Here is a 65,848-nt window from a genome sequence, read left to right as displayed (position 1 = left end):
TTGATTCAGTAAACCGACCAGTCGGGTCGGCAAGGTATGTAATGTGTGAAAAATATGGTTTACATACAGAAATTTTATGTGATGAATGGGAGAGAATGACAGTACATGACGGGGAGAAATTCCCAAGAGTAGGTAGCTTCAGCCCAGAAGTGTTAATGAATTTAAGGAGGAGGACATGTCTCATTAAATCAACAAAGAGACGAATCCAACATTATGATTATTTGCAGCTATGGCAACAGGAGGGTGAAATACAGAGAGGATTGGCTCTGGCGGCGGGATCTGGCCCTATCAGGAAACTGATAGCCACGGCCCCGCCGCCACCATACATATCAGGAGAGAAATTGGTTGCGGAGAATGACGCATCAGGGGGTAACAAACAGGCACTTAGCAACTGTATAAATGTTAAGGATAATGTTAATAAGTTAACCAATGCAAGCATTAACCCGTGCAAGTTGTACCCTGTTTTGAACTTTCCCCAGGAGTGTGATCAAGAGGACGAATCGGCAACAATATCGGCGCTCTCTCTAGCAGCCACTATATCAGAAACGACAGTAGGCACGGCCCAACCCATAAGATTAGTAACAAAGCCCCCTAGCGGAGGGACAGGTGAGGTCGTATCAACGGGTAAGTACGGCACCTTACACTATGCTGAAACCATTTCACCACAGGCTGTAGAATCTACACAGAATGATGTTAGTAGACTTAATCCTGTTAGGGTAATAGCTGTTCCAAATGGGAAAACTGACACATCAGGAGTCACTCCTATCAGGAACATTGCCATGTATATCCCATTTTCCAGAATGGAATTAAGGACCATAGTGTCTGAATTCCCTGACCCCAGAAAAGACTTAGTTGCTAGCCAAAAATACATCAGAGACCTAGGAAACACTTTAGAGCCCAATAACAAAGACTGGCAGATATTGCTGAGGGCATGTTTACCCTCCAATGTCGACTCAGCTCAATTTTTAGCTGACTGTGGATTGGATCTGGATGTACCTCTTACAGATGTGTACAACAAAGATAACGTAAAAAGAATAAATTTACAGTTAAAGGAGTATTTCCCAGCTGTAGCCAAATGGAATAGAATTTTTTCCATTAAACAAAAAGAGACAGAAACAGCTGCTGATTATTTTCACCGGGCATTATTAGAAATGGCAAAGTACACTGGCATAGAGGACATTAGGACCAATGCAAACCATCAAGAAGTAGCAGTATCTGTGCTAATGGATGGTTTAAAAGAAGCATTAAAGACAAGGGTACAGACCACGCAACCATGTTGGCGAGGTCTGTCAGTGGCTACTTTGAGAGAGGCTGCTATTGATCACGACCGGAATATCACCAGACACAGGGAGTCGCAAGGTGATAAGTTAATGTCAGTAAGTATACAGGCCCTGACCACAAAACAGCCTGTGTTTATATCACCAAACCCTGTGGGTAAGTCAAATGTGGTAACATGTTATTTTTGTCATAAACAGGGACACATAGCACGAGACTGTAGAGCGAAAAATTCGCAAAGATCTTACCAACCCCCTAGACAACGACACGACACACGACATTGGGAGCAAGGTCCGCAGAGACGGAGTTATGAGCCACATGCAGGAGAAACAAAAAGATACCCCCCGAACAGAGACTGGCAAACTCCTGGCAGTTCCCATTTAACCCCTTCACAAGTAGTTGCTGCCAGCGGGATTCAGGGAGGTCACCATACCCAATAGGGGTGTAGCCATACCTGTAATCTGCAGCCAGTAAAATTGATTGCAAGCCTTGGGAGTGAACCTGAAATTGCAATCAATGTAGCTGGTAAATCATTAAACTTTCTTGTAGACACAGGGGCGGCCAAATCAGTGATAAATTCGACAGTGGGCATGAGAACCACTGGTAAGACAATTCCAGCCATAGGGGTAACGGGAGTAGTCCAGCACTACCCTGTTAGCAAACCAGCCGAGATTACAGTAGGGCCTTTACATACCAAGCATTCCTTTTTGCTGGCTGCATCGGCACCGACTAATCTCCTGGGAAGAGACTTATTGTGTAAAATGGGGTGCGTCATTTATTGTACTCCTGAAGGTGTATTCTTGGACATACCTGAGAATCACGCTCAGGAAGTGCGAGACATGTTAGACTCCCCATCAAAATTAATGTCACATACCATTATGACAAATAGGACTCCATCCAAAGTAGAAGAAATGACATCCCAGATACCAGAGTCACTTTGGACTAAAGATGGACAGGACACTGGATTAATGGCAAACGTAGCTCCAGTAGTTGTACAAGTAAAAGATGGTAGGATAGCTCCAAAAATCCCACAGTACCCTCTGAAGCCAGAGGTGGAGTTAGGAGTGTATCCCGTAATAGAGCGCTTGCTACAACAGGGTATTCTGGTAAGAACGTCCAGCACTGCCAATAGTCCCATCTTCCCTGTGAAAAAGAGTGGGGGGAGGGGTTACCGGCTAGTGCAGGATCTAAGGGGGATCAACAAAATAGTTGAGAGTCAGTTCCCCGTAGTGCCAAATCCAGCTGTCATCCTTATGCAAATCCCTCCCACTGCGAAATTTTTCACTGTTATTGACCTCTGCTCCGCTTTCTTTTCGGTACCTCTGCACCCTGACAGCCAATATTTGTTTGCATTCACATACAGAGGAGTCCAATACACATGGACTCGATTACCACAAGGTTTCATAGACAGTCCAAGTATATTTTCCCAGGCTTTGCATGATTGTTTACAGTCTTTCCAACCAGAGAGTGGATCAGTATTAATACAGTACGTGGATGATCTACTACTGTGTTCTGATTCATTGGAAGCATCCCTGAAGGATACGAAACAGCTCCTGTTTCATCTTTCAGACACAGGACACAAGGTTTCCAAAGACAAGTTGCAATTATGCCAAACTAAGGTAAAATATTTGGGACACTGTCTAACACAAGGACTGAGACACCTGACCACTGATAGAATTCAAGCAATTAGAGACATGACTCTGCCAAAAACCCAGCAACAGATCAGAACATTTTTAGGAATGTGTGGGTATTGCCGTAACTGGATCCCAGGGTTTTCCATTCTAGCGTTACCTCTGCAGGAGATGGTCTCCTCAAACAAACCTGATCGGATTTCGCATACAGACGAGTCCGAGATGGCATTTGAGAGACTTAAACAGTGCCTAACGCAGGCACCAGCATTAGGTATGCCAGACTATGGGAAACCCTTTGAGCTGTACGGAACAGAAAGTGCTGGTTGCGCGGCAGGCGTCTTAACCCAAAAGCACGGTGATGCCAGCAGGCCAGTAGCATACTACAGCGCTCAGCTAGACACGGTAGCGCGATCCCTCCCCACATGCTTGCGAAGCGTCGCTGCGATAGCATTGCTAGTAACGAAAAGCGAAGATGTAGTGCTAGGTCACAACCTCACAATTCATACACCACATGCAGTGTCAGCCTTGCTAAATTCTGCCCAAACCAGGCACGTCTCATCAGCGCGGTTTACAAGATGGGAATTGGCACTAATGGCCCCCGTAAACATCACCATAAGGAGATGCAGTGCATTAAATCCTGCAACATATCTCCCAGGTGTGCCTGGACAGGCACAAAGGGTGGAGGATGAGAGTGGTGGGGAAGGAGAATTTAACACACAGGAGGACACACATGATTGTATGGAATATTTGACCCAAAATTTTACCGCAAGGCCTGACATCAGTGACAACCCGCTGGAAAATGTAGATCTAACTTTCTACACGGACGGTAGTTGTCACAGACAGACTCGGGAGACTTGTGTACTGGATACGCAGTCGTAGATGACCAAGGCACCATAGAAGCGGAACCGCTAGGCCCACCTCACTCAGCCCAGGTTGCTGAACTGGTCGCCCTAACCAGAGCATGTGAATTGGCTAAGGGCAAATCAGCCAATATCTACACCGACTCTAGATACGCATTCGGGGTAGTCCATGATTTCGGAGCCCTATGGCGCCTCAGAAATTTCATGACGGCAGCTGGTACACCGGTAGCGCATGCAGCTCACATCAAAAGGCTTCTAACAGCGATACAGGAACCCGACAGAGTGGCTGTTATCAAGTGTAAAGCACACACATATAGCCAGGACCCAGTATCACTTGGTAACAGCCGAGCAGACGAAGCAGCTAAGTTAGCAGCTGGTACCCCCAGACAGACAGACACCACACAACTGATGGTATTTAATACCATCAACACACAGAAGTTGTGTGAAATGCAAAATTTGTGTTCCACACAGGAAAAGGCAGTCTGGAAGGCGAAGGGATATGGCCAGGAGTCCTCAGGACTCTGGACGGATGGACAAGGTAAACCGGTGGCCCCCAGATCATATCTTCCATGTTTAGCTGAGGCAGCTCACGGGCTGACTCATCTGGGCAAGGAAGGAATGTGCAAGTTGGTAAGAGCATATTGGTGCGCCCCAGGATTTTCATCTCATGCAAGTAAGAGAGCAATGTCATGCCTTACCTGTTTGAGAAAGAATATCGGAAAGGCAATACCAACAGAACCATCTCATATCCCACCTGCAGGCGGTCCTTTCCAGGCAATACAGATTGACTTCATTCAATTACCCCCTTGTCGAAATTTGAAATATGTACTTGTTTGTATAGATGTGTTCTCAAATTGGGTTGAAGCATTCCCGGCGGCCACAAATACCGCTATGTTTACTGCTAAGAAAATTGTGCAGGAATTTGTATGTAGATATGGTATCCCTAGAATTATCGAAAGTGATAGGGGTACCCATTTTACAGGTGATGTCTTTCAAGGAATGTGTAAGTTGATGGGAATTGATAGCAAGCTGCACACTCCATACCGTCCACAGGCGAGTGCGAAGGTGGAAAGAGTGAATAGCACTATTAAAAATAATTTGAGCAAAGTTATGGCAGAAACAGGATTGACATGGCCAGAAGCTTTACCCATTGTACTGTACAGCATCAGAACCACTCCCAGGTCCCCTCTTAATCTGTCCCCTTTTGAAATCTTGTTTGGTCGACAACCGCATGTTATGATTAACCCTCAGGATGATTTGAAGTGTAACAATGAAGTGACTGTAAAGTACCTGGTTAATATGAGTAAACAGCTAAGGAATCAAAATAATAATTTGAAGTTGGTGATTCCTGATTTACCAGATAGTAATTGTCATGACATTGAACCTGGGGAGTATGTAATGATACAAAATTTTCTACGCTCAGGTTGCCTTATTGACAGATGGGAAGGACCATATCAAGTCTTATTGACTAGCACTACAGCATTGAAAGTTGCCGAGAGAGAGACTTGGGTTCATTCGTCCCATTGTAAGAAGGTTGCTGATCCAGAGAGGTCCCGTGATAAGGAACAGACGGTAGAGGACGTTGTATCACTGGAGTGTCTGTTCCAGGAGGACTGAGGCGGCACCTGAGCATTGAAAATCACAAGATCAAAAGCAGTTGTCGATTCCCTGTTCCCTTTTATTGTTTTTCTCCAACTTCCCATCCCCTCTCCCTCAAATTATTTTCCCCCCCTTCTCATTCTTCTTCGTTTCCTCCTATAAGATGGACTTGCCCCAAGAGACTGTGATCCGGATTTTCCTGTTGACCATGATGTTGACCAGAGCAGTCTGTTCCGGCGAGAGTACCATGGAGGTCGAGAGAGGTTCTGGAATGGGTTCTGATGACAGAGATGGAGGCGTAGTTTTCCGAGAACAACATAATCAACAAGCAAAGGCGAGTATCAGAAAACGATCCGATAGCATTGACAATAGAAGGAATTGTGAAGGATTGTTAGCTGAAGAAAACTGTATCTGTAGGCTCTGTGACAACGTAGTCGAGGATGGGTGCATTAAGAAATGCCAATCCAGTTTTAATATCCACATGGACCGGCATCCCTTGAGTGACTATCACTCCTTAGTGGGTAGCGTGTTAAATCAAACAGATTGTTGGGTATGCTCTCAAGTACCTCAAGGTCATAGCAAATCAGGACTAGTACCATTTCCTTTAACGATAGGGGAGGTACTTGAGCTAAGTGGTGGGAGACCGGTGGACAGGAGGTTTAATATCTCCAGTCCTCCTAGTTTGAAGCTCCACCAATATCATGTGGATAGATCCCTCATATGTTTTAACATTTCCAATCCCCGAAAGCCGGGAAATTGGGAAGTGTCATGGAGTAACCAAACCATGACCTTTTCATATAGAGCAGATAGAATGCCGACAGATACAGAGCTTATACGCCACATAGCCAGTAGAGGAAAATCTTTCCGGTATAGGTATACCCTAGGAAGTAGGATTACGAGAGTTGGAGAGGTATCACCAGGATACTGTGCACATATCGTACAAGCTGATACGTGTACTAGACAGATGGGAGAATTAGGGTTAGGAGATTTCACATGGAAAATGTGTAATATGGTTATGTCCTACTCCGTCCCATATGTTCTCCCCGATGATGCATATTTCATATGCGGGAGGAAGGCGTATAAGTGGCTTGCCCCAAACTCTGAAGGATTGTGTTATATTGGAAAAGTATTGCCTGAGGTAATGACTGTATCACATGCCAAAATGAAAGACATACACCGTGTTGCCCAAACTCCTTATACTCACACCCATTACGAGCACGTAGTTAAACGGCACCTGATAGAAAGAACAGAGCACCCGGCCTCTGACATGATCCATGAATCCACCGGGATTCAGTTTCTACTTGCGTTAGACCTCACTCGCACCGCCAGAGGAGTGTTGAATTATAAATACATATCTGCGCTCGCAAATTTGTTAGACAATATCACAGAAATGTATGATGACACGTTTAGGTATACTGGAAGAGAACTTCAAGCTTATAAAACAGAACTAGTTCAGCATAGAATGATTCTCAATTATCTCACAGCAGTAACAGGTGGATATTGTGTCACACTGGCAACGCAGTACGGCGTGAAATGCTGCACATATATAACGAATAGTACCGAGGACCCGGTCGAGGTCATAGACCAAAAGATGGACGATATTCTCCAATTGAAGTGGGAATTTCGCAGGAGACACAATCTCACCCTTGCTGCTGTGAGTAATGAGCTGACTAGTTGGGTGTCATGGTTGAACCCGCGAAATTGGTTCTCCGGTTTAGGAGAATGGGCTCAAGGAGTTATAATGGATGTAGGGAAGTTTCTCCTATGTATCTTAGGTGTTATCATAACGATTGGCTTGATATTTAGATGCGGTCAGGCTTTAACGAAGTGCAAACGAAGTACCAGGGTGATGAGTTTAAGGAGTGAGGAAATTGTAATGCGATTTCTACGGTCCGTTTCTTTCACCTGTTTTTCCGTTTTCCTCTGAGGTAAAAAGACCCACTTGGACGAGGAATTTGATGAGCCGATATACAGACAACAGATGGATTAAAGAAGAAGTTTTGACAACCTTATACACAGATTTTTGATGAACTATGCCATAGATCCCCAGTTTCCCTAGAAATTTTAAAATTACTCTAGCCCAACACTTTTGTAAATCTATGGACATTGACAAAGCTTTTTGCTCGCACCTTATGGGCAAAAGCACAAAGAAGACTGCATTCAACAGACACCAAACAAGACCTCAATCGACGAATGTTCATTAACCTGACATAGAATACCACTGCATTTACCGTAACTATGTATTTTCTTCATCTCTACAACCTTCAGGTAATTACACACATAGTATAGGGAATACAGGCACAGATATCAGCAATCACATATTCCCCCATTCATGTATCATCAACTAAAATGTGCTCCCCATTTTTGTTACAACCAAAATCCGAAAAAAGCTCGGTAAAGTTTGACAGCCCATCCACAGACCCGTACCACGGGATAAGAAGGAATTCAAATGTATACTTCGCAATACCTCAAAGCTTGATTTAAAACACGTACGGCACGATGATACATGACCCCCCAAACATGGATTCATACACACATGCTTCTGCTATCTCACTAGGTCATACCCTTTTCCTACCTTCTCCTCTCCTCCCCTACCCAACCATGTAAATGTATTAACCCCTGACATATATTTTTCTCTTTTTGAAATGTTTTAGGAAGTGGCAGTTATTGTTGACTGCCAAAGGGTGGACTGTCAAAGTCAGAAAAATATCACGATGCACACTGCCATATTTGCACCTCATATGTGTCCCTGCTGCGCATGCGTGCGCTCTACCGTGCGTGCGCATACTCGCTGTTGCGGGCACCCGCAGGCGCACGGTATGCACATTTACGGTAGAGATTGTGTGCGTCTAGCGGGCGACTCTTTCGTTACATATTTTCACCATATAATGCATTTTGTAGATTATGGTCCCTTTGATAGATTCTGAAAGTTTAGTTAATGTAGTATGTTCCTGGACAGAGAGATCCCTCATTGTTTGATACGAAGGGTCAGACAGGAGTAATACAGTGGTGTTTAGTATCCATCGGAAGAGTATTTAATTAGCAATATTCCGGTGTTGGTTTGAAGCGGATCAATCGCTCGTGCGAATAGTTATGGACATAAGAAGTTTATGAACATTTACTGTATTTGCACTTACTTATCCATGCGGCGGGAAACCCAGTTTCCCTCCCACCTGAGCTGTTGGAAATAGTCACAGCCCACCTGTATGAATCAACCTATGACCTTTTGTTATAATGCGAAGACGAATTCCTGTGTCCAATGAACAATGAGATTGTAGGGACCATTGAATTGTATTGTGTGTGGGGCATAAATAGACAGGCCGATCACATCCAGCACTCACTCTTCATCGGTTATCATTGCTGAAAATCGGGAGCTGGATGTCCAGAGGCGCATGCGATCGTTTCCTTTGTGCGTAAGTTTTCTCCGTAATCATATTGTCTTTTCTTGTTATTATGGGCCATATCTTTCTCTCTCTCTCTTCTCTTTCTCTCATTTTCTCTTAAACGTACTTGTATTGTATTTACTGTGTAGTTACCTGGTTAGTTAGTCTATGTTATATTGTAGTGTATGACTTGTATTGTATTAATTCTTTTGCAAGTATAACATTCATAATATATATATTAGGCGTTGGACCCTAAGCACGGTATTTGTGTATTTCTTATAGTGTTAAGTATTCTCAGAGCGTCGGTGACGCTCGAACAGCTTTTGAGTTAATAAGGTTATACAGTGTTGCATTTACACCCTATCTCTACACTAAGGTTTTACAGCAAATTACATTGTTTGTGGTTTAGACATAAAGGTTTAACATTGTGAGCGTCGGCGCCGCTCGTGATCTCCTCGTGGTCTCGAGCGTCCGCTACGCTGATAGCGTAGCATTACGGTAGTCGCTCACCTATAAGTGTGCCCGATACCAACAGCGTATTCTCGTGAGCGTCTGTATCGCTCGAGCAGCCCGCTCCCGATACAGCGTCCGTTACGCTATAGCGAACCATTACGTTAGTCAGCAGCCAATAGCGTGCCTGCCTGTGATCTCTTGGCCGTGAGCGAACGTGACGCTTGAGCGTCTCGACCACGGCTAAGCGATTGTTACGCAACGAGCGTACCCTTACGGTACTCCATACGCAAATAGCGTACAGTGTTCTTAGACCTCACAAAGGGTTTTAAATAAGATAAATATTTAGCTTTATCAAAGCGCACTGTCAGCAGTGTTCATTCCGGGAGTGGACAACTGGGATGCAGACTTCCTCAGCAGACACGACCTACATCCAGGAGAGTGGGGACTCCATCAGGAAGTCTTCGCACAGATTGCAAGTCGGTGGGGACTGTTCCAGATAGACATGATGGCGTCCCGCCTCAACAAAAAGCTACAGAGGTATTGCAACAGGTCAAGAGACCCTCGGGCAGTAGCTGTAGACGCCCTAGTGACACCGTGGGTGTTCCGGTCGGTCTATGTATTTCCTCCTCTACCTCTCATACCCAAGGTGTTGATAATAGTAAGAAAAAGAGGAGTAAGAACAATTCTCATTGTTCCAGATTGGCCGCGAAGGACCTGGTATCCAGATCTGCAGGAAATGCTCACAGAAGATCCGTGGCCACTTCCTCTAAGACAGGACCTGTTGCAACAGGGGCCCTGTCTGTTCCAAGACTTACCGCGGCTGCGTTTGACGGCATGGCGGTTGAACGCCGGATCCTAGCGGAAAAGGGTATTCCAGATGAGGTCATTCCTACGCTAATAAAAGCTAGGAAGGACGTGACATCTAAACATTATCACTGTATACGGCGAAAATATGTTTCTTTGTGTGAGGCCAGGAATGCTCATACGTAAGAATTCCACCTGGGCCACTTCCTTCACTTCCTACAAACTGGAGTGAATTTGGGCCTAAAATTAGGCTCTATTAAGGTTCAGATTTTGGCCTTATCCATTTTCTTTCAAAAGGAATTGGCCTCTCTTCCTGAAGTAAGTACAAACTTTTGTGAAGGGAGTACTGCATATTCAGCCTCCTTTTGTACTTCCGGTGGTCCCTTGGGACCTTAACGTGGTGTTAAGGTTATGGTTTGAACCACTTAAAATGGTGGAGTTTAAATATCTCACTTGGAAGGTGGTCATGTTATTAGCCTTGGCTTCCGCTAGGCGAGTGTCGGAATTAGCAGCTTTATCACATAAAATCCCCTATCTGGTTTTCCATATGGATAGAGCGGAATTGCAGACCCGTCCTCAATTCCTGCTAAAAGTGGACTCATCCTTTCATATGAACCAACCTATTGTGGTGCCTGTGGCTACGCGTGACTTGGAGGATTCCGAGTCCCTTGATGTGGTCAGGGCTTTGAAAATTTACGTGGCCAGAACGGCTAGAGTCAGAAAAACAGAAGCACTGTTTGTCCTGTATGCAGCCAACAAGATTGGCACCCCTGCTTCAAATCAGACTATTGCTCTCTGGATCTGTAACACGATTCAGCAGGCGCATTCTATGGCGGGATTGCCGTTGCCTAATTCAGTCAAGGCCCATTCCACTAGTAAGGTGGGCTCTTCTTGGGCAGCTGCCCGGGGGTCTCGGCACTACAGCTGTGCCGAGCTGCTACTTGGTCGGGTTCAAACACCTTTGCAAAGTTCTATAAGTTTGATACCCTGGCTGAGGAGGACCTCCTGTTTGCTCAATCGGTGCTGCAGAGTCATCCGCAGGAGCCCGTTTGGGAGCTTTGGTATAATCCCCATGGTCCTTACGGAGTCCCCAGCATCTTTTAGGACGTAAGAGAAAATAAGATTTTAAACCTACCGGTAAATCTTTTTCTCGTAGTCCGTAGAGGATGCTGGGTGCCCATCCCAAGTGCGGACTACTTCTGCAAGACTTGTATATAGTTATTGCTTACATAAGGGTTATATGTTAGTTTTCATCGGTCTTGGACTGATGCTATGTTGTTTTCATACTGTTAACTGGGTAGTATATCACAAGTTATACGGTGTGATTGGTGTGGCTGGTATGAATCTTGACCTTGGATTAACAAAAATCCTTTCCTCGTACTGTCCGTCTCCTCTGGGCACAGTTTCTCTAACTGAGGTATGGAGGAGGGGCATAGAGGGAGGAGCCAGTGCACACCCAGATCTAAAGTCTTTCTCAAAGTGCCCATGTCTGCTGCGGAGCCCGTCTATCCCCCATGGTCCTTACGGAGTCCCCATCATCCTCTACGGACTACGAGAAAAAAATTTTACCGGTAGGTTTAAAATGTTATTTTTTTCTCTGCAACCCACTGCTAAATTGTGCTTCCTAGCTGTTTTTTATAAAATCACTTAATTAAATCTAACTCTGATTACGTCAGAGAAGGCCAGGTACCCTACACCATAAGAGGGGGTTTGACATTTTGACTTGTCTACTTAAAGATCACCAAAATCTGATCACAAGGTCAATTACATCCCTGGGTGGGATTGAACCACCAACCTTTTGGTTAATAGCCCATGTAAGTGAAAGAGATCCTGAAGCACTCACTCATCATGGGAAAGTACCAATGTGTTTCTTACAAAAATTCTCCAGATTATTGACTTTTTAAAGTTTTTCTAGGAAACGTTCTAGATAAATGCTTATTAGCCTTTGTCAGTATCTACTTTTGCAAGGTGTCTATGTGGCGCAATCGGTTAGCATGTTTGGCTATTAACCAAAAGGTTGGTGGTTCAATCCCACCCAGGGATGTAAATAACCTTGTAATCAGATTTTGGTGATCTTTAAGTAGACAAGTCAAAATTTCAAACCCCCTCTTATGGTGTAGGGTACCTGGCCTTCTCTGATGTAATCAGAGTTAGATTTGATTAAGTGATTTTATAAAAAAACAGCTAGGAAGCACAATTTAGCAGTGGGTTGCAGAGAAAAAAAATTATGCTGGCAGAAAAGTCCAATTTAGTGACGAAACAGCTCTTCATTTTCTGATTTTATGTTTATGCTAACAAATTTGCTCTCTGAAAAGTGTCCACAAAGCCAAGTCTCTGATTAACACCTTTGTAGGGATGGTTTTTCACCTATTACTGAATTAAACTTGCTTCATTGGAAAGGCAGCAAGATGCATCCTCATTTCAATGTCTACTGAAATAATACAGGTTGACACCAGGAAACATAAACGTCACTGCATCCTTGCTGCTTCCTCATGGGGAAGTCTGTTTAATGTGAAAACAAGGTGATATCTAATCAGCACACAGGTAAGGAATTAAGAAAATCTTTCTTTATGGGTGAAGATGTTTCTCACAAAATTGTTGCACCAAAGCATCATTGAAATTCAAGCTGGAAAGATGATTTTAATATATCACTTGTACATTTTGTACTGCTCTTCTGGTGACAATGTAGTTTGTTTTTGTCAATTACCATTTTAATAATAGGGTAAAGAAAATTAAGTGGATTTTTGAAAGAAAACAATACTGTCAATATACTATTAAAACAAATTAAAATGGTAAAAGTTATTGTACTTTAAGTAAAAATAAAAGAGCCAAAATATCAATCCCAGTTTTGGATTACTTTAATTAACAAAAAACAATGCATATAGCAGAGGATAGTTTCAATCTGCCTACCTCTGGGTTATGGGCCCAGCATGCTTCCGTTGCAGTACTCTGCTGCTCATGTAAGTGCAAGAGATCCTGAAGCACTCACTCATCATGGGAAAGTACCAATGTGTTTCTTACAAAAACTCTCCAGATTATTGACTTTTTAAAGTTTTTCTAGGAAACGTTCTAGATGAATGCTTATTAGCCTTTGTCAGTATATACTTTTACGAGGTGTCTCTGTGGTGCAATCGGTTAGCATGTTTGGCTATTAACCAAAAGGTTGGTGGTTCAATCCCACCCATGGATGTAATTGACCTTGTGATTAGATTTTGGTAATCTTTAAGTAGACAAGTCAAAATGTCAAACTCCCTCTTATGGTGTAGGGTACCTGGCCTTCTCTGATGTAATCAGAGTTAGATTTGATTAAGTGATTTTATAAAAAACAGCTAGGAAGCACAATTTAGCAGTGGGTTGCAGAGAAAAAAAACTATGCTGGCAGAAAAGTCCAATTGAGTGATTAAACAGCTCTTCATTTTCTGATTTTATGTTTATGCTAACAAATTTGCTCTCTGAAAAGTGTCCACAAAGTAAAGTCTCTGATTAACACCTTTGTAGGAATGGTTTTTCACCTATTACTGAATTAAACTTGCTTCATTGGAAAGGCAGCAAGATGCATCCTCATTTCAATGTCTACTGAAATAATACAGGTTGACACCAGGAAACATAAACGTCACTGCATCCTTGCTGCTTCCTCATGGGGAAGTCTGTTTAATGTGAAAACAAGGTGATATCTAATCAGCACACAGGTAAGGAATTAAGAAAATCTTTCTTTATGGGTGAAGATGTTTCTCACAAAATTGTTGCACCAAAGCATCATTGAAATTCAAGCTGGAATGATGATTTTAATATATCACTTGTACATTTTATACTGCTCTTCTGGTGACAATGTAGTTTGTTTTTGTCAATTACCATTTTAATAATAGGGTAAAGAAAATTAAGTGGATTTTTGAAAGAAAACAATACTGTCAATTTACTATTAAAACAAATTAAAATGGTAAAAGTTATTGTACTTTAAGTAAAAATAAAAGAGCCAAAATATCAATCCCAGTTTTGGATTACTTTAATTAACAAAAAACAATGCATATAGCAGAAGATAGTTTCAATCTGCCTACATCTAGGTTATGGGCCCAGCATGCTTCCGTTGCAGTACTCTGCTGCTCATGTAAGTGCAAGAGATCCTGAAGCACTCACTCATCATGGGAAAGTAGCAATGTGTTTCTTACAAAAACTCTCCAGATTATTGACTTTTTAAAGTTTTTCTAGGAAACGTTCTAGATGAATGCTTATTAGCCTTTGTCAGAATGGACTTTTACGAGGTGTCTCTGTGGTGCAATCGGTTAGCATGTTTGGCTATTAACCAAAAGGTTGGTGGTTCAATCCCACCCAGGGATGTAATTGACCTTGTGATCAGATTTTGGTGATCTTTAAGTAGACAAGTCAAAATTTCAAACCCCCTCTTATGGTGTAGGGTACCTGGCCTTCTCTGATGTAATCAGAGTTAGATTTGATTAAGTGATTTTATAAAAAACAGCTAGGAAGCACAATTTAGCAGTGGGTTGCAGAGAAAAAAAAATTATGCTGGCAGAAAAGTCCAATTGAGTGATTAAACAGCTCTTCATTTTCTGACTTTATTTTTATGCTAACAAATTTGCTCTCTGAAAAGTGTCCACAAAGCCAAGTCTCTGATTAACACCTTTGTAGGAATGTTTTTTCACCTATTACTGAATTAAACTTGCTACATTGGAAAGGCAGCAAGATGCATCCTCATTTCAATGTCTACTGAAATAATACAGGTTGACACCAGGAAACATAAACGTTACTGCATCCTTGCTGCTTTCTCATGTGGAAGTCTGTTTAATGTGAAAACAAGGTAATATCTAATCAGCACACAGATAAGGAATTAAGAAAATCTTTCTTTATGGGTGAAGATGTTTCTCACAAAATTGTTGTCCCAATGCATCATTGAAATTCAAGATGGAAGATGATTTTAATATATCACTTGTACATTTTGCATTGCTCTTCTGGTGACAATGTAGTTTGTTTTTGTCAATTACCATTTCAGTAATAGGGTAAAGAAAATTAAGTGGATTTTTTAAAGAAAACAATGCTGTCAATATACTATTAAAACAAATTAAAATGATAAAAGTTATTGTACTTTAAGTAAAAATAAAAGAGCCAAAATATCAATCCCAGTTTTTGATTACTTTAATTATAAAAAAAAATGCACATAGCAGAGGATAGTTTCGATTAATCGACCTCTGGGTTATGCGCCCAGCATCCTTCCATTGCACTACTCTGCTGCTCATGGAAGTCCGAGAGATCCTGAAGACTAAATTGATTAAAGGCCTAAAAGTACTGGACTATAAGGAAAGACTTACTAGGCTGAATATGTATACACTAGAAAAGAGGTGCCTAAGAGGAGATATTATTAATATCTTCAAATATGTAAAGATACATAACAAAGAGTTATCAGAGGAATTATTTATTAAAAGAACACGTGGTCACTCGCTGCGACTGGAGGAAAGTTCAGAACGCAATGGAGGAAAGGTTTCTTCACTGTTAGGGCAATCAGGATGTGGAATTCCCTGCCAGGGAAGGTGGTAATGGCGGACTCTGTAATTGGATTTAAAAAAGGAATGGATACATTTCTGAATGAAAAAGCTATCCAAGGTTATAATACTTAAAATATCAACATGGTTAATCCGGGGGTAACATGAGTTATAGTAGCTAACTAGTCATAAAACATTATTCAGCAAGTATGTAGAATCATCACAACTTAAAACAGGTTGAACACGATGGGCAATTTGCCTCTATTCAACCTCAAAAACTATGTTACTATATGTTACTATATTACTGTAGTATACAGAACACCACAATGCAATGAGCAGTGATAGTGAGCACTGATGAGGATACTAGAACTGACACTGAGCAGCAAGATGCAGCACTGGACTATTAGTAATGTACTGTAGTATGCTGAGCACCACAATGCAGCACAAGACAATGAGCAGTGATACTGAGCACTGATGAGGATACTACTGAGAACTGACACTGAGCAGGAGAGACACACTACTAGTATTACTGAGCAGCAATAAGTAACCACTGATACTGAGCACTGATATTGAGATTTCCACTGAGAGAACATAGCCACGTCCTCTCCGCTCTCTCTTCAATGCACGAGTAAAAATGGCGGCAACGCGCAGCTCTATATATAATATCCGAATCTCGCGAGAATCCGACAGCGGGATGATGACATTTTCCCTTGTTCAGGTTTTCCGAGTCAGGCGGGAACAACCGAGCCTGCCTCAGACCAGTGTAAACCACGTGGAGTTCGTGGGGAATTCGGTTCTCGGAGAACCGAACCCGCTCCTCTCTACCTTATACCCATCAATTTTTTTTATTTTCAATCTAAGCCCCTGCAGTTTTCTGTAAGCATCTGCTTCGCTATGATGATCAACAAGTCACAAGGGCAAACACTCAGGGCTTGAGGCGTAGATCTTAGGACCAGCTGCTACAAGCATGGCAGAGGTGTCACTATCACTGGTGACACCCAGAGAGGTGGCGAGGGAGATTGTAATGCAGTGCGCGCAGATAAGCAGCGCAATGGTAAAAAGGAGGCATGGTTTCATAGGTAGGGGCGTGGCCTGGTGGCCTGAATCTACATTTTGTTGCTCCGGGTGTCCCGGGGGTTGGGTGCTGCACCCGGGGACTAGTGTGTAAGCGGTGCTGGCTCCTGCACAGTGACAGGGCATGGCCACCCAGTATGACACCTCCCTTCTTGACCATGCTGTAATTGCAGTTGCACTGCAGTTCAGCGTGATCATAAACAATGGTGTAGCCTCCTGCTGGTGCAGACTGTATGTGCGCGCAGGAAGCCGCCACCATTTTTGTGATCACAGCGGCTGAATGTGATGTCATACAGCCGCTGTGACCACGCCCCCTGTGTCTCCTCCATTGCAGACCCCATTTTGAAGCCTTGCCCCCGCACTGCTCCATCCCTGACTTGGAAATGGAGTGTTGCTGACCCCACTCTCCCCCCCTGCCCCGATTGACAGGCAGAGGCGATCGCATGCAGGCACATGCGTATGCTCTTAGCAATTTTTGCAGTTGGATCGCTTATTGTGATTGCAATCCAACCTGAATCAGGCCCTATTACCTATCACAATGCGCTGCGGGCAGTACAAAATTGGGTTAATATAGGAGAAAAACCCCCAGACCTGTGCTCCTTAACTGTACCTGGTGGCTAGTGGAGCGGCTGCCCAGTAATCAGTGTCCACCCCAGTGCGCACACGGCCCACCCCCTACGGCCACGCTCCCCTTAATCAGCGGCCTCGTGATCCGGAAGGGCGGTGTGTGTGTGTGACTGACCTTAGGAAGAAACCGGAGCCTCCGCTGCAGTGACCCAGCAACCAGGGCACGGGAGTATACAGCGCCGCTGGGAGTGATGAAGCTGCAGTAAAGATGTCTATTAGACCTAGCCTGCTGCAGCCCTTGTAGATTCTCATAAAACAAGTTCTTCTTTTCTTGTCAAAATTAATAGCTAAGAATAGGCTGCCTGAGGCAGGCCCCTGTTAAGTGGCCTGCTACTGAAGGCACCAACTACAAACTGAGCTCCCTGTTCATGGAAGCGGGGTTATAGAGGAGGATGCGCTGAGCATCTTGGGAACAGTCAAAAGCTTTGAGCCGGTTGGTGCCTCAGATCAAGATCCTACTCTACACCCCAATGTGAATCCTTGTGGAGTCCAGTGTACCCCACAGAAGAAATTAATGTGTCACACCCATTGGCAGCAACCTTAGAATAGCTGCTGACGGGCACAATTGAGAAAGGAAGGGGGGGGGGGCATTTGAATCCAGCACATAGATGCAATTCAAATATGTAATTTGTACCTTCCTATTTTAAAATATAATGGATGAACCTCACCCTGTGAGAACAATCTTCATGATCAAGAGATCTAATATGTAAAATAAGTATGAGTTGGGATAGGGCTGGGGAGGGTGGCAGCTCGGGCAGCCCCTCCCCCGTCAAGTTAAGGAGATTCAACTGAGGAAGCACAAGGGAACTCTCGTCTGGGGACAACAACTTCAGGGAGACCACATCTTTTCAGATGAACATGGGAGGGCGGAAGGCTGCCTAATACTGAAGCACCATCAAATATCAAACCATATCCAACAACTAGTACAAGCATTCCTGGGGGAAGGTCTGCAGCAGACGGATTTGCATACGGTGATGTCATCCAAGCAGTGGGCCAAAGTTGGCTGGAACCCTCATCTGCATATAAAAAGAGAAAAGGGGCATGCAGGGCATGGCGGCCTTTTGCAGTGCTTGGATGACCCCTAGTTTGCATTAAACACCCCCACCCTCCTTTGGTGTGGGGCTCATGTTGGCCATGACCCATCCCCTGAAGCATTCATGCTGATTTCTTGCAGCAGCTGGGCACTGTAACAGCTCCAGAGCTGCTCTGTAAGGCAAGTAAAAGGGTGTGGGCCCTGCAGCACCACCTGTAGTTCGCATTGTGCGTTGGAAGGCACAAAGTAAGCAGACGGGAGGAGAAGTCAGGATAGTACACAAGGGCATCCTTTTCTCTTAGTCCGTAAAGGATGCTGGGGTCACATTAAGAACCATGGGGTATAGACGGGATCCGCAAGAGACATGGGCACTTTAAGACTTTCAAAGGGTGTGAACTGGCTCCTCCCTCTATGCCCCTCCTCCAGACTCCAGTTATAGGAACTGTGCCCAGGGAGACGGACATTTCGAGGAAAGGATTTATTGTTAAACTAAGGTGAGCATCTTACCAGCTCACACCTTAAGCATGCCGCAGAACGTGGCATTCAACAGAACACAAGCCAACGGCATGAACAATTGCAGCAAAAAGCTGACCAGAACCGTAACACAACATGTGTATAACCACAAGTAATAACTGCAGACACAGTATGGACTGGGACGGGTGCCCAGCATCCTCTACGTACTAAGAGAAAAGGATTTACCGGTAGGTATTAAAATCCTATTTTCTCATACGACCTAGAGGATGCTGGGGTCACATTAAGAACCATGGGGTTATACCAAAGCTCTTGAACGGGTGGGAGAGTGCGTACGACTCTGCAGCACCGAATGACCCAACTTGAGGTTATCATCAGCCAAGGTATCAAACTTGTAAAACTTAGCAAAAGTGTTTACTAAATAGCTGCTCGGCAAAGTTGCAATGCTGAGACTCCCCGACCAGCTGCCCAGGATGAACCCACCTTTCTAGTAGAATGGGTCTTCACCTAATTCAGTAACGGCAATCCTGCCATGGAATGAGCATGCTGAATCTTACCACAGATTCAGCGCATAATGGTCTGCATGGAAGCAGGACACCCAATCCTGTTGGGAGCATACAGGACAAACAGAGCCTCTGTTTTCCTAATCTGAACCGTTCTGGTGACATAAATTTTCAAAGTTCTGACCACAGCCAGAGACTTTGACTCAACGAAGGTGTCAGTGGCCAAAGGCACCATGTGGAAAGATGAACCACCTTTGGCAGAAATTGTTGACGTGTCCTCAATTCTGCTCTATCTTCATGAAAGATCAAATAAAGGCTCTTGTGATACTGCATGGTTTGTACTGTTTTCCATGTGCTCCCAGATCTTTCAAGCAAGTAGCATGGTCAAGAAAGTTCTGTTTGAAAAGAAACAAACATTTACTGTCATTGTTATGCAAATAAACTTACATTAAAGCTAACAAGAAAGCACACTCGTTCTGTCTTTAAACTGATAAAAGAAACCCCAATAATATGGGGCATGCAAAAATTGAGATAAAACTCAGTTTTGCTCCTCTCCACGGAAATCTTTAATAAAAGGCGAAATATTTGTTAGTTCTGAAGAGAAACCAGAGCATGACCAAGATTCCACCTGTCGCCTGAGTGCCATGCCAGCAGTTCTCATTCAGCTCAAAGTGAGCACCCAATTTGAATGAAAGAAAGCAGATTTCTCACCAGGCTTCCCCTTGCTATAAACATGGTTTGTACTCTTTTCCATGTGCTCCCAGATCTTTCAAACAATTAGTGTGGTCAAGAAAGTTCTGTTTGAAAAGAAACAAACACTGACTGTCATTTCTATGCAAATGAGCTTACATTAAAGCACACTCGTTCTATCTTTAAACCGATAAAATAAAACCCCAATAAGATGGGGCATGCAAAAATTGAGATAAAACTCAGTTTTGCTCCTCTTCACGGAAATCTTTAGTAAAAGGCGAAAGATTTGTTCGTTCTGAAGAGAAACCACAGCATGACCAAGATTCTACCTGTCGCCTGAGTGCCATGCCAGCAGTCCTCATTCAGCTCAAAGTGAGCACCCAATTTGAAAGAAAGAAAGAAAGCAGATTTCTCACCAGGCTTCCCCTTGCTATAAACATGGTTTGTACTCTTTTCCATGTGCTCCCACATCTTTCAAGCAATTAGTATAGTCAAGAAAGTTCTGTTTGAAAAGAAACAAACATTTACTGTCATTTCTATGCAAATGTGCTTACATTAAAGCACACTCGTTCTATCTTTAAACTGATAAAAGAAACCCCAATAAGACGGGGCATGCAAAAATTGAGATAAAACTCAGTTTTGCTCCTCTCCACGGAAATCTTTAGTAAAAGGCGAAAGATTTGTTCGTTCTGAAGAGAAACCAGAGCATAACCAAGATTCCACCTGTCGCCTGAGTGCCATGCCAGCAGTCCTCATTCAGCTCAAAGTGAGCACCCAATTTGAAAGAAAGAAAGCAGATTTCTCACCAGGCTTCCCCTTGCTATAAGCATGGTTTGTACTCTTTTCCATGTGCTCCCAGATCTTTCAAGCAATTAGTATGGTCAAGAAAGTTCTGCTTGAAAAGAAACAGACATTTATTGTCATTGTTATGCAAATAAACTTACATTAAAGCTAACAAGAAAGCACACTCGTTCTGTCTTTAATCCGATAAAAGAAACCCCAATAATATGGGGCATGCAAAAATTGAGATAAAACTCAGTTTTGCTCCTCTCCACGGAAATCTTTAGTAAAAGGCGAAAGATTTGTTCGTTCTGAAGAGAAACCAGAGCATGACCAAGATTCCACCTGTCGCCTGAGTGCCGTGCCAGCAGTCCTCATTCAGATCAAAGTGAGCGCCCAATTTGAAAGAAAGCAGATTTCTCACCTGTCTTCTCCTTGCTATAAGCATGGTTTGTACTGTATTCCATGTGCTCCCAGATCTTTCAAGCAAGTAGCATGGTCAAGAAAGTTCTGTTTGAAAAGAAACAAACATTTACTGTCATTTCTATGCAAATGAGCTTACATTAAAGCACACTCATTCTATCTTTAAACCGATAAAAGAAACCCCAAAAAGATGGGGCATGCAAAAATTGAGATAAAACTCGGTTTTGCTCCTCTCCACGGAAATCTTTAGTAAAAGGCGAAAGATTTGTTCGTTCTGAAGAGAAACCAGAGCATGACCAAGATTTTTATCTGAAAATATGTGTTCTCCCTGCAGTTGTTGTCCCCAGATGAGAGTTCCCTTGTGCTGCCTCAGTTGAATCTCCTTTACTTGACAGGGGGATGCTCGAGCAGCGACCCTCCCCAGCTCTAGCCCAACTCCTACTTACCTGCCAGGTGAGATACTATGATCATGAAGGTGCTTCTCCCAGGGCAAGGCTCACCCATTGCACTCTGGGTGTGCTGCTTCTGCGTTTTCCCCAAATGTGGGAAACTTGACTGCATAATTTGTGTTTCCCCTGGTCGGCTCTCGTATAATTCAGATCTCTTTGTCTCAGGTCTCTCTCCAGCCTAGTTTGCTGTCTGTTTCCACTTCTCTTTTCTTGAGCCGCTCCCTTCTATGCCCTTGCGCACTATCCTGACTTCTACCGTCTGCTTACTTCGTGCCTTCCAACGCACAATGCAAACTACAGGTAGTGCTGCAGGGCCCACACCCTTTTACTTGCCTTACAGAGCGTCTCTGGAGCAGTTACAGTGCCCAGCTGCTGCAAGAAATCAGCTTGAATGCTTCAGGGGCTGGGGCATAGCCAACATGAGCCCCACACCGAAGGAGGGTGGAGGTGTGTAATGCGAACTAGGGGTCATCCAAGCGCCGCAAAAGGCCGCCATGCCCTGCACGCCCCTTGTCTCTTTTCATATGCAGACGAGGGTTGAAGCCAACTTTGACCCACTGTTTGGATGACATCACCATATGCAAATCCATCTGCTGCAGGCCTTCCCCCAGGAATGCTTGCACTAGTTGTTGCATTTGGTTTGTTGTTTGGGGGTGCTTCAGTATTAGGTAGCCTTCTGCCCTCCCATGTTCATCTGAAAATATGTGTTCTCCCTGCAGTTGTTGTCCCCAGATGAGAGTTCCCTTGTGCTGCCTCAGTTGAATCTCCTTTACTTGACAGAGATGTGCCTGAGCAGCGGCCCTCCCCAGCCCTATCCCAAATCATACTTATTTTGCATAGGCGATACCATGGTCATGAAGATTGTTCTCCCAGGGTGAGGTTCATTCATTGCATTCTGGGTATGCTGACCCCTGTGATTTCCCCAAATGTGGGAAACTCGACTGCATTATTTGTGGTAGTGGGGGACTGTGTTTGTGCTTTCCTCTGGTCAGCTCTGGTAAAAATCAGATTTCTTTATATCAGATCTTCCTCTAGCCTTGTTCTTCTTTCGAGAGTTCCCTTGTGCTGCCTTAGTTGGATCTCTTTCACTTGAGAGGGGGGTGCCCGAGCAGCGACCCTCCCCAGCTCTAGCCCAACTCCTACTTACCTGCCAGGTGAGATACTATGATCATGAAGGTGCTTCTCCCAGGGCAAGGCTCACCCATTGCACTCTGGTTGTGCTGCCCCTGCGATTTCCCCAAATGTGGGAAACTTGACTGCATAATTTGTGTTTCCCTTGGTCATCTCTCGTATAATTCAGATCTCTTTGTCTCAGGTCTCTCTCCAGCCTAGTTTGCTGTCTGTTTCCACTTCTCTTTTCTTGAGCCGCTCCCTTCTATGCCCTTGCGCACTATCCTGACTTCTCCCGTCTGCTTACTTCGTGCCTTCCAACGCACAATGCAAACTACAGGTAGTGCTGCAGGGCCCACACCCTTTTACTTGCCTTACAGAGCAGCTCTGGAGCAGTTACAGTGCCCAGCTGCTGCAAGAAATCAGCTTGAATGCTTCAGGGGCTGGGGCATAGCCAACATGAGCCCCACACCGAAGGAGGGTGGAGGTGTGTAATGCGAACTAGGGGTCATCCAAGCGCCGCAAAAGGCCGCCATGCCCTGCACGCCCCTTTTCTCTTTTCATATGCAGACGAGGGTTGAAGCCAACTTTGACCCACTGCTTGGATGGCATCACCATATGCAAATCCATCTGCTGCAGGCCTTCCCCCAGGAATGCTTGCACTGGTTGTTGCATTTGGTTTGTTGTTTGGGGGTGCTTCAGTATTAGGCAGCCTTCTGCCCTCCCATGTTCATCTGAAAATATGTGTTCTCCCTGCAGTTGTTGTCCCCAGATGAGAGTTCCCTTGTGCTGCCTCAGTTGAATCTCCTTTACTTGAAAGAGATGTGCCTGAGCAGCGGCCCTCCCCAGCCCTATCCCAAATCATACTTATTTTGCATAGGAGAGACCATGGTCTTGAAGATTGTTCTCCCAGGGTGAGGTTCATTCATTGCATTCTGGGTATGCTGACCCCTGTGATTTCCCCAAATGTGGGAAACTCAACTGCATTATTTGTGGTAGTGGGGGACTGTGTTTGTGCTTTCCTCTGGTCAGCTCTGGTAAAAGTCAGATTTCTTTGTTTCAGATCTTCCTCTAGCCTTGTTCTTCTTTCGAGAGTTCCCTTGTGCTGCCTCAGTTGGATCTCCTTCACTTGACAGGGGGGTGCCCGTGCAGCGACTCTCCCCAGCTCTAGCCCAACTTCTACTTACCTGCCAGGTGAGATACTATAATCATGAAGGTGCTTCTCCCAGGGCAAGGCTCACCCATTGCACTCTGGATGTGCTGCCCCTGCGATTTCCCCAAATGTGGGAAACTTGACTGCATAATTTGTGTTTCCCCTGGTCGGCTCTCGTATAATTCAGATCTCTTTGTCTCAGGTCTCTCTCCAGCCTAGTTTGCTGTCTGTTTCCACTTCTCTTTTCTTAAGCCGCTCCATTCTATGGCCTTGCGCACTATCCTTACTTCTCCCGTCTGCTTACTTTGTGCCTTCCAATGCACAATGCAAACTACAGGTAGTGCTGCAGGGCCCACACCCTTTTACTTGCCGTACAGAGCAGCTCTGGAGCAGTTACAGTGCCCATCTACTGCAAGAAATCAGCTTGAATGCTTCAGGGGCTGGGGCATAGCCAACATGAGCCCCACACCGAAGGAGGGTGGAGGTGTTTAATGCGAACTAGGGGTCATCCAAGCGCCGCAAAAGGCCGCCATGCCCTGCACGCCCCTTTTCTCTTTTCATATGCAGACGAGGGTTGAAGCCAACTTTGACCCACTGCTTTGGATGACATCACCATATGCAAATCCATCTGCTGCAGGCCTTCCCCCAGGAATGCTTGCACTAGTTGTTGCATTTGGTTTGTTGTTTGGGGGTGCTTCAGTATTAGGCAGCCTTCTGCCCTCCCATGTTCATCTGAAAATATGTGTTCTCCCTGCAGTTGTTGTCCCCAGATGAGAGTTCCCTTATGCTGCCTCAGTTGAATCTCCTTTACTTGAAAGAGATGTGCCTGAGCAGCGGCCCTCCCCAGCCCTATCCCAAATCATACTTATTTTGCATAGGAGATACCATGGTCATGAAGATTATTCTCCCAGTGTGAGGTTCATTCATTGCATTCTGGGTATGCTGACCCCTGTGATTTCCCCAAATGTGGGAAACTCGACAGCATTATTTGTGGTAGTGGGGGACTGTGTTTGTGTTTTCCTCTGGTCAGCTCTGGTAAAAGTCAGATTTCTTTGTCTCAGATCTTCCTCTAGCCTTGTTCTTCTTTCGAGAATTCCCTTGTGCTGCCTCAGTTGGATCTCCTTCACTTGACAGGGGGGTACCCGAGCAGCGACCCTCCCCAGCTCTAGCCCAACTCCTACTTACCTGCCAGGTGAGATACTATGATCACGTAGGTGCTTCTCCCAGGGCAATGCTCACCCATTGCACTCTGGGTGTGCTGCTCCTGCGATTTCCCCAAATGTGGGAAACTTGACTGCATAATTTGTGTTTCCCCTGGTCGGCTCTCGTATAATTCAGATCTCTTTGTCTCAGGTCTCTCTCCAGCCTAGTTTGCTGTCTGTTTCCACTTCTCTTTTCTTAAGTGCCTTCCAATGCACAATGCAAACTACAGGTAGTGCTGCAGGGCCCACACCCTTTTACTTGCCGTACAGAGCAGCTCTGGAGCTGTTACAGTGCCCAGCTGCTGCAAGAAATCAGCTTGAATGCTTCAGGGGCTGGGGCATAGCAAACATGAGCCCCACACCGAAGGAGGGTGGGGGTGTTTAATGTGAACTAAGGGTCATCCAAGCGCCGCAAAAGGCCGCCATGCCCTGCATACCCCTTTTCTCTTTTCATATGCAGATGAGGGTTCCAGCCAACTTTGGCCCACTGCTTGGATGACATCACCGTATGCAAATCCGTCTTCTGCAGAACTTCCCCCAGGAATGCTTGTACTAGTTGTTGCATTTGGTTTGTTGTTTGGGGGTGCTTCAGTATTAGGCAGCCTTCTGCCCTCCCATGTTCATCTGAAAATATGTGTTCTCCCTGCAGTTGTTGTCCCCAGATGGGAGTTCCCTTGTGCTGCCTCAGTTGAATCTCCTTTACTTGACAGAGATGTGCCTGAGCAGCGGCCCTCCCCAGCCCTATCCCAAATCATACTTATTTTGCATAGGAGATACCATTTTCATGAAGATTGTTCTCCGAGGGTGAGGTTCATTCATTGCATTTTGGGTATGCTGACCCCTGTGATTTCCCCAAATGTGGGAAACTCGACTGCATTATTTGTGGTAGTGGGGGACTGTGTTTGTGCTTTCCTCTGGTCAGCTCTGGTAAAAATCAGATTTCTTTATATCAGATCTTCCTCTAGCCTTGTTCTTCTTTCGAGAGTTCCCTTGTGCTGCCTCAGTTGGATCTCTTTCACTTGAGAGGGGGGTGCCCGAGCAGTGACCCTCCCCAGCTCTAGCCCAACTCCTACTTACCTGCCAGGTGAGATACTATGATCATGAAGGTGCTTCTCCCAGGGCAAGGCTCACCCATTGCACTCTGGTTGTGCTGCCCCTGCGATTTCCCCAAATGTGGGAAACTTGACTGCATAATTTGTGTTTCCCTTGGTCATCTCTCGTATAATTCAGATCTCTTTGTCTCAGGTCTCTCTCCAGCCTAGTTTGCTGTCTGTTTCCACTTCTCTTTTCTTGAGCCGCTCCCTTCTATGCTCTTGCGCACTATCCTGACTTCTCCCGTCTGCTTACTTCGTGCCTTCCAACGCACAATGCAAACTACAGGTAGTGCTGCAGGGCCCACACCCTTTTACTTGCCTTACAGAGCAGCTCTGGAGCAGTTACAGTGCCCAGCTGCTGCAAGAAATCAGCTTGAATGCTTCAGGGGCTGGGGCATAGCCAACATGAGCCCCACACCGAAGGAGGGTGGAGGTGTGTAATGCGAACTAGGGGTCATCCAAGCGCCGCAAAAGGCCGCCATGCCCTGCACGCCCCTTTTCTCTTTTCATATGCAGACGAGGGTTGAAGCCAACTTTGACCCACTGCTTGGATGGCATCACCATATGCAAATCCATCTGCTGCAGGCCTTCCCCCAGGAATGCTTGCACTAGTTGTTGCATTTGGTTTGTTGTTTGGGGGTGCTTCAGTATTAGGCAGCCTTCTGCCCTCCCATGTTCATCTGAAAATATGTGTTCTCCCTGCAGTTGTTGTCCCCAGATGAGAGTTCCCTTGTGCTGCCTCAGTTGAATCTCCTTTACTTGACAGAGATGTGCCTGAGCAGCGGCCCTCCCCAGCCCTATCCCAAATCATACTTATTTTGCATAGGAGAGACCATGGTCTTGAAGATTGTTCTCCCAGGGTGAGGTTCATTCATTGCATTCTGGGTATGCTGACCCCTGTGATTTCCCCAAATGTGGGAAACTCAACTGCATTATTTGTGGTAGTGGGGGACTGTGTTTGTGCTTTCCTCTGGTCAGCTCTGGTAAAAGTCAGATTTCTTTGTTTCAGATCTTCCTCTAGCCTTGTTCTTCTTTCGAGAATTCCCTTGTGCTGCCTCAGTTGGATCTCCTTCACTTGACAGGGGGGGTACCCGAGCAGCGACCCTCCCCAGCTCTAGCCCAACTCCTACTTACCTGCCAGGTGAGATACTATGATCACGTAGGTGCTTCTCCCAGGGCAAGGCTCACCCATTGCACTCTGGGTGTGCTGCTCCTGCGATTTCCCCAAATGTGGGAAACTTGACTGCATAATTTGTGTTTCCCCTGGTCGGCTCTCGTATAATTCAGATCTCTTTGTCTCAGGTCTCTCTCCAGCCTAGTTTGCTGTCTGTTTCCACTTCTCTTTTCTTAAGTGCCTTCCAATGCACAATGCAAACTACAGGTAGTGCTGCAGGGCCCACACCCTTTTACTTGCCTTACAGAGCAGCTCTGGAGCTGTTACAGTGCCAAGCTGCTGCAAGAAATCAGCTTGAATGCTTCAGGGGCTGGGGCATGGCCAACATGAGCCCCACACCGAAGGAGGGTGGGGGTGTTTAATGCGAACTAAGGGTCATCCAAGCGCCGCAAAAGGCCGCCATGCCCTGCATACCCCTTTTCTCTTTTCATATGCAGATGAGGGTTCCAGCCAACTTTGGCCCACTGCTTGGATGACATCACCGTATGCAAATCCGTCTTCTGCAGACCTTCCCCCAGGAATGCTTGTACTAGTTGTTGCATTTGGTTTGTTGTTTGGGCGTGCTTCAGTATTAGGCAGCCTTCTGCCCTCCCATGTTCATCTGAAAATATGTGTTCTCCCTGCAGTTGTTGTCCCCAGATGAGAGTTCCCTTGTGCTGCCTCAGTTGAATCTCCTTTACTTGACAGAGATGTGCCTGAGCAGCGGCCCTCCCCAGCCCTATCCCAAATCATACTTATTTTGCATAGGAGATACCATGGTCATAAAGACTGTTCTCCCAGGATGAGGTTCATTCATTGCATTCTGGGTATGCTGACCCCTGTGATTTCCCCAAATGTGGGAAACTCAACTGCATTATTTGTGGTAGTGGGGGACTGTTTTTGTGTTTTCCTCTGGTCAGCTCTGGTAAAAGTCAGATTTCTTTGTCTCAGATCTTCCTCTAGCCTTGTTCTTCTTTCGAGAATTCCCTTGTGCTGCCTCAGTTGGATCTCCTTCACTTGACAGGGGGGTACCCGAGTAGCGACCCTCCCCAGCTCTAGCCCAACTCCTACATACCTGCCAGGTGAGATACTATGATCATGAAGGTGCTTCTCCCAGGGCAAGGCTCACCCATTGCACTCTGGGTGTGCTGCTCCTGCGATTTCCCCAAATGTGGGAAACTTGACTGCATAATTTGTGTTTCCCCTGGTCGGCGCTTGTATAATTCAGATCTCTTTGTCTCAGGTCTCTCTCCAGCCTAGTTTGCTGTCTGTTTCCACTTCTCTTTTCTTGAGCCCCTGCCGTCTATGCCTTTGTGCACTCTCCTGACTTCTCCTGTCTGCTTACTTTGTGCCTTCCAACGCACAATGCGAACTACAGGTAGTGCTGCAGGGCCCACACCCTTTTACTTGCCTTACAGAGCAGCTCTGGAGCTGTTACAGTGCCCAGCTGCTGCAAGAAATCAGCTTGAATACTTCAGGGGCTGGGGCATAGCCAACATGAGCCCCACACCGAAGGAGAATGGAGGTGTTTAATGCGAACTAGGGGTCATCCAAGCACCGGAAAAGGCCGCCATGCCCTGCATAACCCTTTTTTCTTTGCATATGCAGATGAGGGTTCCAGCCAACTTTGGCCCACTGCTTGGATGACATCACCGTATGCAAATCCGTCTTCTGCAGACCTTCTCCCAGGAATGCTTTTACTAGTTGTTGCATTTGGTTTGTTGTTTGGGGGTGCTTCAGTATTAGGCAGCCTTCTGCCCTCCCATGTTCATCTGAAAATATGTGTTCTCCCTGCAGTTGTTGTCCCCAGATGAGAGTTCCCTTGTGCTGCCTCAGTTGAATCTCCTTTACTTGACAGAGATGTGCCTGAGCAGCGGCCCTCCCCAGCCCTATCCCAAATCATACTTATTTTGCATAGGAGATACCATGGTCATGAAGATTGTTCTCCCAGGGTTAGGTTCATTCATTGCATTCTGGGTATGCTGACCCCTGTGATTTCCCCAAATGTGGGAAACTCAACTGCATTATTTGTGGTAGTGGGGGACTGTGTTTGTGCTTTCCTCTGGTCAGCTCTGGTAAAAGTCAGATTTCTTTGTCTCAGATCTTCCTCTAGCCTTGTTCTTCTTTCGAGAGTTCCCTTGTGTTGCCTCAGTTGGATCTCCTTCACTTGACAGGGGGGTGCCCGAGCAGCGACCCTCCCCAGCTCTAGCCCAACTCCTACTTACCTGCCAGGTGAGATACTATGATCATGTAGGTGCTTCTCCCAGGGCAAGGCTCACCCATTGCACTCTGGGTGTGCTGCCCCTGCGATTTCCCCAAATGTGGGAAACTTGACTGCATAATTTGTGTTTCCCCTGGTCGGCTCTCATATAATTCAGATCTCTTTGTCTCAGGTCTCTCTCCAGCCTAGTTTGCTGTCTGTTTCCACTTCTTTTTTCTTGAGCCCCTCCCTTCTATACCCTTGTGGACTCTCTTGACTTCTCCTCCTGTCTGCTTACTTTGTGCCTTCCAACGCACAATGCAAACTACAGGTAGTGCTGCAGGGCCCACACCCTTTTACTTGCCTTTCAGAGCAGCTCTGGAGCTGTTACAGTGCCCAGCTGCTGCAAGAAATCAGCTTGAATGCTTCAGGGGCTGGGGCATAGCCAACATGAGCCCCACACCGACGGAGGGTGGAGGTGTTTAATGCGAACTAAGGGTCATCCAAGCGCCGCAAAAGGCCGCCATGCCCTGCATACCCCTTTTCTCTTTTCATATGCAGATGAGGGTTCCAGCCAACTTTGGCCCACTGCTTGGATGACATCACCGTATGCAAATCCGTCTTCTGCAGACCTTCCCCCAGGAATGCTTGTACTATTTGTTGCATTTGGTTTGTTGTTTGGGGTGCTTCAGTATTAGGCAGCCTTCTGCTCTCCCATGTTCATCTGAAAATATGTGTTCTCCCTGCAGTTGTTGTCCCCAGATGAGAGTTCCCTTGTGCTGCCTCAGTTGAATCTCCTTTACTTGACAGAGATGTGCCTGAGCAGCGGCCCTCCCCAGCCCTATCCCAAATCATACTTATTTTGCATAGGAGATACCATGGTCATGAAGATTGTTCTCCCAGGGTGAGGTTCATTCATTGCATTCTGGGTATGCTGACCCCTGTGATTTCCCCAAATGTGGGAAACTCGACTGCATTATTTGTGGTAGTGGGGGACTGTGTTTGTGCTTTCCTCTGGTCAGCTCTGGTAAAAGTCAGATTTCTTTGTCTCAGATCTTCCTCTAGCCTTGTTCTCTTTTTGAGAGTTTCCTTGTGCTGCCTCAGTTGGATCTCCTTCACTTGACAGGGGGGTGCCCGAGCAGCGACCCTCCCCAGCTCAAGCCCAACTCCTACTTACCTGCCAGGTGAGATACTATGATCAGGAAGGTGCTTCTCCCAGGGCAAGGCTCACCCATTGCACTCTGGGTGTGCTGCTCCTACGATTTCCCCAAATGTGGGACACTTGATTGCATAATTTGTGTTTCCTCTGGTCGGCTACTCGTATAATTCAGATCTCTTTGTCTCAGGTCTCTCTTTAGCCTAGTTTGCTGTCTGTTTCCACTTCTCTTTTCTTGAGCCCCTGCCTTCTATGCCCTTGTGCACTCTCCTGACTTCTCCTGTCTGCTTACTTTGTGCCTTCCAACGCACAATGCGAACTACAGGTAGTGCTGCAGGGCCCACACCCTTTTACTTGCCTTACAGAGCAGCTCTGGAGCTGTTACAGTGCCCAGCTGCTGCAAGAAATCAGCTTGAATACTTCAGGGGCTGGGGCATAGCCAACATGAGCCCCACACCGAAGGAGAATGGAGGTGTTTAATGCGAACTAGGGGTCATCCAAGCACCGCAAAAGGCCGCCATGCCCTGCATAACCCTTTTTTCTTTGCATATGCAGATGAGGGTTCCAGCCAACTTTGGCCCACTGCTTGGATGACATCACCGTATGCAAATCCGTCTTCTGCAGACCTTCTCCCAGGAATGCTTTTACTAGTTGTTGCATTTGGTTTGTTGTTTGGGGGTGCTTCAGTATTAGGCAGCCTTCTGCCCTCCCATGTTCATCTGAAAATATGTGTTCTCCCTGCAGTTGTTGTCCCCAGATGAGAGTTCCCTTGTGCTGCCTCAGTTGAATCTCCTTTACTTGACAGAGATGTGCCTGAGCAGCGGCCCTCCCCAGCCCTATCCCAAATCATACTTATTTTGCATAGGAGATACCATGGTCATGAAGATTGTTCTCCCAGGGTTAGGTTCATTCATTGCATTCTGGGTATGCTGACCCCTGTGATTTCCCCAAATGTGGGAAACTCAACTGCATTATTTGTGGTAGTGGGGGACTGTGTTTGTGCTTTCCTCTGGTCAGCTCTGGTAAAAGTCAGATTTCTTTGTCTCAGATCTTCCTCTAGCCTTGTTCTTCTTTCGAGAGTTCCCTTGTGTTGCCTCAGTTGGATCTCCTTCACTTGACAGGGGGGTGCCCGAGCAGCGACCCTCCCCAGCTCTAGCCCAACTCCTACTTACCTGCCAGGTGAGATACTATGATCATGTAGGTGCTTCTCCCAGGGCAAGGCTCACCCATTGCACTCTGGGTGTGCTGCCCCTGCGATTTCCCCAAATGTGGGAAACTTGACTGCATAATTTGTGTTTCCCCTGGTCGGCTCTCATATAATTCAGATCTCTTTGTCTCAGGTCTCTCTCCAGCCTAGTTTGCTGTCTGTTTCCACTTCTTTTTTCTTGAGCCCCTCCCTTCTATACCCTTGTGGACTCTCTTGACTTCTCCTCCTGTCTGCTTACTTTGTGCCTTCCAACGCACAATGCAAACTACAGGTAGTGCTGCAGGGCCCACACCCTTTTACTTGCCTTTCAGAGCAGCTCTGGAGCTGTTACAGTGCCCAGCTGCTGCAAGAAATCAGCTTGAATGCTTCAGGGGCTGGGGCATAGCCAACATGAGCCCCACACCGACGGAGGGTGGAGGTGTTTAATGCGAACTAAGGGTCATCCAAGCGCCGCAAAAGGCCGCCATGCCCTGCATACCCCTTTTCTCTTTTCATATGCAGATGAGGGTTCCAGCCAACTTTGGCCCACTGCTTGGATGACATCACCGTATGCAAATCCGTCTTCTGCAGACCTTCCCCCAGGAATGCTTGTACTATTTGTTGCATTTGGTTTGTTGTTTGGGGTGCTTCAGTATTAGGCAGCCTTCTGCTCTCCCATGTTCATCTGAAAATATGTGTTCTCCCTGCAGTTGTTGTCCCCAGATGAGAGTTCCCTTGTGCTGCCTCAGTTGAATCTCCTTTACTTGACAGAGATGTGCCTGAGCAGCGGCCCTCCCCAGCCCTATCCCAAATCATACTTATTTTGCATAGGAGATACCATGGTCATGAAGATTGTTCTCCCAGGGTGAGGTTCATTCATTGCATTCTGGGTATGCTGACCCCTGTGATTTCCCCAAATGTGGGAAACTCGACTGCATTATTTGTGGTAGTGGGGGACTGTGTTTGTGCTTTCCTCTGGTCAGCTCTGGTAAAAGTCAGATTTCTTTGTCTCAGATCTTCCTCTAGCCTTGTTCTCTTTTTGAGAGTTTCCTTGTGCTGCCTCAGTTGGATCTCCTTCACTTGACAGGGGGGTGCCCGAGCAGCGACCCTCCCCAGCTCAAGCCCAACTCCTACTTACCTGCCAGGTGAGATACTATGATCAGGAAGGTGCTTCTCCCAGGGCAAGGCTCACCCATTGCACTCTGGGTGTGCTGCTCCTACGATTTCCCCAAATGTGGGACACTTGATTGCATAATTTGTGTTTCCTCTGGTCGGCTACTCGTATAATTCAGATCTCTTTGTCTCAGGTCTCTCTTTAGCCTAGTTTGCTGTCTGTTTCCACTTCTCTTTTCTTGAGCCCCTGCCTTCTATGCCCTTGTGCACTCTCCTGACTTCTCCTGTCTGCTTACTTTGTGCCTTCCAACGCACAATGCAAACTACAGGTAGTGCTGCAGGGCCAACACCCTTTTACTTGCCTTACAGAGCAGCTCTGGAGCTGTTACAGTGCCCAGCTGCTGCAAGAAATCAGCTTGAATGCTTCAGGGGCTGGGGCATAGCCAACATGAGCCCCACACCGACGGAGGGTGGAGGTGTTTAATGCGAACTAAGGGTCATCCAAGCACCGCAAAAGGCCGCCATGCCCTGCATAACCCTTTTCTCTTTTCATATGCAGATGAGGGTTCCAGCCAACCTTGGCCCACTGCTTGGATGACATCACCGTATGCAAATCCGTCTTCTGCAGACCTTTTCCCAGGAATGCTTGTACTAGTTGTTGCATTTGGTTTGTTGTTTGGGGGTGCTTCAGTATTAGGCAGCCTTCTGCTCTCCCATTTTCATCTGAAAATATGTGTTCTCCCTGCTGTTGTTGTCCCCAGATGAGAGTTCCCTTGTGCTGCCTCAGTTGAATCTCCTTTACTTGACAGAGATGTGCCTGAGCAGCGGCCCTCCCCAGCCCTATCCCAAATCATACTTATTTTGCATAGGAGATACCATTATCATGAAGATTGTTCTCCCAGGGTGAGGTTCATTCATTGCATTCTGGGTATGCTGACCCCTGTGATTTCCCCAAATGTGGGAAACTCGACTGCATTATTTGTGGTAGTGGGGGACTGTGTTTGTGCTTTCCTCTGGTCAGCTCTGGTAAAAGTCAGATTTCTTTGTCTCAGATCTTCCTCTAGCCTTGTTCTTTTTTCGAGAGTTTCCTTGTGCTGCCTCAGATGGATCTCCTTCACTTGGCAGGGGGGTGCCCGAACAGCGACCCTCCCCAGCTCTAGCCCAACTCCTACTTACCTGCCAGGTGAGATACTATGATCAGGAAGGTGCTTCTCCCAGGGCAAGGCTCACCCAATGCACTCTGGGTGTGCTGCTCCTAAGATTTCCCCAAATGTGGGACACTTGATTACATAATTTGTGTTTCCTCTGGTCGGCTCTCGTATAATTCAGATCTCTTTGTCTCAGGTCTCTCTCCAGCCTAGTTTGCTGTCTGTTTCCACTTCTCTTTTCTTGAGCCGCTCCCTTCTATGCCCTTGTGCACTATCCTGACTTCCCCGTCTGCTTACTTTGTGCCTTCCAACGCACAATGCAAACTACAGGTAGTGCTGCAGGGCCCACACCCTTTTACTTGCTTTACAGAGCAGCTCTGGAGCTGTTACAGTGCCCAGCTGCTGCAAGAAATCAGCTTGAATGCTTCAGGGGCTGGGGCATAGCCAACATGAGCCCCACACCGAAGGAGGGTGGAGGTGTTTAATGCGAACTAGGGGTCATCCAAGCGCCGCAAAAGGCCGCCATGCCCTGCACACCCCTTTTTTATTTTCATATGCAGACGAGGGTTGAAGCCAACTTTGACCCACTGCTTGGATGACATCACCATATGCAAATCCATCTGTGGCAGGCCTTCCCCCAGGAATGCTTGCACTAGTTGTTGCATTTGGTTTGTTGTTTGGGGGTGCTTCAGTATTAGGCAGCCTTCTGCCCTCCCATGTTCATCTGAAAATATATGTTCTCCCTGCAGTTGTTGTCCCAAGATGAGAGTTCCCTTGTGCTGCCTCAGTTGAATCTCCTTTACTTGACAGAGATGTGCATGAGCAGCGGCCCTCCCCAGCCCTATTCCAAATCATACTTATTTTGCATAGGAGATACCATGGTCATGAAGATTTTTCTCCCAGGGTGAGGTTCATTCATTGCATTTTGGGTATGCTGACCGCTGTGATTTCCCCAAATGTGGGAAACTTGACTGCATTATTTGTGGTAGTGGGAGACTGTGTTTGTGCTTTCCTCTGGTCAGCTCTGGTAAAAGTCAGATTTCTTTGTCTCAGATTTTCCTTTAGCCTTGTTCTTCTTTCGAGAGTTCCCTTGTGCTGCCTCAGTTTGATCTCCTTCACTTTACAGGGGGGTACACGAGCAGCGACCCTCCCCAGCTCTAGCCCAACTCCTACTTACCTGCCAGGTGAGATACTATGATCATGAAGGTGCTTCTCCCAGGGCAAGGCTCACCCATTGTACTCTGGGTGTGCTGCTCCTGCGATTTCCCCAAATGTGGGAAACTTGACTGCATAATTTGTGTTTCCCCTGGTCGGCTCTCGTATAATTCAGATCTCTTTGTCTCAGGTCTCTCTGCAGCCTAGTTTGCTGTCTGTTTCCACTTCTCTTTTCTTCAGCCGCTCCCTTCTATACCCTTGTGCACTATCCTGACTTCTCCTCCCGTCTGCTTACTTTGTGCCTTCCAATGCACAATGCAAACTACAGGTAGTGCTGCAGGGCCCACACCCTTTTACTTGCCTTACAGAGCAGCTCTGGAGCTGTTACAGTGCCCAGCTCCTGCAAGAAATCAGCTTGAATGCTTCAGGGGCTGGGGCATAGCCAACATGAGCCCCACACCGAAGGAGGGTGGAGGTGTTTAATGCAAACAAGGGGTCAGACAAGCGCCGCAAAAGGCCACCATGCCCTGCACGCCCCTTTTCTGTTTTCATATGCAGACGAGGGTTGAAGCCAACTTTGACCCACTGCTTGGATGACATCACCATATGCAAATCCATCTGCGGCAGGCCTTCCCCCAGGAATGCTTGCACTAGTTGTTGCATTTGGTTTGTTGTTTGGGGGTGCTTCAGTATTAGGCAGTCTTCTGCCCTCCCATGTTCATCTGAAAATATGTGTTCTCCCTGCAGTTGTTGTCCCCAGATGAGAGTTCCCTTGTGCTGCCTCAGTTGAATCTCCTTAACTTGACAGAGATGTGCCTGAGCAGCGGCCCTCCCCAGCTCTATCCCAAATCATACTTATTTTGCATAGGAGATACCATGGTCATGAAGATTATTCTCCCAGGGTGAGGTTCATTCATTGCATTCTGGGTATGCTGACCCCTGTGATTTCCCCAAATGTGGGAAACTTGACTGCTTTATTTGTGGTAGTGGGGGACTGTGTTTGTGTTTTCCTCTGGTCAGCTCTGGTAAAAGTCAGATTTCTTTGTTTCAGATCTTCCTCTAGCCTTGTTCTTCTTTCGAGAGTTCCCTTGTGCTGCCTCAGTTGGATCTCCTTCACTTGACAGGGGGGTGCCCGAGCAGAGACCCTCCCCAGCTCTAGCCCAACTCCTACTTACCTGCCAGGTGAGATACTATGATCATGAAGGTGCTTCTCCCAGGGCAAGGCTCACCCATTGCACTCTGGGTGTGCTGCCCCTGCGATTTCCCCAAATGTGGGAAACTTGACTGCATAATTTGTGTTTCCCCTGGTCGGCTCTCGTATAATTCAGATCTCTTTGTCTCAGGTCTCTCTCCAGCCTAGTTTGCTGTCTGTTTCCACTTCTCTTTTCTTGAGCCGCTCCCTTCTATGCCCTTGCGCACTATCCTGACTTCTCCTCCTGTCTGCTTACTTTGTGCCTTCCAACGCACAATGCGAACTACAGGTAGTGCTGCAGGGCCCACACCCTTTTACTTGCCTTACAGAGCAGCTCTGGAGCTGTTACAGTGCCCAGCTGCTGCAAGAAATCAGCTTGAATGCTTCAGGGGCTGGGGCATAGCCAACATGAGCCCCACACCAAAGGAGGTTGGAGGTGTTTAATGCAAACTAGGGGTCAGCCAAGCGCCGCAAAAGGCCACCATGCCCTGCACGCCCCTTTTCTCTTTTCATATGCAGACGAGGGTTGAAGCCAACTTTGACCCACTGCTTGGATGACATCACCATATGCAAATCCATCTGCGGCAGGCCTTCCCCCAGGAATGCTTGCACTAGTTGTTGCATTTGGTTTGTTGTTTGGGGGTGCTTCAGTATTAGGCAGCCTTCTGCCCTCCCATGTTCATCTGAAAATATATGTTCTCCCTGCAGTTGTTGTCCCCAGATGAGAGTTCCCTTGTGCTGCCTCAGTTGAATCTCCTTTACTTGATAGAGATGTGCATGAGCAGCGGCCCTCCCCAGCCCTATTCCAAATCATACTTATTTTGCATAGGAGATACCATGGTCATGAAGATTTTTCTCCCAGGGTGAGGTTCATTCATTGCATTTTGGGTATGCTGACCCCTGTGATTTCCCCAAATGTGGGAAACTTGACTGCATTATTTGTGGTAGTGGGAGGCTGTGTTTGTGATTTCTTCTGGTCAGCTCTGGTAAAAGTCAGATTTCTTTGTCTCAGATTTTCCTTTAGCCTTGTTCTTCTTTCGAGAGTTCCCTTGTGCTGCCTCAGTTGGATCTCCTTCACTTTACAGGGGGGTACCCGAGCAGCAACCCTCCCCAGCTCTAGACCAACTCCTACTTACCTGCCAGGTGAGATACTATGATCATGAAGGTGCTTCTCCCAGGGCAAGGCTCACCCATTGTACTCTGGGTGTGCTGCTCCTGCGATTTCCCCAAATGTGGGAAACTTGACTGCATAATTTGTGTTTCCCCTGGTCGGCTCTCGTATAATTCAGATCTCTTTGTCTCAGGTCTCTCTCCAGCCTAGTTTGCTGTCTGTTTCCACTTCTCTTTTCTTCAGCCGCTTCCTTCTATACCCTTGTGCACTATCCTGACTTCTCCTCCCGTCTGCTTACTTTGTGCCTTCCAATGCACAATGCAAACTACAGGTAGTGCTGCAGGGCCCACACCCTTTTACGTGCCTTACAGAGCAGCTCTGGAGCTGTTACAGTGCCCAGCTGCTGCAAGAAATCAGCTTGAATGCTTCAGGGGCTGGGGCATAGCCAACATGAGCCCCACACCGAAGGAGGGTGGAGGTGTTTAATGCAAACTAGGGGTCAGTCAAGCGCCGCAAAAGGCCACCATGCCCTGCACGCCCCTTTTCTGTTTTCATATGCAGACGAGGGTTGAAGCCAACTTTGACCCACTGCTTGGATGACATCACCATATGCAAATCCATCTGCGGCAGGCCTTCCCCAAGGAATGCTTGCACTAGTTGTTGCATTTGGTTTGTTGTTTGGGGGTGCTTCAGTATTAGGCAGCCTTCTGCCCTCCCATGTTCATCTGAAAATATGTGTTCTCCCTGCAGTTGTTGTCCCCAGATGAGAGTTCCCTTGTGCTGCCTCAGTTGAATCTCCTTAACTTGACAGAGATGTGCCTGAGCAGCGGCCCTCCCCAGCTCTATCCCAAATCATACTTATTTTGCATAGGAGATACCATGGTCATGAAGATTATTCTCCCAGGGTGAGGTTCATTCATTGCATTCTGGGTATGCTGACCCCTGTGATTTCCCCAAATGTGGGAAACTCGACTGCTTTATTTGTGGTAGTGGGGGACTGTGTTTGTGTTTTCTTCTGGTCAGCTCTGGTAAAAGTCAGATTTCTTTGTTTCAGATCTTCCTCTAGCCTTGTTCTTCTTTTGAGAGTTCCCTTGTGCTGCCTCAGTTGGATCTCCTTCTCTTAACAGGGGGGTGCCCGAGCAGCGACCCTCCCCAGCTCTAGCCCAACTCCTACTTACCTGCCAGGTGAGATACTATGATCATGAAGGTGCTTCTCCCAGGGCAAGGCTCACCCATTGCACTCTGGGTGTGCTGCCCCTGCGATTTCCCCAAATGTGGGAAACTTGACTGCATAATTTGTGTTTCCCCTGGTCGGCTCTCGTATAATTCAGATCTCTTTGTCTCAGATCTCTCTACAGCCTAGTTTGCTGTCTGTTTCCACTTCTCTTTTCTTCAGCCGCTCCCTTCTATACCCTTGTGCACTATCCTGACTTCTCCTCCCGTCTGCTTACTTTGTGCCTTCCAATGTACAATGCAAACTACAGGTAGTGCTGCAGGGCCCACACCCTTTTACTTGCCTTACAGAGCAGCTCTGGAGCTGTTACAGTGCCCAGCTGCTGCAAGAAATCTGCTTGAATGCTTCAGGGGATGGGGCATGGCCAACATGAGCCCCACACCAAAGGAGGGTGGAGGTGTTTAATGCGAACTAGGGGTCACCCAAGCACCGCAAAAGGCCGCCATGCCCTGCACGCCCCTTTTCTCTTTTCATATGCAGATGAGGGTTGAAGCCAACTTTGACCAACTGCTTGGATGACATCACCGTATGCAAATCCGTCTTCTGCAGAACTTCCCCCAGGAATGCTTGCACTAGTTGTTGCATTTGGTTTGTTGTTTGGGGGTGCTTCAGTATTAGGCAGCCTTCTGCCCTCCCATGTTCATCTAAAAATATGTGTTCTCCCTGCAGTTGTTGTCCCCAGATGAGAGTTCCCTTGTGCTGCCTCAGTTGAATCTCCTTTACTTGACAGAGATGTGCATGAGCAGCGGCCCTCCCCAGCCCTATTCCAAATCATACTTATTTTGCATAGGAGATACCATGGTCATGAAGATTGTTCTCTCAGGGTGAGGTTCATTCATTGCATTTTGGGTATGCTGACCCCTGTGATTTCCCCAAATGTGGGAAACTTGACTGCATTATTTGTGGTAGTGGGGGACTGTGTTTGTGCTTTCCTCTGGTCAGCTCTGGTAAAAGTCAGATTTCTTTGTCTCATATTTTACTCTAGCCTTGTTCTTCTTTCGAGAGTTCCCTTGTGCTGCCTCAGTTGGATCTCCTTCACTTGACAGGGGGGTACCCGAGCAGCGACCCTCCCCAGCTCTAGCCCAAATCTTACTTACCTGCCAGGTGAGATACTATGATCATGAAGGTGCTTCTCCCAGGGCAAGGCTCACCCATTGCACTCTGGGTGTGCTGCTCCTGCGATTTCCCCAAATGTGGGAAACTTGACTGCATAATTTGTGTTTCCCCTGGTCGGCTCTCATATAATTCAGATCTCTTTGTCTCAGGTCTCTCTCCAGCCTAGTTTGCTGTCTGTTTCCACTTCTCTTTTCTTGAGCCGCTCCCTTCTATGCCCTTGCGCACTATCCTGACTTCTCCTCCTCTCTGCTTACTTTGTGCCTTCCAACGCACAATGCGAACTACAGGTAGTGCTGCAGGGCCCACACCCTTTTACTTGCCTTACAGAGCAGCTCTGGAGCTGTTACAGTGCCCAGCTGCTGCAAGAAATCAGCTTGAATGCTTCAGGGGCTGGGGCATAGCCAACATGAGCCCCACACCGAAGGAGGGTGGAGGTGTTTAATGCGAACTAGGGGTCATCCAAGCGCCGCAAAAGGCCGCCATGCCCTGCACGCCACTTTTCTCTTTTCATATGCAGACGAGGGTTGAAGCCAACTTTGACCCACTGCTTGGATGACATCACCATATGCAAATCCGTCTTCTGCAGAACTTCCCCCAGGAATGCTTGTACTAGTTGTTGCATTTGGTTTGTTGTTTGGGGGTGCTTCAGTATTAGGCAGCCTTCTGCCCTCCCATGTTCATCTGAAAATATGTGTTCTCCCTGCAGTTGTTGTCCCCAGATGAGAGTTCCCTTGTGCTGCCTCAGTTGAATCTCCTTTACTTGACAGAGATGTGCATGAGCAGCGGCCCTCCCCAGCCCTATTCCAAATCATACTTATTTTGCATAGGAGATACCATGGTCATGAAGATTGTTCTCCCAGGGTGAGGTTCATTCATTGCATTCTGGGTATGCTGACCTCTGTGATTTCCCCAAATGTGGGAAACGCGACTGCTTTATTTGTGGTAGTGGGGGACTGTGTTTGTGTTTTCCTCTGGTCAGCTCTGGTAAAAGTCAGATTTCTTTGTTTCAGATCTTCCTCTAGCCTTGTTCTTCTTTCGAGAGTTCCCTTGTGCTGCCTCAGTTGGATCTCCTTCACTTGACAGGGGGGTGCCCGAGCAGCGACCCTCCCCAGCTCTAGCCCAACTCCTACTTACCTGCCAGGTGAGATACTATGATCATGAAGGTGCTTCTCCCAGGGCAAGGCCCACCATTGCACTCTGGGTGTGCTGCCCCTGCGATTTCCCGAAATGTGGGAAACTTGACTGCATAATTTGTGTTTCCCCTGGTCGGCTCTCGTATAATTTAGATCTATTTGTCTCAGGTCTCTCTCCAGCCTAGTTTGCTGTCTGTTTCCACTTCTTTTTTCTTGAGCCCCTCCCATCTATACCCTTGTGCACTATCCTGACTTCTCCTCCCGTCTGCTTACTTTGTGCCTTCCAATGCACAATGCAAACTACAGGTAGTGCTGCAGGGCCCACACCCTTTTACTTGCCTTACAGAGCAGCTCTGGAGCTGTTACAGTGCCCAGCTGCTGCAAGAAATCAGCTTGAATGCTTCAGGGGCTGGGGCATAGCCAACATGAGCCCCACACCGAAGGAGGGTGGAGGTGTTTAATGCAAACTAGGGGTCAGCCAAGCGCCGCAAAAGGCCACCATGCCCTGCACGCCCCTTTTCTCTTTTCATATGCAGACGAGGGTTGAAGCCAACTTTGACCCACTGCTTGGATGACATCACCATATGCAAATCCATCTGCGGCAGGCCTTCCCCCAGGAATGCTTGCACTAGTTGTTGCATTTGGTTTGTTGTTTGGGGGTGCTTCAGTATTAGGCAGCCTTCTGCCCTCCATGTTCATCTGAAAATATGTGTTCTCCCTGCAGTTGTTATCCCCAGATGAGAGTTCCCTTGTGCTGCCTCAGTTGAATCTCCTTTACTTGACAGAGATGTGCCTGAGCAGCGGCCCTCCCCAGCTCTATCCCAAATCATACTTATTTTGCATAGGAGATACCATGGTCATGAAGATTATTCTCCCAGGGTGAGGTTCATTCATTGCATTCTGGGTATGCTGACCCCTGTGATTTCCCCAAATGTGGGAAACTCGACTGCTTTATTTGTGGTAGTGGGGGACTGTGTTTGTGTTTTCCTCTGGTCAGCTCTGGTAAAAGTCAGATTTCTTTGTTTCAGATCTTCCTCTAGCCTTGTTCTTCTTTCGAGAGTTCCCTTGTGCTGCCTCAGTTGGATCTCCTTCACTTGACAGGGGGGTGCCCGAGCAGCGACCCTCCCCAGCTCTAGCCCAACTCCTACTTACCTGCCAGGTGAGATACTATGATCATGAAGGTGCTTCTCCCAGGGCAAGGCTCACCCATTGCACTCTGGGTGTGCTGCCCCTGCGATTTCCCCAAATGTGGGAAACTTGACTGCATAATTTGTGTTTCCCCTGGTCGGCTCTCGTATAATTCAGATCTCTTTGTCTCAGGTCTCTCTCCAGCCTAGTTTGCTGTCTGTTTCCACTTCTCTTTTCTTTAGCCGCTCCCTTCTATACCCTTGTGCACTATCCTGACTTCTCCTCCCGTCTGCTTACTTTGTGCCTTCCAATGCACAATGCAAACTACAGGTAGTGCTGCAGGGCCCACACCCTTTTACTTGCCTTACAGAGCAGCTCTGGAGCTGTTACAGTGCCCAGCTGCTGCAAGAAATCAGCTTGAATGCTTCAGGGGATGGGGCATGGCCAACATGAGCCCCACACCAAAGGAGGGTGGAGGAGTTTAATGCGAACTAGGGGTCATCCAAGCACCGCAAAAGGCCGCCAAGCCCTGCACGCCCCTTTTCTCTTTTCATATGCAGATGAGGGTTGAAGCCAACTTTGACCCACTGCTTGGATGACATCACCGTATGCAAATCCGTCTTCTGCAGAACTTCCCCCAGGAATGCTTGCACTAGTTGTTGCATTTGGTTTGTTGTTTGGGGGTGCTTCAGTATTAGGCAGCCTTCTGCCCTCCCATGTTCATCTGAAAATATGTGTTCTCCCTGCAGTTGTTGTCCCCAGATGAGAGTTCCCTTGTGCTGCCTCAGTTGAATCTCCTTTACTTGACAGAGATGTGCCTGAGCAGCGGCCCTCCCCAGCCCTATTCCAAATCATACTTATTTTGCATAGGAGATACCATGGTCATGAAGATTGTTCTCCCAGGGTGAGGTTCATTCATTGCATTTTGGGTATGCTGACCCCTGTGATTTCCCCAAATGTGGGAAACTTGACTGCATTATTTTTGGTAGTGGGGGACTGTGTTTGTGCTTTCCTCTGGTCAGCTCTGGTAAAAGTCAGATTTCTTTGTCTCAGATTTTCCTCTAGCCTTGTTCTTCTTTCGAGAGTTCCCTTGTGCTGCCTCAGTTGGATCTCCTTCACTTTACAGGGGGGTACCCGAGCAGCGACCCTCCCCAGCTCTAGCCCAACTCCTACTTACCTGCCAGGTGAGATACTATGATCATGAAGGTGCTTCTCCCAGGGCAAGGCTCACCCATTGCACTCTGGGTGTGCTGCCCCTGCGATTTCCCCAAATGTGGGAAACTTGACTGCATAATTTGTGTTTCCCCTGGTCGGCTCTCGTATAATTCAGATCTCTTTGTCTCAGGTCTCTCTCCAGCCTAGTTTGCTTTCTGTTTCCACTTCTCTTTTCTTGAGCCGCTCCCTTCTATGCCCTTGCGCACTATCCTGACTTATCCTCCTGTCTGCTTACTTTGTGCCTTCAAACGCACAATGCGAACTACAGGTAGTGCTGCAGGGCCCACACCCTTTTAGCTGCCTTACAGAGCAGCTCTGGAGCTGTTACAGTGCCCAGCTGCTGCAAGAAATCAGCTTGAATGCTTCAGGGGCTGGGGCAGAGCCAACATGAGCCCCACACAAAAGGAGGGTGGGGGTGTTTAATGCGAACTAAGGGTCATCCAAGCACCGCAAAAGGCCGCCATGCCCTGCATGCCCCTTTTCTCTTTTCATATGCAGATGAGGGTTCCAGCCAACTTTGGCCCACTGCTTGGATGACATCACCGTATGCAAATCCGTCTTCTGCAGACCTTCCCCCAGGAATGCTTGTACTAGTTGTTGCATATGGTTTGATATTTGATGGTGCTTCAGTATTAGGCAGCCTTCCGCCCTCCCATGTTCATCTGAAAAGATGTGGTCTCCCTGCAGTTGTTGTCCCCAGACGAAAGTTCCCTTGTGCTTCCTCAGTTGAATCTCCTTAACTTGACGGGGGAGGGGCTGCCCGAGCAGCCACCCTCCCCAGCCCTATCCCAACTCATACTTATTTTGCATGTGAGATCTCTTGATCATGAAGATTGTTCTCACAGGGTGAGGTTCATCCATTATATTTTAAAATAGGAAGGTACAAATTACATATTTGAATTGCATCTATGTGTTGGATTCAAATGCCCCCCCCCCCTTCCTTTCTCAATTGTGCCCGTCAGCAGCTATTCTAAGGTTGCTGCCAATGGGTGTGACACATTAATTTCTTCTGTGGGGTACACTGGACTCCACAAGGATTCACATTGGTGTGTAGAGTAGGATCTTGATCTGAGGCACCAACCGGCTCAAAGCTTTTGACTGTTCCCAAGAAGCTCAGTGCATTCTCCTCTATAACCCCGCTTCCATGAACAGGGAGCTCAGTTTGTAGTTGGTGCCTTCAGTAGCAGGCCACTTAACAGGGGCCTGCCTCAGGCAGCCTATTCTTAGCTATTAATTTTGACAAGAAAAGAAGAACTTGTTTTATGAGAATCTACAAGGGCTGCAGCAGGCTAGGTCTAATAGACATCTTTACTGCAGCTTCATCACTCCCAGCGGCGCTGTATACTCCCGTGCCCTGGTTGCTGGGTCACTGCAGCGGAGGCTCCGGTTTCTTCCTAAGGTCAGTCACACACACACCGCCCTTCCGGATCACGAGGCCGCTGATGAAGGGGAGCGTGGCCGTAGGGGGTGGACCGTGTGCGCACTGGCGTGGACACTGATTACTGGGCAGCCGCTCCACTAGCCACCAGGTACAGTTAAGGAGCACAGGTCTGGGGGTTTTTCTCCTATATTAAACCAATTTTGTACTGCCCGCAGCGCATTGTGATAGGTAATAGGGCCTGATTCAGGCTGGATTGCAATCACAATAAGCGATCCAACTGCAAAAATTGCTAAGAGCATACGCATGTGCCTGCATTTTCTGCGGCACCCCGCAGAGAATGCGATCGCCTCTGCCTGTCAATCGGGGCAGGGGGGGAGAGGGGGGTCAGCAACACTCCATTTCCAAGTCAGGGATGGAGCGGTGCGGGGGCAAGGCTTCAAAATGGGGTCTGCAATGGAGGAGACACAGGGGGCGTGGTCACAGCGGCTGTATGACATCACATTCAGCCGCTGTGATCACAAAAATGGTGGCGGCTTCCTGCGCGCACATACAGTCTGCACCAGCAGGAGGCTACACCATTTTTTATGATCACGCTGAACTGCAGTGCGACTGCAATTACAGCATGGTCAAGAAGGGAGGCGTCATGCTGGGTGGCCATTAGAGATGAGCGGGTTCGGTTCCTCGGAATCCGAACCCGCCCGAACTTCACCCTTTTTTGCACGGGTCCGAGCAGACTCGGATCCTCCCGCCTTGCTCGGTTATCCCGAGCGCGCCCGAACGTCATCATCCCGCTGTCGGATTCTCACAAGACTCGGATTCTATATAAGGAGCCGCGCGTCGCCGCCATTTTCACACGTGCATTGAGATTGATAGGGAGAGGACGTGGCTGGCGTCCTCTCCGTTTAGATTAGAAGATAGAGACGAGTGACATTTGATTTACTACTAATTTGGGGAGCAGTTGAACTTGTCAGGAGTACTCAGTAGTGCAGAGTTTTGCTGATAGTGACCACCAGTTTTATTATTTATAATCCGTTCTCTGCCTGAAAAAAAACGATACACATACCATATATGTGCTCAGCCTCAGTGTGCTGCATGATATATCATCTATGTATATCTGACTGTGCTGAGTGCTCACTGCTCACACAGCTTAATTGTGGGGGAGACTGGGGAGCAGTTATAGCAGGAGTACAGTGCACACTTTTGCTGCCAGTGTGACCACCAGTATATTGTCTGCCTGAAAAAGTTAAACACTCCTGTGGTGTTTTTTTTTTTTATTCTATAAACGCATTCTGCTGACAGTGTCCAGCAGGTCGGTCATACATTATATTATATAAATATTTACCTGCAGTAGTGTTATATATTTTTTTCATCTCTATCATCTTTATCATCTCTATATTAGCAGACGCAGTACGGTAGTCCACGGCTGTGGCTATCTCTGTGTCGTCAGTGCTCGTCCATAATTGTATACCTACCTACCTGTGGTGGGTTTTTTTTTTCTATCTTCTTCATACTAGTAGTTTAGGAGTCTGCTGACAGTGTCCACCAGGTCCATCATTATATTATATACCTACAGTAGTAATATATTTATTATATTATCTATACTAGCAGACGCAGTACGGTAGTCCACGGCTGTGGCTATCTCTGTGTCGTCAGTGCTCGTCCATAATTGTATACCTACCTGTGGTGGGGTGTTTTTTTTCTATCTTCTTCATACTAGTAGTTTAGGAGTCTGCTGACAGTGTCCACCAGGTCCGTCATTATATTATATACCTACAGTAGTAATATATTTAGTATATTATCTATACTAGCAGACGCAGTACGGTAGTCCACGGCTGTACCTACCTCTGTGTCGTCACTCGTCCATAATTGTATACCTAACTGTGGTGGGGTTTTTTTTTCTATCTTCTTCATACTAGTAGTTTAGGAGTCTGCTGACAGTGTCCACCAGGTCCGTCATTATATTATATACCTACAGTAGTAATATATTTAGTATATTATCTATACTAGCAGACGCAGTACTGTAGTCCACGGCTGTACCTACCTCTGTGTCGTCACTCGTCCATAATTGTATACCTACCTGTGGTGGGGTTTTTTTTTCTATCTTCTTCATACTAGTAGTTTAGCAGTCTGCTGACAGTGTCCACCAGGTCCGTCATTATATTATATACCTACAGTAGTAATATATTTAGTATATTATCTATGCTAGCAGACGCAGTACGGTAGGCCACGGCTGTGGCTATCTCTGTGTCGTCAGTGCTCGTCCATAATTGTATACCTACCTACCTGTGGTGGGTTTTTTTTTCTATCTTCTTCATACTAGTAGTTTAGGAGTCTGCTGACAGTGTCCACCAGGTCCGTCATTATATTATATACCTACAGTAGTAATATATTTAGTATATTATCTATACTAGCAGACGCAGTACGGTAGTCCACGGCTGTACCTACCTCTGTGTCGTCACTCGTCCATAATTGTATACCTACCTGTGGTGAAGTTTTTTTTCTATCTTCTTCATACTAGTAGTTTAGCAGTCTGCTGACAGTGTCCACCAGGTCCGTCATTACATTATATATACCTACAGTAGTTATATATATTTTTTTTTATATCATTAATTATCATCTCTATACTAGCAGACGCAGTACGGTAGGCCACGGCTGTGGCTATCTCTGTGTCGTCAGTGCTCGTCCATAATTGTATACCTACCTACCTGTGGTGGGTTTTTTTTTTCTATCTTCATCATACTAGTAGTTTAGCAGTCTGCTGACAGTGTCCACCAGGTCCGTCATTATATAATATATACCTACAGTAGTTATATATATATTTTTTTTATATCATTAATTATCATCTCTATACTAGCAGACGCAGTACGGTAGTCCACGGCTGTAGCTACCTCTGTGTCGTCAGTCACTCGTCATCCATAAGTATACTAGTATCCATCCATCTCCATTGTTTACCTGAGGTGCCTTTTAGTTGTGCCTATTAAAATATGGAGAACAAAAATGTTGAGGTTCCAAAAATAGGGAAAGATCAAGATCCACTTCCACCTCGTGCTGAAGCTGCTGCCACTAGTCATGGCCGAGACGATGAAATTCCATCAACGTCGTCTGCCGAGGCCGATGCCCAATGTCATAGTACAGAGCATGTAAAATTCAAAACACAAAAGATCAGTAAAAAAAAGGACTCAAAAATCTAAATAAAAATCGTCGGAGGAGAAGCGTAAACTTGCCAATATGCCATTTACCACACGGAGTGGCAAGGAACGGCTGAGGCCCTAGCCTATGTTCATGGCTAGTGGTTCAGCTTCACATGAGGATGGAAGCACTCAGCCTCTCGCTAGAAAAATGAAAAGACTTAAGCTGGCAAAAGCACAGCAAAGAACTGTGCGTTCTTCAAAATCACAAATCCACAAGGAGAGTCCAATTGTGTCGGTTGCGATGCCTGACCTTCCCAACACTGGACGTGAAGAGCATGCACCTTCCACCATTTGCACACCCCCTGCAAGTGCTGGAAGGAGCACCCGCAGTCCAGTTCCTGATAGTCAGATTGAAGATGTCAGTGTTGAAGTACACCAGGATGAGGAGGATATGGGTGTTGCTGGCGCTGGGGAGGTGAGGTGGTTTGTTTAAGTCAGGCACCCGGGGAGACACCTGTTGTCCGTGGGAGGAATATGGCCATTGACATGCCTGGTGAAAATACCAAAAAAAACTGCTCTTCGGTGTGGAAGTATTTCAACAGAAATGCGAACAACAGGTGTCAAGCCGTGTGTTGCCTTTGTCAAGCTGTAATAAGTAGGGGTAAGGACGTTAACCACCTCGGAACATCCTCCCTTATACGTCACCTGCAGCGCATTCATCATAAGTCAGTGACAAGTTCAAAAACTTTGGGCGACAGCGGAAGCAGTCCACTGACCAGTAAATCCCTTCCTCTTGTAACCAAGCTCACGCAAACCACCCCACCAACTCCCTCAGTGTCAATTTCCTCCTTCCCCAGGAATGCCAATAGTCCTGCAGGCCATGTCACTGGCAATTCTGACGAGTTCTCTCCTGCCTGGGATTCCTCCGATGCATCCTTGAGTGTAACGCCTACTGCTGCTGGCGCTGCTGTTGTTGCTGCTGGGAGTCGATGGTCATCCCAGAGGGGAAGTCGTAAGACCACTTTTACTACTTCCACCAAGCAATTGACTGTCCAACAGTCCTTTGCAAGGAAGATGAAATATCACAGCAGTCATCCTGCTGCAAAGCGGATAACTGAGGCCTTGGCATCCTGGGCGGTGAGAAACGTGGTTCCGGTATCCATCATTACTTCAGAGCCAACTATAGACTTGATTGAGGTACTGTGTCCCCGGTACCAAATACCATCTAGGTTCCATTTCTCTAGGCAGGCGATACCGAAAATGTACACAGACCTCAGAAAAAGACTCACCAGTGTCCTAAAAAATGCAGTTGTACCCAATGTCCACTTAACCACGGACATGTGGACAAATGGGGCAGGGCAGACTCAGGACTATATGACTGTGACAGCCCACTGGGTAGATGTATTGACTCCCGCCGCAAGAACAGCAGCGGCGGCACCAGTAGCAGCATCTCGCAAACGCCAACTCTTTCCTAGGCAGGCTACGCTTTGTATCACCGCTTTCCAGAATACGCACACAGCTGAAAACCTCTTACGGCAACTGAGGAAGATCATCGCAGAATGGCTTACCCCAATTGGACTCTCCTGTGGATTTGTGGCATCGGACAACGCCAGCAATATTGTGCGTGCATTATATCTGGGCAAATTCCAGCACGTCCCATGTTTTGCACATACCTTGAATTTGGTGGTGCAGAATTATTTAAAAAACGACAGGGGTGTGCAAGAGATGCTGTCGGTGGCCAGAAGAATTGCGGGACACTTTCGGCGTACAGGCACCACGTACAGAAGACTGGAGCAACACCAAAAACGCCTGAACCTGCCCTGCCATCATCTGAAGCAAGAAGTGGTAACGAGGTGGAATTCAACCCTCTATATGCTTCAGAGGATGGAGGAGCAGCAAAAGGCCATTCAAGCCTATACATCTGACCACGATATAGGAGGTGGAATGCACCTGTCTCAAGCGCAGTGGAGAATGATTTCAACGTTGTGCAAGGTTCTGCAACCTTTTGAACTTGCCACACGTGAAGTCAGTTCAGACACTGCCAGCCTGAGTCAGGTCATTCCCGTCATCAGGCTTTTGCAGAAGAAGCTGGAGACATTGAAGGAGGAGCTAAGACAGAGCGATTCCGCTAGGCATGTGGGACTTGTGGATGGAGCCCTTCATTCGCTTAACCAGGATTCACGGGTGGTCAATCTGTTGAAATCAGAGCACTACATTTTGGCCACCGTGCTCGATCCTAGATTTAAAACCTACGTTGTATCTCTCTTTCCGGCAGACACAAGTCTGCAGGGGTTCAAAGACCTGCTGGTGAGAAAATTATCAAGTCAAGTGGAACTTGATCGGTCAACAGCTCCTCCTTCACATTCTCCCGCAATTGGGGGTGCGAGGAAAAGGCTCAGAATTCCGAGCCCACCCGCTGGCGGTGATGCAGGGCAGTCTGGAGCGACTGCTGATGCTGACATCTGGTCCGGACTGAAGGACCTGCCAACGATTACGGACATGACGTCTACTGTCACTGCATATGATTCTCTCACCATTGAAAGAATGGTGGAGGATTATATGAGTGACCGCATCCAAGTAGGCACGTCAGACAGTCCGTACGTATACTGGCAGGAAAAAGAGGCAATTTGGAGGCCCTTGCACAAACTGGCTTTATTCTACCTAAGTTGCCCTCCCACAAGTAGTACTCCGAAAGAGTGTTTAGTGCCGCCGCTCACCTTGTCAGCAATCGGCGTACGAGGTTACTTCCAGAAAATGTGGAGAAGATGATGTTCATTAAAATGAATTATAATCAATTGCTCCGTGGAGACATTGACCAGCAGCAATTGCCTCCACAAAGTACACAGGGAGCTGAGATGGTAGATTCCAGTGGGGACGAATTGATAATCTGTGAGGAGGGGGATGTACACGGTGATGAATCGGAGGATGATGATGAGGTGGACATCTTGCCTCTGTAGAGCCAGTTTGTGCAAGGAGAGATTAATTGCTTCTTTTTTGGTGGGGGTCCAAACCAACCCGTCATTTCAGTCACAGTCGTGTGGCAGACCCTGTCACTGAAATGATGGGTTGGTTAAAGTGTGCATGTCCTGTTTATACAACATAAGGGTGGGTGGGAGTGCCCAAGGACAATTCCATCTTGCACCTCTTTTTTCTTTCATTTTTCTTTGCGTCATGTGCTGTTTGGGGAGTGTTTTTTGGAAGGGCCATCCTGCGTGACACTGCAGTGCCACTCCTAGATGGGCCAGGTGTTTGTGTCGGCCACTTGGGTCGCTGAGCTTAGTCACACAGCTACCTCATTGCGCCTCTTTTTTTCTTTGCGTCATGTGCTGTTTGGGGAGTGTTTTTTGGAAGGGCCATCCTGCGTGACACTGCAGTGACACTCCTAGATGGGCCAGGTGTTTGTGTCGGCCACTTGGGTCGCTGAGCTTAGTCACACAGCTACCTCATTGCGCCTCTTTTTTTCTTTGCGTCATGTGCTGTTTGGGGAGTGTTTTTTGGAAGGGCCATCCTGCGTGACACTGCAGTGCCACTCCTAGATGGGCCAGGTGTTTGTGTCGGCCACTTGGGTCGCTGAGCTTAGTCACACAGCTACCTCATTGCGCCTCTTTTTTTCTTTGCGTCATGTGCTGTTTGGGGAGTGTTTTTGGAAGGGCCATCCTGCGTGACACTGCAGTGCCACTCCTAGATGGGCCAGGTGTTTGTGTCGGCCACTTGGGTCGCTGAGCTTAGTCACACAGCTACCTCATTGCGCCTCTTTTTTTCTTTGCGTCATGTGCTGTTTGGGGAGTGTTTTTTGGAAGGGCCATCCTGCGTGACACTGCAGTGCCACTCCTAGATGGGCCAGGTGTTTGTGTCGGCCACTTGGGTCGCTGAGCTTAGTCACACAGCTACCTCATTGCGCCTCTTTTTTTCTTTGCGTCATGTGCTGTTTGGGGAGTGTTTTTTGGAAGGGCTATCCTGCGTGACACTGCAGTGCCACTCCTAGATGGGCCAGGTGTTTGTGTCGGCCACTTGGGTCGCTGAGCTTAGTCATCCAGCGACCTCGGTGCAAATTTTAGGACTAAAAATAATATTGTGAGGTGTAAGGTGTTAAGAATAGACTGAAAATGAGTGGAAATTATGGTTATTGAGGTTAATAATACTTTGGGATCAAAATGACTCCCAAATTCTATGAACAAGGGAAAATGTCATCATCCCGCTGTCGGATTCTCGCGAGATTCGGATTCCATATAAAGAGCTGCGCGTTGCCGCCATTTTTACTCGTGCATTGAAGAGAGAGCGGAGAGGACGTGGCTATGTTCTCTCAGTGGAAATCTCAATATCAGTGCTCAGTATCAGTGGATACTTATTGCTGCTCAGTAATACTAGTAGTGTGTCTCTCCTGCTCAGTGTCAGTTCTCAGTAGTATCCTCATCAGTGCTCAGTATCACTGCTCATTGTCTTGTGCTGCATTGTTGTGCTCAGCATACTACAGTACATTACTAATAGTCCAGTGCTGCATCTTGCTGCTCAGTGTCAGTTCTAGTATCCTCATCAGTGCTCACTATCACTGCTCATTGCATTGTGGTGTTCTGTATACTACAGTAACATAGTAATATAGTAACATATAGTAACATAGTTTTTGAGGTTGAATAGAGGCAAATTGCCCATCGTGTTCAACCTGTTTTAAGTTGTGATGATTCTACATACTTGCTTAATAATGTATTATGACTAGTTAGCTACTACAACTCATGTTACCCCCGGATTAACCATGTTGATATTTTAAGTATTATAAACTTGGATAGCTTTTTCATTCAGAAATGTATCCATTCCTTTTTTAAATCCAATTACAGAGTCCGCCATTACCACCTTCCCTGGCAGGGAATTCCACATCCTGATTGCCCTAACAGTGAAGATCATAGTATCTCACCTGGCAGGTAAGTAGGAGTTGGGCCAGAGCTGTGGAGGATTGCTGCTCGGGCACCCCCTGTGAAGTGAAGGAGATCCAACTGAGGCAGCACAAGGGAACTCTCGAAAGAAGAACAAGGCTAGAGGAAGATCTGAGACAAAGAAATCTGACTTTTACCAGAGCTGACCAGAGGAAAGCACAAACACAGTCCCCCACTACCACAAATAATGCAGTCGAGTTTCCCACATTTTGGAAATCACAGGGGTCAGCATACCCAGAATGCAATGAATGAACCTCACCCTGGGAGAACAATCTTCATGACCATGGTATCGCCTATGCAAAATAAGTATGATTTGGGATAGGGCTGGGGAGGGCCGCTGCTCAGGCACATCTCTGTCAAGTATAGGAGATTCAACTGAGGCAGCACAAGGGAACTCTCATCTGGGGACAACAACTGCAGGGAGAACACATATTTTCAGATGAACATGGGAGGGCAGAAGGCTGCCTAATACTGAAGCACCCCCAAACAACAAACCAAATGCAACAACTAGTACAAGCATTCCTGGGGGAAGTTCTGCAGAAGACGGATTTGCATACGGTGATGTCATCCAAGCAGTGGGCCAAAGTTGGCTGGAACCCTCATCTGCATATGAAAAGAGAAAAGGGGCATGCAGGGCATGGCGGCCTTTTGCGGCGCTTGGATGACCCTTAGTTCGCATTAAACACCCCCACCCTCCTTCGGTGTGGGGCTCATGTTGACAATGCCCCAGCCCCTGAAGCATTCAAGCTGATTTCTTACAGCAGCTTGGCACTGTAACAGCTCCAGAGCTGCTCTGTAAGGCAAGTAAAAGGGTGTGTAGTTTGCATTGTGCATTGGAAGGCACAAAGTAAGCAGACAGGAGGAGAAGTCAGGATAGTGCACAAGGGTATAAAAGGGAGGGGCTCAAGAAAAAAGAAGTGGAAACAGACAGCAAACTAGGCTGGAGAGAGACCTGAGACAAAGAGATCTGAATTATACGAGAGCCGACCAGGGGAAACACAAATTATGCAGTCAAGTTTCCCACATTTGGGGAAATCACAGGGGCAGCACACCCAGAGTGCAATGGGTAAGCCTTGCCCTGGAAGAAGCACCTTCATGATCATAGTATCTCACCTGGCAGGTAAGTAGGAGTTGGGCTTGAGCTGGGGAGGGTCGCTGCTCGGGCACCGCCCTGTCAACTGAAGGAGATCCAACTGAGGAAGCACAAGGGAACTCTCGAAAGAAGAACAAGGCTAGAGGAAGATCTGAAACAAAGAAATCTGACTTTTACCAGAGCTGACCAGAGGAAAACACAAACACAGTCCCCCACTACCACAAATAATGCAGTCGAGTTACCCACATTTGGGGAAATCACAGGGGTCAGCATACCCAAAATGCAATGAATGAACCTCACCCTGGGAGAACAATCTTCATGACCATGGTATCTCCTATGCAAAATAAGTATGATTTGGGATAGGGCTGGGGAGGGCCGCTGCTCAGGCACATCTCTGTCAAGTAAAGGAGATTCAACTGAGGCAGCACAAGGGAACTCTCATCTGGGGACAACAACTGCAGGGAGAACACATATTTTCAGATGAACATGGGAGGGCAGAAGGCTGCCTAATACTGAAGCACCCCCAAACAACAAACCAAATGCAACAACTAGTGCAAGCATTCCGGGGGGAAGGCCTGCAGCAGATGGATTTGCATATGGTGATGTCATCCAAGCAGTGGGTCAAAGTTGGCTTCAATCCTCATCTGCATATGAAAAGAGAAAAGGGGCGTGCAGGGTATGGCGGCCTTTTGCGGCGCTTGGATGACCCCTAGTTCGCATTAAACACCTCCACCCTCCTTTGGTGTGGGGCTCATGTTGACAATGCCCCAGCCTCTGAAGCATTCAAGCTTATTTCTTACAGCAGCTTGGCACTGAAACAGCTCCAGAGCTGCTCCGTAAGGCAAGTAAAAGGGTGTGGGCCCTGCAGCACTACCTGTAGTTTGCATTGTGCATTGGAAGGCACAAAGTAAGCAGACAGGAGGAGAAGTCAGGATAGTGCACAAGGGTTAGCTGAACACACTAACCGATTGCGCCACAGAGACACTTTGCAAAAAGTATATACTGACAAAGACTAATAAGCATTCATCTAGAACGTTTCCTAGAAAAACTTTAAAAAGTCAATAATCTGGAGAGTGTTTGTAAGATGTTTCTTCCAGCAACCAATGAAGAAACACATTGGTACTTTCGCATGATGAGTGAGTGCTTCAGGATCTCTTGCACTTACATGTGCAGCAGAGTACTGCAATGGAAGCATGCTGGGTCCATAACCCAGAGGTAGGCAGATTGAAACTATCCTTTGCTATATGCATTTTTTTGTTGTTCATTAAAGTAATCCAAAACTGGGATTGATATTTTAGCTTTTATTTTTACTTAAAGTACAATAACTTTTACCATTTTAATTTGTTTTAATAGTATATTGACAGTATTGTTTTCTTTCAAAAATCCACTTAATTTTCTTTACCCTATTATTAAAATGGTAATTGACAAAAACAAACTACATTGTCACCAGAAGGGCAATACAAAATGTACAAGTGATATATTAAAATCATCTTTCCAGCTTGAATTTCAATGATGCATTGGGGCAACGATTTTGTGAGAAACATCTTCACCCTTAAATAAAGATTTTCTTAATTCCTTACCTGTGTGCTAATTAGATATCACCTTGTTTTCACATTAAACAGACTTCCACATGAGAAAGCAGCAAGGATGCAGTGGCGTTAATGTTTCCTGGTGTCAACCTGTATTATTTCAGTAGATATTGAAATGAGGATGCATCTTGCTGCCTTTCCAATGAAGCAAGTTTAATTTAGTAATAGGTGAAAAACCATCCCTACAAATATGTTAATCAGATACTTGGCTTTGTGGACACTTTTCAGAGAACAAATTAGTTAGCATAAAAATAAAGCCAGAAAATGAAGAGCTGTTTAATCACTCAATTGGATTTTTCTGCCAGCATTTTTCTTTTTCTCTGCAACCCACTGCTAAATTGTGCTTCCTAGCTGTTTTTATAAAATCACTGAATCAAATCTAACTCTGATTACATCAGAGAAGGCCAGGTACCCTACACCATAACAGGGGGTTTGAAATTTTGACTTGTCTACTTAAAGATCACCAAAATCTGATAACAAGGTCAATTAAGTCCCTGGGTGGGATTGAACCACCAACCTTTTGGTTAATAGCCTTACACACTAACTGATTGCGCCACCGCGACACTTTGCAAAAGTACATACTGACAAAGGCTAATAAGCATTCATCTAGAACGATTCCTAGAAACATTTTAAAAAGTCAATAATGTGGAGAGTTTTTGTATGATGTTTCTTCCATCAACCAATGAAGAAACACATTGGTACTTTCCCATGATGAGTGAGTGCTTCAGGATCTCTTGCACTTACATGTGCAGCAGAGTACTGTAATGGAAGCATGCTGGGTCCATAACCCAGAGGTAGGCAGATTGAAACTATCCTCTGCTATATGCATTTTTTTTTTGTTAATTAAAGTAATCCAAAACTGGGATTGATATTTTTGCTCTTTTATTTTTACTTAAAGTACAATAACTTTTACCATTTTAATTTGTTTTAATAGTATATTGACAGTATTGTTTTCTTTCAAAAATCCAATTAATTTTCTTTACCCGATTATTAAAATGGTAATTGACAAAAGCAAACTACATTGTCACCAGAAGAGCAATACAAAATGTACAAGTGATATATTAAAATCATCTTTCCAGCTTGAATTTCAATGATGCATTGGGGCAACGATTTTGTGAGAAACATCTTCACCCTTAAATAAAGATTTTCTTAATTCCTTACCTGTGTGCTAATTAGATATCACCTTGTTTTCACATTAAACAGACTTCCACATGAGAAAGCAGCAAGGATGCAGTGGCGTTAATGTTTCCTGGTGTCAACCTGTATTATTTCAGTAGATATTGAAATGAGGATGCATCTTGCTGCCTTTCCAATGAAGCAAGTTTAATTTAGTAATAGGTGAAAAACCATCCCTACAAAGATGTTAATCAGATACTTGGCTTTGTGGACACTTTTCAGAGAACAAATTTGTTAGCATAAAAATAAAGCCAGAAAATGAAGAGCTGTTTAATCAGTCAATTGGATTTTTTTGCCAGCATATTTCTTTTTCTCTGCAACCCACTGCTAAATTGTGCTTCCTAGCTGTTTTTATAAAATCACTGAATCAAATCTAACTCTGATTACATCAGAGAAGGCCAGGTACCCTACACCATAACAGGGGTTTTCGAAATTTTGACTTGTCTACTTAAAGATCACCAAAATCTGATAACAAGGTCAATTAAGTCCCTGGGTGGGATTGAACCACCAACCTTTTGGTTAATAGCCTTACACACTAACTGATGGCGCCACCGCGACACTTTGCAAAAGTACATACTGACAAAGGCTAATAAGCATTCATCTAGAACGATTCCTAGAAACATTTTAAAAAGTCAATAATGTGGAGAGTTTTTGTATGATGTTTCTTCCATCAACCAATGAAGAAACACATTGGTACTTTCCCATGATGAGTGAGTGCTTCAGGATCTCTCGCACTTACATGTGCAGCAGAGTACTGTAATGGAAGCATGCTGGGTCCATAACCCAGAGGTAGGCAGATTGAAACTATCCTCTGCTATATGCATTTTTTTTTTGTTAATTAAAGTAATCCAAAACTGGGATTGATATTTTTGCTCTTTTATTTTTACTTAAAGTACAATAACTTTTACCATTTTAATTTGTTTTAATAGTATATTGACAGTATTGTTTTCTTTCAAAAATCCAATTAATTTTCTTTACCCGATTATTAAAATGGTAATTGACAAAAGCAAACTACATTGTCACCAGAAGAGCAATACAAAATGTACAAGTGATATATTAAAATCATCTTTCCAGCTTGAATTTCAATGATGCATTGGGGCAACGATTTTGTGAGAAACATCTTCAGCCTTAAATAAAGATTTTCTTAATTCCTTACCTGTGTGCTAATTAGATATCACCTTGTTTTCACATTAAACAGACTTCCACATGAGAAAGCAGCAAGGATGCAGTGGCGTTAATGTTTCCTGGTGTCAACCTGTATTATTTCAGTAGATATTGAAATGAGGATGCATCTTGCTGCCTTTCCAATGAAGCAAGTTTAATTTAGTAATAGGTGAAAAACCATCCCTACAAAGATGTTAATCAGATACTTGGCTTTGTGGACACTTTTCAGAGAACAAATTTGTTAGCATAAAAATAAAGCCAGAAAATGAAGAGCTGTTTAATCAGTCAATTGGATTTTTTTGCCAGCATATTTCTTTTTCTCTGCAACCCACTGCTAAATTGTGCTTCCTAGCTGTTTTTATAAAATCACTGAATCAAATCTAACTCTGATTACATCAGAGAAGGCCAGGTACCCTACACCATAACAGGGGTTTTCGAAATTTTGACTTGTCTACTTAAATATCACCAAAATCTGATCACAAGGTCAATTACATCCCTGGGTGGGATTGAACCACCAACCTTTTGATTAATAGCTGAACACACTAACCGATTGCGCCACAGAGACACTTTGCAAAAAGTACATACTGACAAAGACTAATAAGCATTCATCTAGAACGTTTCCTAGAAAAACTTTAAAAAGTCAATAATCTGGAGAGTTTTTGTAAGATGTTTCTTCCAGCAACCAATGAAGAAACACATTGGTACTTTCGCATGATGAGTGAGTGCTTCAGGATCTCTTGCACTTACATGTGCAGCAGAGTACTGCACTGGAAGCATGCTGGGCCCATAACCCAGAGGTAGGCAGATTGAAACTATCATTTGCTATATGCATTTTTTTTTTGTTCATTAAAGTAATCCAAAACTGGGATTGATATTTTAGCTTTTATTTTTACTTAAAGTACAATAACTTTTACCATTTTAATTTTTTTTAATAGTATATTGACAGTATTGTTTTCTTTCAAAAATCCAATTAATTTTCTTTACCCGATTATTAAAATGGTAATTGACAAAAACAAACTACATTGTCACCAGAAGAGCAATACAAAATGTACAAGTGATATATTAAAATCATCTTTCCAGCTTGAATTTCAATGATGCATTGGGGCAACGATTTTGTGAGAAACATCTTCACCCTTAAATAAAGATTTTCTTAATTCCTTACCTGTGTGCTAATTAGATATCACCTTGTTTTCACATTAAACAGACTTCCACATGAGAAAGCAGCAAGGATGCAGTGGCGTTAATGTTTCCTGGTGTCAACCTGTATTATTTCAGTAGATATTGAAATGAGGATGCATCTTGCTGCCTTTCCAATGAAGCAAGTTTAATTTAGTAATAGGTGAAAAACCATCACTACAAATATGTTAATCAGATACTTGGCTTTGTGGACACTTTTCAGAGAACAAATTAGTTAGCATAAAAATAAAGCCAGAAAATGAAGAGCTGTTTAATCACTCAATTGGATTTTTCTGCCAGCATTTTTCTTTTTCTCTGCAACCCACTGCTAAATTGTGCTTCCTAGCTGTTTTTATAAAATCACTGAATCAAATCTAACTCTGATTACATCAGAGAAGGCCAGGTACCCTACACCATAACAGGGGGTTTGAAATTTTGACTTGTCTACTTAAAGATCACCAAAATCTGATAACAAGGTCAATTAAGTCCCTGGGTGGGATTGAACCACCAACCTTTTGGTTAATAGCCTTACACACTAACTGATTGCGCCACCGCGACACTTTGCAAAAGTACATACTGACAAAGGCTAATAAGCATTCATCTAGAACGATTCCTAGAAACATTTTAAAAAGTCAATAATGTGGAGAGTTTTTGTATGATGTTTCTTCCATCAACCAATGAAGAAACACATTGGTACTTTCCCATGATGAGTGAGTGCTTCAGGATCTCTTGCACTTACATGTGCAGCAGAGTACTGTAATGGAAGCATGCTGGGTCCATAACCCAGAGGTAGGCAGATTGAAACTATCCTCTGCTATATGCATTTTTTTTTTGTTAATTAAAGTAATCCAAAACTGGGATTGATATTTTTGCTCTTTTATTTTTACTTAAAGTACAATAACTTTTACCATTTTAATTTGTTTTAATAGTATATTGACAGTATTGTTTTCTTTCAAAAATCCAATTAATTTTCTTTACCCGATTATTAAAATGGTTATTGACAAAAGCAAACTACATTGTCACCAGAAGAGCAATACAAAATGTACAAGTGATATATTAAAATCATCTTTCCAGCTTGAATTTCAATGATGCATTGGGGCAACGATTTTGTGAGAAACATCTTCACCCTTAAATAAAGATTTTCTTAATTCCTTACCTGTGTGCTAATTAGATATCACCTTGTTTTCACATTAAACAGACTTCCACATGAGAAAGCAGCAAGGATGCAGTGGCGTTAATGTTTCCTGGTGTCAACCTGTATTATTTCAGTAGATATTGAAATGAGGATGCATCTTGCTGCCTTTCCAATGAAGCAAGTTTAATTTAGTAATAGGTGAAAAACCATCCCTACAAAGATGTTAATCAGATACTTGGCTTTGTGGACACTTTTCAGAGAACAAATTTGTTAGCATAAAAATAAAGCCAGAAAATGAAGAGCTGTTTAATCAGTCAATTGGATTTTTTTGCCAGCATATTTCTTTTTCTCTGCAACCCACTGCTAAATTGTGCTTCCTAGCTGTTTTTATAAAATCACTGAATCAAATCTAACTCTGATTACATCAGAGAAGGCCAGGTACCCTACACCATAACAGGGGTTTTCGAAATTTTGACTTGTCTACTTAAATATCACCAAAATCTGATCACAAGGTCAATTACATCCCTGGGTGGGATTGAACCACCAACCTTCTGATTAATAGCTGAACACACTAACCGATTGCGCCACAGAGACACTTTGCAAAAAGTACATACTGACAAAGACTAATAAGCATTCATCTAGAACGTTTCCTAGAAAAACTTTAAAAAGTCAATAATCTGGAGAGTTTTTGTAAGATGTTTCTTCCAGCAACCAATGAAGAAACACATTGGTACTTTCGCATGATGAGTGAGTGCTTCAGGATCTCTTGCACTTACATGTGCAGCAGAGTACTGCACTGGAAGCATGCTGGGCCCATAACCCAGAGGTAGGCAGATTGAAACTATCCTTTGCTATATGCATTTTTTTTTTGTTCATTAAAGTAATCCAAAACTTGGATTGATATTTTAGCTTTTTTTTTTACTTAAAGTACAATAACTTTTACCATTTTAATTTGTTTTAATAGTATATTGACAGTATTGTTTTCTTTCAAAAATCCAATTAATTTTCTTTACCCGATTATTAAAATGGTAATTGACAAAAACAAACTACATTGTCACCAGAAGAGCAATACAAAATGTACAAGTGATATATTAAAATCATCTTTCCAGCTTGAATTTCAATGATGCATTGGGGCAACGATTTTGTGAGAAACATCTTCACCCTTAAATAAAGATTTTCTTAATTCCTTACCTGTGTGCTAATTAGATATCACCTTGTTTTCACATTAAACAGACTTCCACATGAGAAAGCAGCAAGGATGCAGTGGCGTTAATGTTTCCTGGTGTCAACCTGTATTATTTCAGTAGATATTGAAATGAGGATGCATCTTGCTGCCTTTCCAATGAAGCAAGTTTAATTTAGTAATAGGTGAAAAACCATCACTACAAATATGTTAATCAGATACTTGGCTTTGTGGACACTTTTCAGAGAACAAATTAGTTAGCATAAAAATAAAGCCAGAAAATGAAGAGCTGTTTAATCACTCAATTGGATTTTTCTGCCAGCATATTTCTTTTTCTCTGCAACCCACTGCTAAATTGTGCTTCCTAGCTGTTTTTATAAAATCACTGAATCAAATCTAACTCTGATTACATCAGAGAAGGCCAGGTACCCTACACCATAACAGGGGGTTTGAAATTTTGACTTGTCTACTTAAAGATCACCAAAATCTGATAACAAGGTCAATTAAGTCCCTGGGTGGGATTGAACCACCAACCTTTTGGTTAATAGCCTTACACACTAACTGATTGCGCCACAGCGACACTTTGCAAAACTATATACTGACAAAGGCTAATAAGCATTCATCTAGAACGATTCCTAGAAACATTTTAAAAAGTCAATAATGTGGAGAGTTTTTGTAAGATGTTTCTTCCATCAACCAATGAAGAAACACATTGGTACTTTCCCATGATGAGTGAGTGCTTCAGGATCTCTTGCACTTACATGTGCAGCAGAGTACTGTAATGGAAGCATGCTGGGTCCATAACCCAGAGGTAGGCAGATTGAAACTATCCTCTGCTATATGCATTTTTTTTGTTAATTAAAGTAATCCAAAACTGGGATTAATATTTTTTGCTCTTTTATTTTTACTTAAAGTACAATAACTTTTACCATTTTAATTTGTTTTAATAGTATATTGACAGTATTGTTTTCTTTCAAAAATCCAATTAATTTTCTTTACCCGATTATTAAAATGGTAATTGACAAAAACAAACTACATTGTCACCAGAAGAGCAATACAAAATGTACAAGTGATATATTAAAATCATCTTTCCAGCTTGAATTTCAATGATGCATTGGGGCAACGATTTTGTGAGAAACATCTTCACCCTTAAATAAAGATTTTCTTAATTCCTTACCTGTGTGCTAATTAGATATCACCTTGTTTTCACATTAAACAGACTTCCACATGAGAAAACAGCAAAGATGCAGTGGCGTTAATGTTTCCTGGTGTCAACCTGTATTATTTCCGTAGATATTGAAATGAGGATGCATCTTGCTGCCTTTCCAATGAAGCAAGTTTAATTTAGTAATAGGTGAAAAACCATCACTACAAATATGTTAATCAGATACTTGGCTTTGTGGACACTTTTCAGAGAACAAATTAGTTAGCATAAAAATAAAGCCAGAAAATGAAGAGCTGTTTAATCACTCAATTGGATTTTTCTGCCAGCATATTTCTTTTTCTCTGCAACCCACTGCTAAATTGTGCTTCCTAGCTGTTTTTATAAAATCACTGAATCAAATCTAACTCTGATTACATCAGAGAAGGCCAGGTACCCTACACCATAAGAGGGGGTTTGCAATTTTGACTTGTCTACTTAAATATCACCAAAATCTGATCACAAGGTCAATTACGTCCCTGGGTGGGATTGAACCACCAACCTTTTGATTAATAGCTGAACACACTAACCGATTGCGCCACAGAGACACTTTGCAAAAAGTATATACTGACAAAGACTAATAAGCATTCATCTAGAACGTTTCCTAGAAAAACTTTAAAAAGTCAATAATCTGGAGAGTGTTTGTAAGATGTTTCTTCCAGCAACCAATGAAGAAACACATTGGTACTTTCGCATGATGAGTGAGTGCTTCAGGATCTCTTGCACTTACATGTGCAGCAGAGTACTGCAATGGAAGCATGCTGGGTCCATAACCCAGAGGTAGGCAGATTGAAACTATCCTTTGCTATATGCATTTTTTTTTGTTCATTAAAGTAATCCAAAACTGGGATTGATATTTTAGCTTTTATTTTTACTTAAAGTACAATAACTTTTACCATTTTAATTTGTTTTAATAGTATATTGACAGTATTGTTTTCTTTCAAAAATCCACTTAATTTTCTTTACCCTATTATTAAAATGGTAATTGACAAAAACAAACTACATTGTCACCAGAAGAGCAATACAAAATGTACAAGTGATATATTAAAATCATCTTTCCAGCTTGAATTTCAATGATGCATTGGGGCAACGATTTTGTGAGAAACATCTTCACCCTTAAATAAAGATTTTCTTAATTCCTTACCTGTGTGCTAATTAGATATCACCTTGTTTTCACATTAAACAGACTTCCACATGAGAAAGCAGCAAGGATGCAGTGGCGTTAATGTTTCCTGGTGTCAACCTGTATTATTTCAGTAGATATTGAAATGAGGATGCATCTTGCTGCCTTTCCAATGAAGCAAGTTTAATTTAGTAATAGGTGAAAAACCATCCCTACAAATATGTTAATCAGATACTTGGCTTTGTGGACACTTTTCAGAGAACAAATTAGTTAGCATAAAAATAAAGCCAGAAAATGAAGAGCTGTTTAATCACTCAATTGGATTTTTCTGCCAGCATTTTTCTTTTTCTCTGCAACCCACTGCTAAATTGTGCTTCCTAGCTGTTTTTATAAAATCACTGAATCAAATCTAACTCTGATTACATCAGAGAAGGCCAGGTACCCTACACCATAACAGGGGGTTTGAAATTTTGACTTGTCTACTTAAAGATCACCAAAATCTGATAACAAGGTCAATTAAGTCCCTGGGTGGGATTGAACCACCAACCTTTTGGTTAATAGCCTTACACACTAACTGATTGCGCCACCGCGACACTTTGCAAAAGTACATACTGACAAAGGCTAATAAGCATTCATCTAGAACGATTCCTAGAAACATTTTAACAAGTCAATAATGTGGAGAGTTTTTGTATGATGTTTCTTCCATCAACCAATGAAGAAACACATTGGTACTTTCCCATGATGAGTGAGTGCTTCAGGATCTCTTGCACTTACATGTGCAGCAGAGTACTGTAATGGAAGCATGCTGGGTCCATAACCCAGAGGTAGGCAGATTGAAACTATCCTCTGCTATATGCATTTTTTTTTTGTTAATTAAAGTAATCCAAAACTGGGATTGATATTTTTGCTCTTTTATTTTTACTTAAAGTACAATAACTTTTACCATTTTAATTTGTTTTAATAGTATATTGACAGTATTGTTTTCTTTCAAAAATCCAATTAATTTTCTTTACCCGATTATTAAAATGGTAATTGACAAAAACAAACTACATTGTCACCAGAAGAGCAATACAAAATGTACAAGTGATATATTAAAATCATCTTTCCAGCTTGAATTTCAATGATGCATTGGGGCAACGATTTTGTGAGAAACATCTTCACCCTTAAATAAAGATTTTCTTAATTCCTTACCTGTGTGCTAATTAGATATCACCTTGTTTTCACATTAAACAGACTTCCACATGAGAAAGCAGCAAGGATGCAGTGGCGTTAATGTTTCCTGGTGTCAACCTGTATTATTTCAGTAGATATTGAAATGAGGATGCATCTTGCTGCCTTTCCAATGAAGCAAGTTTAATTTAGTAATAGGTGAAAAACCATCCCTACAAAGATGTTAATCAGATACTTGGCTTTGTGGACACTTTTCAGAGAACAAATTTGTTAGCATAAAAATAAAGCCAGAAAATGAAGAGCTGTTTAATCAGTCAATTGGATTTTTTTGCCAGCATATTTCTTTTTCTCTGCAACCCACTGCTAAATTGTGCTTCCTAGCTGTTTTTATAAAATCACTGAATCAAATCTAACTCTGATTACATCAGAGAAGGCCAGGTACCCTACACCATAACAGGGGTTTTCGAAATTTTGACTTGTCTACTTAAATATCACCAAAATCTGATCACAAGGTCAATTACATCCCTGGGTGGGATTGAACCACCAACCTTTTGATTAATAGCTGAACACACTAACCGATTGCGCCACAGAGACACTTTGCAAAAAGTACATACTGACAAAGACTAATAAGCATTCATCTAGAACGTTTCCTAGAAAAACTTTAAAAAGTCAATAATCTGGAGAGTTTTTGTAAGATGTTTCTTCCAGCAACCAATGAAGAAACACATTGGTACTTTCGCATGATGAGTGAGTGCTTCAGGATCTCTTGCACTTACATGTGCAGCAGAGTACTGCACTGGAAGCATGCTGGGCCCATAACCCAGAGGTAGGCAGATTGAAACTATCCTTTGCTATATGCATTTTTTTTTTGTTCATTAAAGTAATCCAAAACTGGGATTGATATTTTAGCTTTTATTTTTACTTAAAGTACAATAACTTTTACCATTTTAATTTGTTTTAATAGTATATTGACAGTATTGTTTTCTTTCAAAAATCCAATTAATTTTCTTTACCCGATTATTAAAATGGTAATTGACAAAAACAAACTACAT

At 44.9% G+C, this 65,848-nt stretch overlaps 44 non-coding genes and 4 pseudogenes across 44 annotated transcripts; 40 read left to right on the top strand and 8 right to left on the bottom strand.

Annotated features, from left to right (window-relative positions):
- The first annotated feature begins 14,266 nt into the window (after window positions 1–14,266).
- On the top strand, window positions 14,267–14,340 carry TRNAN-AUU (transfer RNA asparagine (anticodon AUU)). Its single transcript has one exon. It is a non-coding gene; the product is annotated as a tRNA-Asn (tRNA).
- A 5,363-nt stretch (window positions 14,341–19,703) lies between these two features.
- Window positions 19,704–19,819, bottom strand: LOC134996073 (U5 spliceosomal RNA). Its single transcript, XR_010198781.1, has one exon. It is a non-coding gene; the product is annotated as a U5 spliceosomal RNA (small nuclear RNA).
- A 275-nt stretch (window positions 19,820–20,094) lies between these two features.
- Window positions 20,095–20,210, bottom strand: LOC134995993 (U5 spliceosomal RNA). The gene has a single exon (XR_010198703.1). It is a non-coding gene; the product is annotated as a U5 spliceosomal RNA (small nuclear RNA).
- A 278-nt stretch (window positions 20,211–20,488) lies between these two features.
- On the bottom strand, window positions 20,489–20,604 carry LOC134995962 (U5 spliceosomal RNA). The gene has a single exon (XR_010198672.1). It is a non-coding gene; the product is annotated as a U5 spliceosomal RNA (small nuclear RNA).
- Window positions 20,605–20,890: 286 nt separating this feature from the next.
- LOC134995947 (U5 spliceosomal RNA) lies at window positions 20,891–21,006 on the bottom strand. The gene has a single exon (XR_010198656.1). It is a non-coding gene; the product is annotated as a U5 spliceosomal RNA (small nuclear RNA).
- Window positions 21,007–21,276: 270 nt separating this feature from the next.
- LOC134995957 (U5 spliceosomal RNA) lies at window positions 21,277–21,392 on the bottom strand. The gene has a single exon (XR_010198667.1). It is a non-coding gene; the product is annotated as a U5 spliceosomal RNA (small nuclear RNA).
- A 144-nt stretch (window positions 21,393–21,536) lies between these two features.
- On the top strand, window positions 21,537–21,699 carry LOC134996574 (U1 spliceosomal RNA). The gene has a single exon (XR_010199246.1). It is a non-coding gene; the product is annotated as a U1 spliceosomal RNA (small nuclear RNA).
- Window positions 21,700–22,370: 671 nt separating this feature from the next.
- Window positions 22,371–22,534, top strand: LOC134996198 (U1 spliceosomal RNA). The gene has a single exon (XR_010198903.1). It is a non-coding gene; the product is annotated as a U1 spliceosomal RNA (small nuclear RNA).
- Window positions 22,535–22,686: 152 nt separating this feature from the next.
- LOC134996512 (U1 spliceosomal RNA) lies at window positions 22,687–22,849 on the top strand. The gene has a single exon (XR_010199201.1). It is a non-coding gene; the product is annotated as a U1 spliceosomal RNA (small nuclear RNA).
- A 671-nt stretch (window positions 22,850–23,520) lies between these two features.
- Window positions 23,521–23,684, top strand: LOC134996135 (U1 spliceosomal RNA). The gene has a single exon (XR_010198842.1). It is a non-coding gene; the product is annotated as a U1 spliceosomal RNA (small nuclear RNA).
- A 152-nt stretch (window positions 23,685–23,836) lies between these two features.
- Window positions 23,837–23,999, top strand: LOC134996545 (U1 spliceosomal RNA). Its single transcript, XR_010199220.1, has one exon. It is a non-coding gene; the product is annotated as a U1 spliceosomal RNA (small nuclear RNA).
- A 672-nt stretch (window positions 24,000–24,671) lies between these two features.
- LOC134996333 (U1 spliceosomal RNA) lies at window positions 24,672–24,835 on the top strand. The gene has a single exon (XR_010199034.1). It is a non-coding gene; the product is annotated as a U1 spliceosomal RNA (small nuclear RNA).
- A 152-nt stretch (window positions 24,836–24,987) lies between these two features.
- On the top strand, window positions 24,988–25,150 carry LOC134996560 (U1 spliceosomal RNA). The gene has a single exon (XR_010199233.1). It is a non-coding gene; the product is annotated as a U1 spliceosomal RNA (small nuclear RNA).
- A 615-nt stretch (window positions 25,151–25,765) lies between these two features.
- On the top strand, window positions 25,766–25,929 carry LOC134996214 (U1 spliceosomal RNA). The gene has a single exon (XR_010198920.1). It is a non-coding gene; the product is annotated as a U1 spliceosomal RNA (small nuclear RNA).
- A 152-nt stretch (window positions 25,930–26,081) lies between these two features.
- Window positions 26,082–26,244, top strand: LOC134996510 (U1 spliceosomal RNA). Its single transcript, XR_010199200.1, has one exon. It is a non-coding gene; the product is annotated as a U1 spliceosomal RNA (small nuclear RNA).
- A 671-nt stretch (window positions 26,245–26,915) lies between these two features.
- On the top strand, window positions 26,916–27,079 carry LOC134996134 (U1 spliceosomal RNA). Its single transcript, XR_010198841.1, has one exon. It is a non-coding gene; the product is annotated as a U1 spliceosomal RNA (small nuclear RNA).
- A 153-nt stretch (window positions 27,080–27,232) lies between these two features.
- Window positions 27,233–27,395, top strand: LOC134996485 (U1 spliceosomal RNA). The gene has a single exon (XR_010199176.1). It is a non-coding gene; the product is annotated as a U1 spliceosomal RNA (small nuclear RNA).
- Window positions 27,396–28,010: 615 nt separating this feature from the next.
- On the top strand, window positions 28,011–28,174 carry LOC134996301 (U1 spliceosomal RNA). The gene has a single exon (XR_010199003.1). It is a non-coding gene; the product is annotated as a U1 spliceosomal RNA (small nuclear RNA).
- A 152-nt stretch (window positions 28,175–28,326) lies between these two features.
- LOC134996442 (U1 spliceosomal RNA) lies at window positions 28,327–28,489 on the top strand. The gene has a single exon (XR_010199132.1). It is a non-coding gene; the product is annotated as a U1 spliceosomal RNA (small nuclear RNA).
- Window positions 28,490–29,160: 671 nt separating this feature from the next.
- LOC134996006 (U1 spliceosomal RNA) lies at window positions 29,161–29,324 on the top strand. Its single transcript, XR_010198715.1, has one exon. It is a non-coding gene; the product is annotated as a U1 spliceosomal RNA (small nuclear RNA).
- Window positions 29,325–29,476: 152 nt separating this feature from the next.
- Window positions 29,477–29,618, top strand: LOC134996521 (U1 spliceosomal RNA; annotated as a pseudogene).
- A 694-nt stretch (window positions 29,619–30,312) lies between these two features.
- On the top strand, window positions 30,313–30,476 carry LOC134996460 (U1 spliceosomal RNA). Its single transcript, XR_010199150.1, has one exon. It is a non-coding gene; the product is annotated as a U1 spliceosomal RNA (small nuclear RNA).
- A 152-nt stretch (window positions 30,477–30,628) lies between these two features.
- LOC134996467 (U1 spliceosomal RNA) lies at window positions 30,629–30,792 on the top strand. The gene has a single exon (XR_010199157.1). It is a non-coding gene; the product is annotated as a U1 spliceosomal RNA (small nuclear RNA).
- A 671-nt stretch (window positions 30,793–31,463) lies between these two features.
- LOC134995994 (U1 spliceosomal RNA) lies at window positions 31,464–31,627 on the top strand. Its single transcript, XR_010198704.1, has one exon. It is a non-coding gene; the product is annotated as a U1 spliceosomal RNA (small nuclear RNA).
- A 152-nt stretch (window positions 31,628–31,779) lies between these two features.
- On the top strand, window positions 31,780–31,921 carry LOC134996520 (U1 spliceosomal RNA; annotated as a pseudogene).
- Window positions 31,922–32,615: 694 nt separating this feature from the next.
- Window positions 32,616–32,779, top strand: LOC134996449 (U1 spliceosomal RNA). Its single transcript, XR_010199139.1, has one exon. It is a non-coding gene; the product is annotated as a U1 spliceosomal RNA (small nuclear RNA).
- A 152-nt stretch (window positions 32,780–32,931) lies between these two features.
- LOC134996466 (U1 spliceosomal RNA) lies at window positions 32,932–33,095 on the top strand. The gene has a single exon (XR_010199156.1). It is a non-coding gene; the product is annotated as a U1 spliceosomal RNA (small nuclear RNA).
- Window positions 33,096–33,766: 671 nt separating this feature from the next.
- LOC134996110 (U1 spliceosomal RNA) lies at window positions 33,767–33,930 on the top strand. Its single transcript, XR_010198817.1, has one exon. It is a non-coding gene; the product is annotated as a U1 spliceosomal RNA (small nuclear RNA).
- A 152-nt stretch (window positions 33,931–34,082) lies between these two features.
- LOC134995921 (U1 spliceosomal RNA) lies at window positions 34,083–34,245 on the top strand. Its single transcript, XR_010198634.1, has one exon. It is a non-coding gene; the product is annotated as a U1 spliceosomal RNA (small nuclear RNA).
- A 670-nt stretch (window positions 34,246–34,915) lies between these two features.
- LOC134996338 (U1 spliceosomal RNA) lies at window positions 34,916–35,079 on the top strand. The gene has a single exon (XR_010199039.1). It is a non-coding gene; the product is annotated as a U1 spliceosomal RNA (small nuclear RNA).
- A 152-nt stretch (window positions 35,080–35,231) lies between these two features.
- Window positions 35,232–35,394, top strand: LOC134996452 (U1 spliceosomal RNA). The gene has a single exon (XR_010199142.1). It is a non-coding gene; the product is annotated as a U1 spliceosomal RNA (small nuclear RNA).
- Window positions 35,395–36,068: 674 nt separating this feature from the next.
- Window positions 36,069–36,232, top strand: LOC134996295 (U1 spliceosomal RNA). The gene has a single exon (XR_010198997.1). It is a non-coding gene; the product is annotated as a U1 spliceosomal RNA (small nuclear RNA).
- Window positions 36,233–36,384: 152 nt separating this feature from the next.
- Window positions 36,385–36,547, top strand: LOC134996383 (U1 spliceosomal RNA). Its single transcript, XR_010199083.1, has one exon. It is a non-coding gene; the product is annotated as a U1 spliceosomal RNA (small nuclear RNA).
- A 674-nt stretch (window positions 36,548–37,221) lies between these two features.
- On the top strand, window positions 37,222–37,385 carry LOC134996326 (U1 spliceosomal RNA). The gene has a single exon (XR_010199028.1). It is a non-coding gene; the product is annotated as a U1 spliceosomal RNA (small nuclear RNA).
- Window positions 37,386–37,537: 152 nt separating this feature from the next.
- Window positions 37,538–37,700, top strand: LOC134996451 (U1 spliceosomal RNA). Its single transcript, XR_010199141.1, has one exon. It is a non-coding gene; the product is annotated as a U1 spliceosomal RNA (small nuclear RNA).
- Window positions 37,701–38,374: 674 nt separating this feature from the next.
- Window positions 38,375–38,538, top strand: LOC134996289 (U1 spliceosomal RNA). Its single transcript, XR_010198992.1, has one exon. It is a non-coding gene; the product is annotated as a U1 spliceosomal RNA (small nuclear RNA).
- A 152-nt stretch (window positions 38,539–38,690) lies between these two features.
- Window positions 38,691–38,853, top strand: LOC134996382 (U1 spliceosomal RNA). Its single transcript, XR_010199082.1, has one exon. It is a non-coding gene; the product is annotated as a U1 spliceosomal RNA (small nuclear RNA).
- A 674-nt stretch (window positions 38,854–39,527) lies between these two features.
- On the top strand, window positions 39,528–39,691 carry LOC134996209 (U1 spliceosomal RNA). Its single transcript, XR_010198914.1, has one exon. It is a non-coding gene; the product is annotated as a U1 spliceosomal RNA (small nuclear RNA).
- Window positions 39,692–39,843: 152 nt separating this feature from the next.
- LOC134996415 (U1 spliceosomal RNA) lies at window positions 39,844–39,985 on the top strand (annotated as a pseudogene).
- Window positions 39,986–40,680: 695 nt separating this feature from the next.
- On the top strand, window positions 40,681–40,844 carry LOC134996313 (U1 spliceosomal RNA). The gene has a single exon (XR_010199015.1). It is a non-coding gene; the product is annotated as a U1 spliceosomal RNA (small nuclear RNA).
- Window positions 40,845–40,996: 152 nt separating this feature from the next.
- LOC134995890 (U1 spliceosomal RNA) lies at window positions 40,997–41,137 on the top strand (annotated as a pseudogene).
- A 694-nt stretch (window positions 41,138–41,831) lies between these two features.
- On the top strand, window positions 41,832–41,995 carry LOC134996255 (U1 spliceosomal RNA). Its single transcript, XR_010198960.1, has one exon. It is a non-coding gene; the product is annotated as a U1 spliceosomal RNA (small nuclear RNA).
- Window positions 41,996–42,147: 152 nt separating this feature from the next.
- On the top strand, window positions 42,148–42,310 carry LOC134996381 (U1 spliceosomal RNA). The gene has a single exon (XR_010199081.1). It is a non-coding gene; the product is annotated as a U1 spliceosomal RNA (small nuclear RNA).
- Window positions 42,311–42,984: 674 nt separating this feature from the next.
- LOC134996150 (U1 spliceosomal RNA) lies at window positions 42,985–43,148 on the top strand. The gene has a single exon (XR_010198856.1). It is a non-coding gene; the product is annotated as a U1 spliceosomal RNA (small nuclear RNA).
- Window positions 43,149–43,300: 152 nt separating this feature from the next.
- LOC134996380 (U1 spliceosomal RNA) lies at window positions 43,301–43,463 on the top strand. Its single transcript, XR_010199080.1, has one exon. It is a non-coding gene; the product is annotated as a U1 spliceosomal RNA (small nuclear RNA).
- Window positions 43,464–52,933: 9,470 nt separating this feature from the next.
- Window positions 52,934–53,096, bottom strand: LOC134996275 (U1 spliceosomal RNA). The gene has a single exon (XR_010198978.1). It is a non-coding gene; the product is annotated as a U1 spliceosomal RNA (small nuclear RNA).
- A 655-nt stretch (window positions 53,097–53,751) lies between these two features.
- Window positions 53,752–53,914, bottom strand: LOC134996556 (U1 spliceosomal RNA). Its single transcript, XR_010199229.1, has one exon. It is a non-coding gene; the product is annotated as a U1 spliceosomal RNA (small nuclear RNA).
- Window positions 53,915–54,066: 152 nt separating this feature from the next.
- LOC134996205 (U1 spliceosomal RNA) lies at window positions 54,067–54,230 on the bottom strand. Its single transcript, XR_010198910.1, has one exon. It is a non-coding gene; the product is annotated as a U1 spliceosomal RNA (small nuclear RNA).
- Between the last annotated feature and the right edge of the window lie 11,618 nt (window positions 54,231–65,848).

Source organism: Pseudophryne corroboree, unplaced genomic scaffold, assembly GCF_028390025.1.
Source record: "Pseudophryne corroboree isolate aPseCor3 unplaced genomic scaffold, aPseCor3.hap2 scaffold_142, whole genome shotgun sequence".
Taxonomy (NCBI): Eukaryota; Metazoa; Chordata; class Amphibia; order Anura; family Myobatrachidae; genus Pseudophryne; species Pseudophryne corroboree.
This window is presented reverse-complemented; position numbering and strand designations above follow the sequence as displayed.